Genomic DNA, 58,297 nt, shown 5'->3' on the forward strand with positions numbered 1-58,297 from the left:
TAGAATGCATGCCAGAAATAAAAGCCAACACCACTTAAAGGAATAAAACAAAATCCAGCAACCAACAATGTAAATTCACAATTGTCTGGCACCCAGTAAAAAATTATCAGCCATTCAAAGTAGAAAAATAAGGACAGTCACCAGAAGAAACATCAATCTACTGATACAGACTCAGAAATGACAGACACAATGGAAATTAGCATCTGAAGGCATTAAAACAGCTACTATATCCATGCTTCATATGTTCAAGAAAGTAGAGGCAAACACAAGAATGTTAAGAAGAGAAATGGAAGATATTTTAAAAGATCCAGATCGAATTTCTAGAAATGAAAAATACAGTATTTGAGGGAATTCCCTGGAGGTCCGGTGGTTAGGACTCGGTACTTTCACTGCCAAGGGTGCGGGTTCAATCCCTGGTGGAGGAAGTAAGATCCTGCAAGCTGTGCAGCACAGCCAAAAGAAGAAGAAGAAAAAAAAAAGGTATGTGAAAAACATACTGGTTGGAACTGATAGCAGATTCTAATCTGCAGAAGAAAAGATCAGTTAGCTTGAAGACATCTAAAATGAAGCAGGGGGAAAAATGATAGAAAAATATTGAGTATTAGTGACCTATGGGACAATAGCAAGAGCTCTGTTTATATGCGCAGATTGTGTGTCAGAAGGAGAAGGGGTGGGGACAAAAAATTGACAAAACATAGCCAAAATTTTTCCAAATTTTATTAAGAATATAAAACTTCAGACTGAAGGAGTTCAACAAACCCCAGATAGAATAAACACAAAATTCAAAACCACATAAAACCAATCATTATATGCTTAAGAATAGATACATATATGGTAAAAACAACAAAGAAAAGCAAAGACAAGATTAAAAATTCAAGATAGTGGTTACCTCTGTTGAGGACAAGGAATGTGATGAGAGGCGAACTCAAAGTTCTTCTCGGGTGTCATAAAAGGCAAATAAGTGTTTTTATTATTAAGTTGCACATATACAAAAGATTTTTTGCACACGTTAGATATCACAATAAAAATAAATAAGTTATGAATTTCATCCGGTTCTCCTTATTTATCACACAAGCGAGAAACCTGGGTGTCATCCTGACTACTCCCTCATGGACCTAATCCAATGAATTAACTGGATTAATTCATTGGATTAGGGTTAATTGTCTCTCCTAAATCTACTACCCTCCACCTCTACTTCTACAACCTGGTCCAAGCCACCTTCCACTCCCACCTGGAGAACAAAAACACCTCCCTCTCCCTTAAACAAGTCAAAGAGACCATTTTTGAATGGGACTAATCCTATCTCTCTTGAGCTGGACTCTACTAATCTGACCCCACTGCTATCTGAAGCAGAGATAACTAATTTGCCCAAGGCCACACAGTCACATATGGCAAAGGCAGAATTAAAATCTTCTAGTCTTACTTGAGAGCCCACAATGTCTTACCCACCCATTATCCTGCCTTGTGTTGAAACAAAGATAACACGGGAAATGCTTAGTCATGCCTGTCATAGGGTAATCACTGGATAAAGGATAGATTGACTTTCCTCACCTCCTTTATCTGCCTAACTCCTAGATAATCCTTAACTCTGAGCTCAAATTACTCTTCCTAAGAAGTGCTTTCCTAACTGCTTTGGCCTACTATAGTAAACCCCAGATACATATATTTGTCCTCACAGCATGCTGTACATCTCCTATGTCCCTCCTCCACTAGTTTGTGACCTCCAAGGGGTGGGAGCCTGTTTTGCCTGCCACTGAAGCATACATGGCGCACCCTTGCCCACTCTGGTTCCTACCCACTTCCATTCTTCAGTGAAAGTGATGCGTCACCAACAGACCCCTCCTGCATCCCAACAAGCAACCTGGCCTGCTGATCAGGGCTGCGTGTGAGCAAGAAGGGTGGCGGACGGAGACCAGCCCTGGCCCATTGAGCCTAATATGCCCTGCTCCATAGAAGGGACCTAGTGCTCAGATGGGAACGAAAGAGACTTTGGATACTTCAGACTGCTGTCCCTGGGGCCAGTAATTGGGACACAAAAGAGAGCCCCCTGCCCCCATTTTTAAATCATATCCACTCCCCTGGCTCACAATTTGGGTGGAAGCCACGGGATGCCAGGCCCAGGTATGCTGGGACCACTAAGGAAATGGACCCAGGTGGCCCTGCAGGACAGGGTCAGGGTGGAGGTGGGAGGGGCAGGCACAACCAAGGCCATGGGACTCCCCAAGACACCCAGAAAAAGTTTGAGTCCACAGAGGTTTGGCTCTTCTCCTTGGCAGCATTGAGCGCTTTCAGAATTTTTGTTGTGATCTTCCTGCCCTGCAGCAAGGCACTGTCATGCTCTCCGAGTGCTTAGTGTCCAGCACAAGGCATGACTAAAGGTAGATGTCCAGGAAATAGGAGGTCCAGCTAACCCCCATAAACCCATTAGGTCCGACTCAGGCACCTCCTTGAGAAGTCTTTCTTCCCTGACACACACTTTTGTTGTCTCCGTGCCCCTCACCATGAGTTGTCCCGACAGCCATGGTGCTCTCTGTATTGTGGGTTAAAGAACATTTGTCGAATGAATGGAAGTTTGCAGGCTGACTCTCCTGGGAGCAATCGCCAGACCCAGCTTCTCTCTGCCTGGAATTCTCTTTTCTCTTCATTCATCTGCTCAGTTTATTTCAACATCAAGGGATTACTAGATGTTACATACCCTCACTTACTGAGCTCAAGGGTCACCTCCCCCAGAAATTCTGACCTTCCCCTTCATGTGGTCCTCCTCTCCATGGCCACTGCACCAAGGTGGAGCTCTCAGCCCCTAGACCAAGATGGTCCCTGGGCCACAGGAACCAGATGTGATTCATTTCACTGTGGCCATCACCTGATAGTACTGGGCACCAGATTGGGCCCAGGAGACACCTGTAGGAGACGTCATCTCTAAGATAAGAGATCTACCTCTGAAGTGGGCAGATCCTGGTTAAGATCCCAGCTCTGCCACTTGAGAACTTACGCAAGTTCCTTTCTGTTAGTTTGCTGGTCAGTAAAACAGCTGGCTGAGAAATCCAAGAATGAGCTTCTGAACTACCTGGGGCTGAGTTTCCAGAGGAGTCATTATGCCCTCAATCCTAGGAGAGGGGCAGGGCAGAGCAGGCCTTTTAATAGCTGATACTTACTAGTCCAGGTACCTGGGCTTGGTGGGGGGAAGAGGGAAGGTTACAGTGCGGATCATCCTTCTCTGCCCCAGTCTAATGTCTTCCAACCCCAAGTTACCTAGAAAACAGAGCCTAGAACAAGAACTAAGCACCGATGTTTTATTTGGGTGATGCAAATACAGGGCATTGAGAGTGAGAAAAGGGACTCGAGGCAAGAGCATGGGAGGCAGTGCCAGGTGATAGCAGGTTGAGTCTGCTTCATGACAAGACTGGAAGAGGCACAGAAGGTGTGTCCATTGGCTACTTGGGAGGTCTTCCCATTGGGAGAAATGGTGTCTTGCACCAGACCAGTTCAGGGAAGGGAGGGAAGAAGAGGGAATTTATCATCCTGGATTTCTCCCATCTCCCATTAGTCAAATGTTACCCCAGGAGCACTAACTCTTCCACATTCCTGGGTTGCTAGTGGCTACTTGAGGTGCCAGATCCCATGTCTTGTTCCATCCAAGTCTGGAAATGATGGGAGGAGACAAACTCTGGGCATGAGGCTGGTGAGTGCCGGACACAATCTGATTTTGTACATAAGATGTGTTCACAACAGTCCAATACTGTTTTTCTTTTACCAGAAGAGGGAATCTGGCATAATGATCAAAGACCTTTCCCAAAGTCACATGGCTAGTAAGTGGTAAATTCAGGATTTGAACATAGTCTGTCTCTGGAAACTGTCAAAGACCAAGATAAGGAAATTAGATTTTATGTAGCAGGCAAAGGAGAGTCGCTAAAGGGTTTCAAGCTGGGAGTGACATAAGATAAGAGCTTTTTATAAAGCTCCCAACTGCTACTTTGCTCCATCTTGCCATGTGGCTGAACTTGGCACAAAAGTAGGTGGCCCCAGAGATGTGAGGACACCCAAGACAGTTTTTGAGGAGCCCCAACTAGGTCCAGAGCTCATATGGGCTTCCACACTGCCTCATAATCTTTCTGTCTTCATCAAAACCTACACCTACCAAAGAGACTAGCTGGTCAGAGGCAGGCAAGATCTGGGCAGAGAAGCCAAAATGACGGGAAGAGCAGATTGACCTAAAGACCAGGAGCAGAAGGACCAGCCATACGTCCACTGTCAGCCGGTGGGTCTGGGGATGTTGGCATCCGCATATGAGTCCTTTGGTGTTGCCTGAGATGGTCAGATCTCATGAACTGTCGGCCGCACTGGTCACATTTATGTGGTCGGTATTTGGTGTGTATCCGAGTATGTCTTCTAAGTTCATCAGAACGGAAGAAGGACCAAGTACAGGCTTCCCACATGCATTTATAGGGCCTTTCACCTGGGGGAATGACAAGGGAGAGAAGGAATTTTGAGGAATAGGCCAGCAGGTAGGAAGGGAGGGGTCTGACTTTATGAAGCAAAGCAGTCAACGTTGAGGAATCAAAAGGAAAAACTCAGGACAGCAGTGAGAAGACAGCACCATCAGCAGTCTCCACCTTGGCACAGTCATCCTGGACTGTGGGAAAGCAAGCTGGTGGGCCCAGAAGAGCTTGATCCCAAACTTGAAGGATGCTGGGCTAATCCCAAACCACTACAAACCAGGGGTCCCCCACAAATCTAAAGTCCAGAGATCTCTCCACCCACCCCACCCATCCGACACCTCATTTACCTGTGTGTTTGCGTTGGTGACTCACGAGGTGGGAGCGCTTAGTGTAAGCTTTTTCACAGTTCTCATAGTCGCAGCGGTAAGGCCTTGAAACTGGGGATCTCCTCCTGGGAGGCCTTTCCTGGGCCCTGGAGTACTGCTCTGCTCTCCGTGGAGCAGGTAAGGGCTGCTTAGGTAGGAAGGGGTCTTCCTGGGAGACTGGCTGGCTCACAAGAGAGCCCTGGGATTCCAAAGCCAGCAATAATGGCGATTCAGCTGGGGGCATCCCATAGTTGTGGGGGTTTCTAGGGGGCAACATCTGATCCAAAGAGCGGAGCATTGCCAGGGCCTCAGTGGAAGGCATGGTTGGATCCAGTAATGTTTTAGGTGTTAAAGGGCCTCCATTAGAAGGTACTGTTGGGAGGCCAGAATAAGGCATTGTTCGCATTCTGACGCGGGACATCATTGGGATTCCACTGGCAGGTGAGACTGGCGGCCCATTGGGGGACATCCTTAGATTCCCACCAAAGGTCGTGGCCACCCCTGGAATACTGGGCTCTCCTAAGGGCATCGCCTGGGACCCCTTGAAAATCATTTCTGTCTGGGAAGGAGACATTCCCTCAGTGTAAATCATCTGGGAAGGAGTGAAAGTCACTTGGGGGCAGTAGGTCACACTGTGGTCAGGCAGCAACATACTGAAGTGTGACCCCATTTCACTGGCGTTCTGCCTGGGTGCCTCAGCAGAGACCAAGGAGGTCGTCTCCAGCTCTATGCACTGAGGGACGTGTTGAATGCCTGTTGGGCCATGGTTCCAAGAGGTGTGCACTCCACTGTTTCTGGGAGATGAAGACACATCCAAGATGGACATTGACTTCTCAGTATCCTTAGAAAAAGAAAGTCAGGTGAAATTCACCATAGCTCAAATTCCAGTTCCACATGTCCCTTCTCCCCATTTCCAGGCCCCACCCTAATCCAGGCCTCTATCATCTCTTGCCTAAATTATTCCACCTCCAGGCCATTCTCCAGTTTGGGCTTTCTAAAATGCAAGCCTGGGGGATTTTCCTGGCTGTCCAGTGGTTAAGACTGTGCTTCCACTGCAGGGGGTGCAGGTTCCATCCCTGGTTAGGAAACTAAGATCCCATGTGCCATGCAGTGTAGCCACTAAATAAATAAATAAACAAACAAACAAACAAAATGCAAGTCTGGCTAATAGAAGCGTGGTGGAAATCTAGATGCGACTCATGCCACTTTTCTTGCTGGGCATGTTTTCGGTTTTATTTCAAAAAAAGCACAAAGAGCAAATAAAATATTCTACAACCTGTACTTTCAGCAAAACTGAGAAAATCCTCAAATTCCAGATTATGTTTAAGTGTGAGGGATCATCCCAAACCAGCAGAACAGGTTCAGAAAGCCATAAAGGTAAGAATGGAGGGTTCAGTTAGTCTTGGCTTTGGCAAAACTTAGAAACCATTCACAAATATTTACCTACAAAGAGGTTCTCACCTGAGTGGGAATGCTGTGGGCAGGTGTGAGATCAAGCATTGGAAGAGGTAAAGAAAAGAGGCAGACTTTTAAAAACACTTTTAAAAAGGGTGGGGGATTGTCTTGGAAGTCAAGGGAAAAAAGAAGAGATTGGTGGTAGAACTTGAAACAGGACAGGATCCAAGAATCATATTTTTTAAAGTTGTCAATTACTGTAGCAGTAGAGAGAGAGGTCTTGAGCTGAGAAATTGGGAACACTACCCTATAATTTCCCATCTGAGAGGATCCAGAAAAGACCAATCCACTTAAATATGAAAAACAAAACATGAGTAAAATACAGTAGCTATAGAAGATACTAAAACATCAAAGATCCCACATGCCGCGGAGCAACTAAGCCCGTGCACCACAACTACTGAGCCTGCACTCTAGAGCCCACAAGCCACAACTACTGAGTCTGCGTGCCAGAACTACTGAAGCCCGTGAGCCTAGAGCCTGTGCTCCGCAGCAAGAGAAGCCACAGCAATGAGAAGCCCGTGCACTGCAATGAAGAGTAGCCCCTGCTCAACGCAACTAGAGACAGCACAGCAACAAACACCCTACGCAGCCAAAAATAAATAAATAGGTAAATAAATAAATAAATTTATTTTTAAAAAGATCAAGGAAAAATTTAACAACATTCAAACACAAATTTAAAAAAAAGAAAAGAAAGCAAAACTTAAGAAAGCAATGGCGGCTTTTACCAATTACAGGAACACCAAAGGGCAGAAATAGAGGAATTCAAAGAAGTTATGTCCAGACAATAGGCTATGAGTAATATTAGAGGGGAGGGAAGGGGGCAATAAGGGAAACTGTAGGGGCTTCTGCAGTGCTAACAATGCTTCAAAGGTCTTTACTTTGTAATAATCCATTGAGCTGTGTACTTATATTCACTTTTCTGTTTGAGGGCTATTTTTCATAATAAAGTGGTTTTAAAACAATACTGTGAGAAATCAGGATTTTCAGCATAAGTGAAATTATAAAAATCAGAAATAAAAATAATGCTATATTAAAAAAAATAATGCTATATTTAAATAGGAAATATTTTATACAAACACAAACCCCTCATGCTCAGATTTTGGCCTTTAATTCCATTCCTTACCTAAGAGGAAGAATCATCCTTGGAGTATTTCCTGACTCCAAGTCTGGAAGAAGGAATGAATAAGTGAGCTTGTGGTGCATCTTACTGTGCCAGAAAATAAGGGAACTTCCAAGATTATTAGGACTGTGTCAAAAGGACACAGGAAGTGACACCAGGGAATATGATAGAGTAGAAAGCACCAGGAATCCATGTCCCCACCAAGATAACAATTACACCTGCAGAATTTGCCTTTTGTAATTACTTTGGAACAATGGAGTCAATTAAATGCTTGTGACTTCCAAGGGAAGGCTTGGAAGGTAAACTGCAGTTAATTTCAGTCAGTTTCAGCTCTTAGGTAGGTAGTGGCTATCCCAAAACACCCCGGGTCCCATACCAGGAAGCTGTGCACACATTTCTGGACCTGTGGGAGCCAGAGTGGGCAATGAAAACCTTGTGCTCCAAATATTGAGTAATCTGTATTATCACTAATTGCTGCTTCTGATCATGATGAGCAGACAGAGGTGGGAAGCCATTGTCACAAACCTCTCCTCCAAATGACAGGACTTCCAGGGTATTTAAAAGGACTAGCACCTGTTTCTCTCTCTCTCTTTTTGGCTGTGCTGCATGGCATGTGGGATCTTAGTCCCCTGACTAGGGATGGAACCCATGCCCCCTGAAGTGGAAGCACGGAGTCTTAACCACTGGACTGCCATGGAGGTCTCTGGCGCCTGTTTCTTTCCCCCTTCATTTTTCCTTTTTCACCTTTTGGGAACCAGACATTTAAGAACTAGTATATTCAAAAGTAATCACATATACAAGAAAATTTGGAAAGTCACCACACATATCCAAGAAAAGATGCAGGCTCATAAAAGGTCTAAGAAAACCTTAAGTTTACCTCTCAAGCTGATGCTGGCACAGAGACAATATACATCAATTTAAATAAGCTATAAACAAACAAAAACAGCAAACCCTGAGGAAGAGGAAGAATTGGATTTCCAGAGTTTCTATATTATAAGATTCAAGTGTCCAGTTTTCAACAACAACAAAAAAAATCACAAGTCATAAAAAGACAGGAATGTATGGCCCATTCAAGGGGGGAAAAAAATAAACAGAAATGTCTAAGACAGACCAAATGATGAACTTACTTCACAAAGAATTTAAAACAACTGTCTGTCTTAAAGATGCTCAAACAGCTACAAGAAGATGTGGACAAAGTCACAAAAATGATGTATGAACAAAATGGAAATTTTGGTAAAGAGATAGAAAACCTAAAAAGAAACTAAAAAGAAATTCTGGGCACCCTGGTGGCACAGTGGTTCAGAATCTGCCTGCCAATGCAGGGGACACGGGTTCGAGTCCTGGTCTGGGAAGATCCCACATGCTGCGGAGCAGCTAAACCTGTGCGCCACAACTGCTGAGCCTGCACTCTAGAGCCCATGAGCCACAACGACTGAGCCCACGTGCCACAACTACTGAAGCCTGAGCACCTAGAGCCTGTGCTCCACAACAAGAGAAGCCACTGCGATGAGAAGCCAGCACACTGCAAGGAAGAGTAGCCCCCACTCGCCACAACTAGAGAAAGCCCGCGTGCAGCAATGAAGACCCAATGCAGCCAAAAATAAATAAATAAATAAATTTATTTTTTAAAAAAAGAAATTCTGGAGCTGAAAAATATAATAACTAAAATGAAAAACTGACTAGAGGGATTCAAAAGCAGATTTGAGTAGACAGAAGAATCAGCTAATTTGAAGATAGGACAATTGAAGTTGTCAAGCTAAGGAACAAGAAGAAAAAAGATTGAAGAAAACTGAATAGAGTGCCTAAATGACCTGTGGGACAACTTCAAGCAGACCAACATATGCATTGTGGGAGTCCTAGAAGAGAGCGAGAAAGGGTCAGATTGCTTGAAAAAATAGTGGGTGAAAACATCTCAAATGTGATGAAAGACATGAATATAGACCTCCAAGGAGCTCAATGAACTTCAAACAGAATAAAATCAAAGAAATCCACACTGAGACACATTATAATCAAAACTGTCCAAAGACAGAAAGAATCTTGAGAGCAGCAAGAAAGAAGTAACTCATCACATATATGGAATCCCAAATAAGATTACCAGCAGATTTCTCATCAGAAACCTTAGATGCCAAAAGGCGGTGGGCTGACATATTCAAAATGCTGAAAGAAACTGTCTAACCAAGAATCTTATATCTGGCAAAGCTGTCCTTCAAATATGAAGGAGAAATTAAGTCACTCCCAGATAAACAAATGCTGGAGGAGTTTAATGTCATTAGACCTGAACTGCCCTGCAAGAAATGGTAATGGGGTCCTTCAGGTCAAAATGAAAGAACACTAGACATTAACTCAAAACTATCTGAAGAAATAAAGATTTCTAGTAAGGGCAAATATATGGACAACTATAAAAACTGGCCTTATTGTATTTGATTTGTAACTCCACTTTTTGTTTTGTACATGATTTGAGAGACTAATGGTGGAATAAGAAATCAGTATATTGGTCTTTGCCTCAGTTCCTGACACAGAGCTCCTAAATCCCTTGGAATTTCCTGGATGATAAGAGCATCTTTTGTTCTAATGCAGTGACTCTTGGTGAGCTCCTGGATAGGGGCTGGTCACCAGAAAGACCAAGCCATGATTAGAAGCTTGGAATTTTTGGCCCTCTCCCTCATTCTCCAGAGAGGGGAGAGGGGCTAGAAAATGAGTTAATAATTGATCATGTCTACATGATAAAGCCCCCATAAAAATCCCCAAAGTACAGAGTTCAGAGAGCTTCTTGGTTGTTGAACACATGGAGGTGCTAGGAGGGTGCTGTGCCCAGAGAAGGAATGGAAGCTCTGTGCCCCTTTCCCACACTTCACCCCCTATGTATCTCTTTATCTGGCTGTTCAATTGTATTCTTTAAAATATCATTTGTAATAAATCAGCAATAGTAAGTAAACTTTTCCTGGGTTCTGTGAGCTGCTCTAGAAAATTATCAAATCTGAGGAGGAGGTCATAGAAACTGGCCCTGATTTACAGCCAGTTGGCCAGAAGCCCAGGTGACAACCTGGACTTAGGACTGGCGTCTGAAGCAGGGGGTAAGGGGCAGTCTGTGGGATTAAGCCCTTAACCGTGGGATTGGGCACTAATTCCAAGCAGTTAGTGTCAGAGTTTCTTGGTGCAGAAAACCCACATATATGACGTCCTAAGTGTGTGAGTGTGAGAATGAAGGGAAACAGTTTTCTTAGACACTAATGCATTAAAAAAAATTATTAGTCTATATTTTTGGACACTCAATGCATAAAGATGTAACTTTGTGACATTAATAACTGAAATGGAGTGGGGACAGAACTGGATGGGGAATTTTTTTATCTTATTAAAGTGGTATAAATTCAAATTAGAATATTATAATTTGGCAATGTTAAATGTAATCCCCATAGTAAACACAAAGAAAATAGTTATAGAGTATATACAAAAGGAAATGAGAAGGGAAATAAAGTTTCACTACAAAAAAAAAAATCAACTAAACACAAAAGATATAATACAGGAAACAAGGGACAAGAAAAGCTAAAAGCTATATTGAAAATAAAGAGCAAAATGACAGAAGTCTCTCCTTATCATTAATTACTTTAAATATAAATGGTTTAAACTCTCCAATCAAGACAGAGATTGGAAGAATGGAGTAAAAGAAACATTATCTAATTATATGTTGTTTACAAGAGATTACTTTAGATCCAGAGACAAAAATAAGCTGAAAGTGGAAATAGTAAACAAGAGTGGGCATGGCTATAGTAGTGGCTATCAAACATAACAGACTTTAAATCAAAAAAGTTGCAAGAGACAAAGGATATTATATATTAATAAAAGGTTCAATACAGCAAAAAGATAAACAATTATAAACATTTACATATAATAATAGACCATCAAAATATCTGAAGCCAAAACTGACAGAATTGAAGGGACAAATAAACAGTTCTAAGTAAGAGTTGGAGATGTCAATACCCCACTTTAAATAAAGACTAGAACAACCACACAGAAGATAAGTAGGGAAACAGAGAACTTGAACAACACATAAACCAACTAGATATAACAAAATATACAGAACACTCTACTCAACAACAGCAGGATACACATTCTTCTCAAGTGCACATGGTACATTCTTCTCCAAAATAGATCATACGTTAGGTCACAAATTAAGGCTTAAGAGATTTTGAAAGATAGTTAAAAATCAATAACGGCAGGAAAGCTGGAAAGTCTCCAAATCTGTGGAATTAAACAACATACTCTTAAACAACCAATAGGTAAAATCATAATAATAAAACAACCAATAGATCAAAAAAGAAATCACAAGGGAAATTAGAAAATACTTGAGACAAATAAAAATGAAAACAACAGTAAAAAACTTATGAGGTACAGCAAAAGCAGGACTAAGAGGGAAGTTATAACTGTAAATGCTTATAATTTAAAAAGATCTCAAACCAACAACCTAGGTTTACACCTTAAGGAACTAGGAAAAAAAAAAAAACTAACCCAAAGTTAGCAGAAGGAAATATTAATGAAACCAAAAGTTGGTTCTTTGGAAAGATTAACTAAATTGCCAAACCTTTAGCTAGACTGAACAAGAAAAAGAGGACTCAAATTACTGATAGCAGAAATGAAAGTGAAGACATTACTACCAATTCTATAGAAATGAAAAGAATTATAAGAGAGTACTATGAACAGTTGCATGCCAACAAATTGGATAACCTAAATGACATGGATAAAATCATTGAAAAACAATATCTACCAACACTGAATCATGAAAAAATAGAAAATCTGAATAGACCCACAACTAGTAAGGAGACTTAATCAGTAATCAAAAGCTTCCAGGACAGAGAAAGTTTCTTTACTTGATGGCTTCATGTTGAATCCTACTAAACTCTTAAAAGAAGAATGTCAATGCTTCTTGAATTCTAACAAAAAATCGAAGAGAAGGGAACACTCCCTAATCCATTCCATGAGCTGGGCATTGCCCTGATACCAAAGCCAGACAAAGACATCACAAGTAAAGAAAACTATAGACCAACATCTTTTATGAATACAGATACAAAAATCCTTAAAAAAAAAAAGTAGCAAACTAGATCCACCAGCATATTAAGCAGATTATACAACATGACCAAGTAGGATTTATCCCAGGAATGCAAGGCTGATTCAACATACAAAAATCAATCAATATAACATGCTACATAAGAAAAATAAAGGTGAAAAAACACATCATCTCAATTGATGCAGAAAAAAGCATTTGAAAAATCCAATATCTTTTCATGATTAAAAAAAACCATAGGAATGGAAAGAAATTTCCAACATGATAAAAGACATTTATGAAAAACCCACTGCTAACATCACACTCAATGGTGAAAATCTGAATGCTTTTCCTCTAAGATCAGAAAAAAGACAAGGATGCCTGCCTCCACAACTTCTATTCACATTGCATTGGCAGTTCTAGCCAGAACAACCAGGCAAGAAAAACAAGTACAAGGCATCCAAATTGGAAAAGAAGTAAAACTGTCTCTGTTCCCAGATGATACACTCATACGTAGAAAATCCTAAAGATTACATACACAGACCCACAGACCTGTTAGAACTAATAAACAAATTAAGCAAAGTAGCAGGATACAAATTCAAGACACAAAAATCCATTGTGTTTCTATACGCTGCAATGAACAATCTAAAAAGGAAATTAGGAAAACAATTCAATTTACAATAGCATCAAAAAGAATCACTCAGAAATAACCAGAGTTTAACTGAAACTATATCACTGAAAACTATAAAACACTGCTGAAGGAAATTAAAGACATTTTAAAAAATGGGAAGAAATAACCTGCCCAATATCCAGTTGCAATGCAATCCCTATCAAAATTCATTTTTTGCAAAACTAGAAAAATCCACCCTGAAATTCATATGGAATCCCAAATAGCCAAGAGCAGTCCTGAAAAGGGAGAACAAAATTGGAAAATTCACACTTCCTGATTCAAAACTTACTATAAGGCACAGGTAGCAAAAGAAAAAATAGACAAAATTGAGTTCATCGACATTTAAAACTTTTGTGCATCAAAAGACACTTCCGGGCTTCCCTGGTGGCGCAGTGGTTGGGAGTCCGCCTGCCGATGCAGGAGACGCGGGTTCGTGCCCCGGTCCGGGAGGGTCCCACATGCCGCGGAGCGGCTGGGCCCGTGAGCCATGGCCGCTGAGCTTGCGCGTCCGGAGCCTGTGCTCCGCAGCGGGAGGGGCCACGGCGGTGAGAGGCCCGCGTACCGCCAAAAAAAAAAAAAGACACTACCAACAGAGTGTAAAGGCAACCCACAGAATGGGAGAAAACATTTGCAAATCGCATATCTGGTAAGGGATTAATATCTAAACTATATAGAGAACTCCTAAAATTTACCATAAAAACCCAATTCAAAAATGGGCAAAGGACTTAAATAGACTTTTCTCCAAAGACATAGCTGCTCAACATCATTAACCATTAGGGAAAGGCAAATCAAAACCACAATGAAATATCACTCCACACCCACTAAAATGATTATTATTTTTTAAAAAAGTGTTGGCAAGATGTGGAGAAATTGGAACCCTTGCACTGCTGGTGGGAATGTTAAAATGGTGTGCTGCTATAGAAACAGAGTGGTGCTGCCTCAACAGATTAAAATAGAATTACTATATGCCCAGCAATCCCACTTCTGGGTATATATCTACAAGGACTGAAAGCAGGGACTGGAAGAGACATTTGTACACCCATGTTCAGAGCAGCATTATTCACAATAGCCAAAATGTGGAAGCAACCCAAGTGTCCATCAACAGATAAACAAAATCTGTTATATACCTACAGTAGAATATCATTCAGCCTTAAAATGGAAGGAAATTCTGACACATGCTTCAACATTAAGACATTAAGCCAAGTGAAGTAAGCCAGTCAAAATAAACAAATAACGTATGATTCTATTTATGAGGTACTTAAGGAAGTCAAATTCAAGGAGACAGAACGTAGGACGGTGATAGCCAGGGACTGGGTGGAGGGTGGGCAGAGGGAAAACTGAGAAGTTACTATTTTAATGATTACGGAAATTTCAGTTTGATAAGATGAGAAAAGTTCTGGAGATGGGTGGTGGCAATGGTTGCACAATAATGTGAATGTGTTTAATGCTACTGAACTATACACTTAAACATAGCTATACTGATATTTTTATGTTATACAGATTTTACCACAATTTTTTAAATGTTTAAAAAGGGGCACAGAGGGACTTCCTTGGTGGTCCACTGGTAAAGAATCCGCCTTACAGTGCAGGGGATGTGGGTTCGATCCCTGGTCAGGGAACTAAGATCCCACATGCTGCGGGGCAACTAAGCCAGTGCGCCACAACTACTGAGCTTGCACGCCTCAAGTAGAGAGCCTGTGTGCTGCAAACTACAGAGCCCATACACTCTGGAACCCGCACGCCACAACTAGAGAGAAGCCTGCACACCACAACAAAGAGCCCGTGCAACTAAGATCTGATGCAGCCAAAACTAAACAGAATAAGTAAAAAAAAGAAAGAAATACTTAAACTAATTGTATAAAAAAGGGGAGGTACAGAAGGGGTTCCCACTGGCCAAATTTGTGACAGTTTGAGAATCAAAAAGAATGATTGTTGATTTTAGTAGATTGAATCTATGAAAATTCATGAGCCAAAAGTGACAAAGGGTCAGCTATCATTCCAGCTTTGAACATTGTGAATTGAAGTGAAAGAAGCATTTATTCTGTCCAATAGGAAACTGTTATTTCAAATTCAACCAATGATTCCAGTTGTTTAAGAAAAATTCTATTTTACAGAAGAATACAAATACATGTAGAAGGAACGATGGAATTGAAAATCATTTTACAACCTCTAAGGAAACTTCTGATTAAGGAAAAATTAATATTTGGTTCAAACCCGTAAGTGAATGATTAGTGGGGAACTGGACATTTGCATGTATCCAAGGTAACATTACACAGATTACTTTCTGACCACAAGGCTAAAATATAAGTTTGAATAGAGAGATCAATGAGGCTTTTCGCTAGCCTAATTCAAGCGCCACGCCTAATGTCACCAAATGTGGGGAGTCAAATGTGTCTCCTGATGTAAGGCAAGATGAAGTCTATCATACTTATGAGACATCCTTACCCCAAATCAGGAATCCAATTAGCTTTAAGATCTATCTTTGATTTAGAGGGAATACAAGAGATAGATCAAGCTAAGTCATACCACGAGAAAGCAATCTGATAAATCCACGAGGAGGAATATTTTACAAGACAAAACTTAGGATGATGAAAAATGGAAAGTCAGTCAGGAAAAAAGAAAACTTTTCTAATTTCAAAGAGACTCAAGAGACATAATAACCAGATACAGCATGTGGTCTTAAACTGGATCCTGGTTTGGACATACCAGCTGGAAAGGACATTTGAGGGACAACTAGGGGTACTGAATAGATGATGTTAAGAAATTATTTGGACTTTCTGGTGGCGCAGTGGTTAAGAATCTGCCTGCCAATTCAGGGGACATGGGTTCAAGCCCTGGTCCGGGAAGATCCCACATGCCGTGGAGCAACTAAGCCCGTGAGCCACAACTACTGAGCCTGCGCTCTAGAGCCCATGCTCCCCAACAAGAGAAGCCACCGCAATGAGAAGCCTGCACACCGCAACGAAGAGTAGCCCCCCCTTGCCGCAACTAGAGAAAGCCGGCGCACAGCAACGAAGACCCAACGCAGCCAAAAATAAAAATAAATTAATTTTTTAAAAAACCCAAAAAACCATAGTCCATTTTATTCACCACTATATGCTCACTAACTAGCATAAACTAGGCACACAATAGGTACCAGATAACTGTCTGTTGGATGGGTATTTCTGGGGGAACTCAGCCACTTTTCCCTCCCTTTTACTTTCCTGATTCTTCACAGGCAAACTTCTTTGGAGATGTCTAAACACATCTTTGCCACTATCTCGCCTCCAAGTTCAGTCTGGCCCCCATCTCTCCACAGAAACAGCTTTCATAAAAGTCACCGATGATCTCCGTGTTATTAAGTCCAAACACATGTCAGATTCCTCCCTGCTGGATCTCTCATGAGTTTCTGAGACTACTGGCCATTGTTCTTTTTTTTTTTTTAATTTTTATTGGAGTATAGTTGATTTACAATGTTGTGTCAGTTTCTGCTGTACAGCAAAGTGAATCTGTTATACATATACATATATCCACTCTTTTTTAGATTCTTTTCCCATATAGTGGCCATTGTTCTTTAAATGTTTCCTTCCCTTGGCCTCCGGAACACATTGACACACTAGCCTGGTTTTTCTCCTTCCCTTCTCTCTGGGCTTCCTCCTTCTCAGTCCCCTTTGCATTAAGCTACTCTCGGGGCAATCTTTCTCATGTTAATGAATCCATTTCTGTTTATAGTCAATTATTCTTAAATCAATAGCTCCAGGGCAGACCTTTTCCGAATCTTCAAGCTGCCTAGTGCTCAGTCCATTTGGATAGCCCAAAGGCACTTCATCCGACTACGTCCAAAACTCTTGATCATCTTTACTCACACACCCACCCCTCAACCTACCCCCAGGGGAAAAAACTGTTAATCCTCTTCCTTCTCATCCTTTGCTCTCAGAAAATGTCACCACTATTCTTATCCAGTTTTATAAGCCAGAAATCTGGTCAATTGTTCTGGATGCCTCCTTCACAACCTAGATCCAAGTCATTACCAACTCTTGTGGTGTCTGCCTCCAACACATCTCCAAGATCCATTCCGTTTTCTCCATCTCTCTAGTTAGGCCACTATTTTGATTGGATTATCATGATACCTTTCTAATTATTGCCTTGACTTCTGCCCATTCCCCCCCACCCACCCCCGGGGCACTCTTTTTAAAATACAAATCTAATTGTGATCGATCATGTTTAAACTCATCAATGGCTTCCCCCTGCTCTTGGAATAACCAACTCAAGCCCCGCATGACTTTGGTGGTGCTGGGGTCCCTGCCTCCCCTCCCCTTGACCACTCTCCCATCAGTCTCTTGGTCTTGGTCTCACAGTCCATCTTTCATTACCTCCAAAGTGGAGGCATTCTGTCTCTGGTCTCAGGATCTGCTAACCCTTCACCTAACCAGTTGTCTCTGGTCCCAGACAGAATCCTCAGCTGTCTTCTCCACCTCCTAAATCAGATCAAACACCTCTACTATTCATTTCTGTGGACCCTGTATTTCTTCTTTACAGTAATTTATATACTCCCGATCATTTAGCTACTTATTAATAAAATGGTAAACTATCTTATGGTAAACGCACAATTGTATTCCCAGGGTCTGTCAAAGGCCTGCCAATTAGTAATTTTTTCCTCCCTGTCTGCTTCCCTCTGACTTTCTAACTTTGTCTTCTTTCCTGAGTACTCAAAAGTCTCTATCAGAAGTTATCTGGAATTTCTTTACCCCCAGCACCCAATGCTAAGAATATTAACTGAATAAACGACACGTGATTTAGGTTCTTGATCTTCCATCCCTTCCCTTCCCAACCTGTCCCTCGGACCCCTAATCCTCCAGATTGCTACTTCCCTCCACTCCCCCAGCTTCCATGCCCTCAGCCCCCACGCGGGGCCCTGGGGCTGACGCTCTGACTCACCTCTGTGAACTGGTGCGGAGCCCCATGCCACTGGCTTAGGTCCTCGGCTCCCTGCTCCATCTTAAGCTGGGGTCTGTTGCACATCGAGCCTGCGCGAGGGTCCAGACCCACACCTGAACAGAGCTCTGACTCGCCGAGCGTCGCAGTCTGGTGTCGCGGCACCACCACGCCACAATCACCGCTCTCAGCTTCTACTTCTCACTGAGCAGCGGGGGGCGGAGCCAAGGGCCGCACCCACCGACCCACCCAGCAGCCGCTGCCCCACCCTGCGGGGCTCCAGCCTCGCGCTGATCCTGCCCAAACGCAGCAGGGTCATTAATAGGGGACCTCAAGACTTTCATCACTTATTGTGTCTCACGTCTTCGCCACCCTACCTACCCCATCCACCCTTCAGTCTGAGCATCTTTATTTGGCCCAAGTGAGGGTGGGGAACACCGAGGTTTCAGACTTTGGCCAGCCGTTGTTGACCTCCGAGTGGAGGAACAAGGGAAAGAGGATGGAGAGAGCAGAAGATTGGGGTGCAGGGCCTCTGCAGACAGGAGAGCTTCCAACACCACCCCACCAGGTCGGGGCTCTTGCCATAAGCTGGATCTCCTCCACTATAGGCCACGTACCATGTCCTTGTGTGTACAAACCGGAGACTGGGAGCTCCGGGGAACAAAGTCTTTTTTCAAGGATACTTCGGGAGTTCCTACTGTGCGTTAGGCACTATTTTTTGGAATTTGGGATACACTGGCAAATAAGACAGAACAAGGTTCTTTCGCTCAGGGAATTTTCATCCTAAATGGGCAGACAAGAAATGAATATAATAATAGTTAACATAAATTTAGATGGTGGTGAGTACTGAGGAGAAAACAAAACAGGACACAGCTCACCTGAGAACCAAGTGCCTGAAATGAACCAGCCATAGGAAGATTGGAGGGATCTGGGGCAAGAAAGAGCTTGGCAGGCCAGAGGGGAAATGGGAGAGCCAGGTGACCTCAGTGATGTGAGTATAGGGAGAGAGTGGAATGACGTGAGAGCAGAGATGGGCAGGGTCTTGGAGACCATGGAAAGTAGTTTGGATTTTATTCTAAGTGTGATGGGAAGCCACTGAAGGATTTTAAGCAGGAAATAGATATGATCTAAGTTTTTAAGATAATCATCTGACAGGGACCTACTGTATAGCACATGGAACTATACTCAATATCTTGTAAAAACCTGGAATGGAAAAGAATCTGAAAAAGAATCGTAATCTCTTTGCTGTACACTTGAAACTAATACAACATTGTAAATTAACTATACCTCAATAAAAAGAAAATAATCATTCTGGTCCTTTGAGGCTTATGGACAAGATGGCAGCAGGGACACCAGTTTGAAAGCTAAAGGAGGTCTCCAAGAAAGAGAAGTCAGTGTTTGGTGCGGGGTGGGGGGTGGTCATTAGAGAATATTCTAGAATTTTAAAAGTCAGGACTTGGTAATGGATTGGAATGGTAAAGGGCTGGGAGGAAAAGAGGAATCAAAGATGACAGCTAGATTATTGGGAGAGCAACCAAGAGATGACTGCACAATTTAGTAACATGGAAAGGTGGAAATCTGAGAAAATTTAGAGGCAGCTGAAACAAGAATTCCATTTTAGACATGTTGATTTTGAGATGGCTATTAAATATGCTCAGGGAGAGGTCAAGGATGTAAATGTAAATTTAGGTGTTGTCAGCATAGAGATGGTGGTTTTAAGCCCATAAGAGTGAATGATATCAACTAGGGAGATAGAGAAAAACTGAGGACAGAACCCAAGTTCCCTCTACATTTAAGATCAGGTAGAACAGTGAGGTCATCCAAAGACACTGAGGAGTAGCAGCCAGAAAAGTAGAGGAAAAGTCAGGAAATTATATTTCAAGAAGCCAAGAGAGGGAATTCCCTGGCGGTCCAGTGATCAGGACTCCACGCTTCCATTGCAGGGGGCCCAGGTTCGATCCCTGATCAGGGAACTGGGATCCTGCAAGCCACACGGCATGGCCAAAACAAAACAAAAAAGCCAAGAGAAGCACATATTTAAAAGAGGGAATGTTCGACTGCACCAAATGTTGCTGAGTTAAGAAACAGGTAAGTGCCTACTGGATTTGACAAGGTGGAGGTCCTTAGTGACTTTGACGAAAGCAGTTATAGAGGAGCTAGAAGCCCGATTGGAGTGGGTGAGAAGGGAACAGGCACTGATGAGGTAGAGACACTGAGACACTGCCTGGTAAACAACTTTTCTGAAGGAGTTTGAAACTGACATTGAAGCAGAGAGAGGGTTAAATTATAGAAGCAACTATGATAAGTGAAGAAAAGACAGAACACAGGGTACAAATAGACAAGAGAGCTTTTGGCGAGAGCAGGGACTTTTGCTCTATGGTAACAGGAGAGATAACACTAGCATGGGATGGGGCTGAGAACAGGCCCTTGAGAAATAGTGGCAATGCTTCTATGACTAACACCAGCTCAGGTATCAGCTCCAGTATCACCTCTTCCTGGGCCATCTCTGACCCCCGTTTGTTATTTTTTTTTTTTTTTAGGCCGAACCTCACAGCACATGGGATCTTAGTTCCCCGACCAGGTATCGAATCCATGCCCCCTGCATTGGAAACATGGAGTCTTAACCACTGGACCACCAGGAAAGTCCCTCTGACTCCCATTTGATGCCTCTTCCAGTTACCATACACCTAGCGTTTCTTCCAACATGAAACTTAGAAAATATTTGTGAAATGAATCGTATTTGACATATTAGATCAGTTTTTAACACCTTATTCCTCTATAGGATAAAATTATTTCACAAATCACATTTCATATTAATTAATTTCATAACACTCTGGTTTTGAGATTTGGGGATCACTGATTTAATCTTCCTGATTCTCACTTTCTTTATTAGCAACCAGAACCTAAGAGGATTAGCTTTGTGATTTATGAACAACCCGTTAACATCTTTATTTCATCAAATTCCCCAGGGCAAGGCACAAAAAGACAGAGCCAGCCCCACCCTTCAGCCTTTTAATTTAGAGCCTTATTTTTGTTGTGGACATCTGGAACACCAGAGACTGGAGGGGAAGAGAAGCTTACTCTGGGGTCCTGCCTCCTGCCCCAGCATAAAACTACACCCCATTGTCTGCTGACTGTCCTAGAGAAACATGCCTCAGGCCTGGGAATGACTCAGGGACAGGCGTGTCCCCCTGTTTTCCCTGTCACACACACCCCCACAGAGCCCGAGTCATTCTGGACACCAGTCTTGGCTCCACCCACTCTACCCCGCCATCCAAGATAGCTCTGATTCCTGTGACTATTCCTCACACACAAAAAAGCAGTGGTACCAGCACCAGGCATTGTTACATTTTCATCCTTCTCTTCTTTCATCATTCAAAGAGAGGATTATCACATCCATTTATGCATGCTGAAGCTCAGAGAAAAGCAGTCAGTCCATCAAATCATAGGAAAGGTAATTCTGCAAGGCGTACGCTACTTAATGTCTCCAGAACTTTTCTCTGCCAGGAGTATCCTTCCCGCTCGTCATTAGAGCATCCGCAAGCTGACTAGCTCCTACCTGTCTTGCACCTCCTATAAGGTAGACTTCCCTGATACTCAGGCTGGGTTAGGTGCCTCCTCTGTGCTCCCACTGCCTTGGGTTACCCACATCCTGGCACAAATAGCTAATTGCTTTTGTTGTTGATCATGTGGTTAGGTTTTACTTGCTTAAGAGTCTTCCTTTTCTTCCTTCCTCCCTCCCACTCTGAGGCCCACATATACATACCCCGTTCTGTGTTTACCTCTCTCTCTCTCCTCTATGCTACTCCGGGTGTGGTCCATGGATGACACCAGTTTGCAGACTTAACCAGTCTGCAATGAGATAGGTACAGAAATCGAGAGAAACATTTATAAACTTTTATAGTAACTTGGCAAGTAATTTTTGTTTATTGAATCTAATAATGAAAAACTGGGACTTGTATTTTGTCTGTCCTTTTTCTCATTTTATTTTTCTACTAATTGATTTTCATTGTATTTTACAAAAGAATCCATTCTTGACTGATTGGAAAAAGAAAAGAAATGGTCCTTCACTAAGATAGTTTGAGAAACACTGGTTTATTTTTGTTTCCCAGAACCCAGGACAGGTTCTGGCATAAAAAGACATTGAATAAATGCAAAAATGAATAAAAAGTGAATGCAGTTGACAAATGTGTCTATCCTAAGGTAATAGAATAGACAGAACTTAGTGCTGCATTGGATTGGTGCTGGGGAAGAGAAGTGAGTCAAAGGAAACTCCCAGGTGTTTACCTTGACTTCTAGGAGGTTGCTGATGCCATTCCCTAAGGGAACGTTGGAAGAAGAGCAGATTCAGGGCATGTTTACAGGTGATGAATTCATTTTTTAAACAGGTTGACTTTGACGTTACCTATGAGATAGCCAAATGGGGATATTCAGGAAGCAGTTAGATACATGTGTTAGAAGCTTGGGAAGCAAAGTCTAGGCTGGAGGTGTAGATTTCAGAGTTGAAGCCATTAGTATGTATGAGATCACCCGGGATAGATTAGACTTCATACTTTTCTGCTGCCTCAACAGCCCCACAGTCTGTGAGCCCCCTGCCCAGGAGACCAAGTGCACCAGTGTGAGAAGGCTGGTCCCTGCCACAAGTTTCCCTTCTTGTCCAACCCTGACTGTGACCCAGCAACATTCAAACACACCAATGAAATCCCATCACCCCTTTTGCTGTGTACTTCACTTTATGACCCTCATAAAGGCACTTGCCCACCGTCTTCAGTCTCTCTCAGCTCCCCACCCGCTTGGTTGAGCCAGCTCCCTTCGCGATCCTCCCACATAGCCCCTTGTGTGGCATGCCTGCCTCCCTCTTCTACAGCCTGTGAGTATGATAAATCTCTTTCACTTTCATATGCCTCTATGTGGTGTTATTCCATATCCATGCTGATCATTAAAAAAAAAAAAAACATTTTAAGAACATAATTATTTCTTACAACCTACTTACTAATCAATCCCATTCTGCTCTTAATCCACACAGCATTCTAACAGATACCGCTGAGGCTGATGGTGGGGTGAGCAAGATGACCAGAAACGACAAGTCTGGGAAACAGGAAAGCACTGGGCAGAATTAGAAAACGTTAGAGAGCTGGAGAAGTCAGTAGTGAACTTGAAAGGTTGTCTGGGAGTTAAGATGAGGCTAGAACAGAAAGTCAGAGCCAGATTTTGAAGGTTATAGGCTGGGACTTCATTGTAAGTTACAGATAGATGCAACAGATAGATGCTTTCTGTTTCCTGACAGGGTAAAGAAAATAAGGACAAGGGTACCAGGATTGCACCAGTTTATAATAGTAAAAGAAATTTGGAAACAACCTAAATATCTACCGACAGGAGAATACATACCTTGGTTACAGTCAAACAATGGAATTCTATCTTCGGTTAGAATGAATAAATAAGAATGCCATGTATCATTATAAATCTCAAAAATGCAATCTGATAAATGTAATGTAGTATCCTGGGTTGGATCCTAGAGCAGGAAAAGGACATTAATGGAAAAACTGGTGAAATCTGAATAAACTCTGTAGCTTAGTTAGCTGTATTGTACCTGTATTTGTTTCTTGGTTTTGACAAATGTCCCACAGTTATGTCTGACATTAACATTATGGGAAGCTGAGTGAAGGGTAATTCTCTGTACTACCTTTGCAGCTCTTCTGTAAATCTAAAACGATTCCCAAATAGCATTTATTTATAAAAATGTAAGCTCATAGAAAAAAAGGAATCATGCAATATGATAACTTTTATAAATAGTTTTAAAACATACAAAATAATACCAAATATTATTTATGGATATATACACACATAATAAAGATTTTAAAAATTCATGAGAATGATCAAAACCAAATTTAAGACAGTGGTTTCAAGGGGCGGGAGGGAGGAAAGGAAAGAAGCACATCCTAGAGGAGTCGTTAAGGAGTTTTAAACATATCTGTACTGTTTCTTTCTCTTTAAAGGAATCTGGGGCAAATGTTGTAAATGCTAAGATCTGACAAACCTGGGGTATGTTTAAATTTTTTTCCAGGAAAGAAAAAAACTATAAGCGTTTTCTGAATTGTCAAATTATATAACTATAGAGAAGATCTTAATTCCTCAGTAATGTCATCTCAACCCTCAGAACCAGGCTCACACTAACTCTGTCGAAGGAGAATTTTTTAAAGCTTAACTCAGAAAGTTGGGAAAGCTGATTCAAAGGGCATTTAAAGAACAGAGATTTACATAATTACATGGGAAAGGAATGCTTAAATAAGTTTGCCGAATTAGAGGCTTATGGACTGAATGTTTGTGTTCCCCAAAATTCATATGTTGAAACGTGATGGTAATAGGAAATAATTAGATAACAAGACTGGAACCCTCATGAAGGGGACTAGTGCCATTATGAAAGGGACCCCAAAGAGCTCTCTCGCTCTCTTTCTGCCACGTAAGGATATAATGAGAAGGTGGCAGTCTGCAACACAGAAGAGGGCTCTCAACAGAACCTGACCATGCTGGCATCCGCATCTTGGACTTCCAACCTTCAAAACTGTGAAAAATAAATTTTTATTGTTCATAAGTCACCCCGTCTATGGTACTTTGTTATAGCAGCCTGAACTGACTAAGACAAAATGAAACTAGTTAATGTACTACAGGGCAGTAAAACTATAAGCTTTGGAGTTATCTTCTCTACTGGATAGATATCATTTAGATCTTTACTAGGCAAAAATCTCCAAGTCAACATGTAGCTTCAGAGAATCTAGGCCCTAATTAGTAGCAATAGCAAATCAAACAAAGGTACCCACCCTAGAGAATCAAATAATAAATGAGCCTATTGGACCATACTCCACTACAGCATTGAAAGGATTCAAGAGAGTGATGTCATCACCGTGGCAGAATAAGAGCTTTCTACCATCTTCCTCCCAAAGAGCACCAATTTAGGCAATTTTGAGATCAGACAAATTAAAGAACGCAAGAGGAACAATTTCACTTTACCTGAATCACCCCTCCCCCAAGAAGGCACAGCTCAGTGCCAGGAGAGACTGATTTGGCCCATGATTTCTCCCATGGGGGAAAATGAGCTTGTGAATGAGTGCCCAGCATCCCCAGTTGTGCATTCCACTGCCAAAGACTCCCGCTTCTTTGTTGCCCCATCCGGAATACTGAGGTGTGCTGCACAACAGGAAGATGGGGAGCAGCAGATAGAGCACAAAGAGGGCATCAAAGGAACATAGAGGAGAGAGAGGTAAACACAGAACGGGGTATGTATATGTGGGCCTCAGAGTGGGAGGGAGGAAGGAAGAAAAGGAAGACTCTTAAGCAAGTAAAACCTAACCACATGATCAATAACAAAAGCAATTAGCTATTTGTGCCAAGATGTGGGTAACCCAAGGCAGTGGGAGCACAGAGGAGGCACCTAACCCAGCCTGAGTATCAGGGAAGTCTACCTTATAGGAGGTGCAAGACAGGTAGGAGCTAGTCAGCTTGCAGATGCTCTAATGACGAGCGGGAAGGATACTCCTGGCAGAGAAAAGTTCTGGAGACATTAAGTAGCGTACACCTTGCAGAATTACCTTTCCTATGATTTGATGGACTGACTGCTTTTCTTGCCAAATTAGATACTACTAACTGTGTCACACACTCCATCAGGAAGGCTGCCCATGAGCCACTGGAGATGCCTCACCTGCAAATCCCCCCAACTGGCTCACAGCTCCCCTAGCACCCCACATGCCTCACCCACACACACCCCCACCTCATGACTGGCTTTCTGTGCTCACAGTGGTGGCAAGAGTGAGTTTTTGCAGATGGTTAGTGAGCACACGGGAAAAAACAGCCCAACTCTGCAGGCCTGGGAGAAATCATAGACTTGAGCATTCAGTACCATTACAGGGAAAGAAAAAGGGAGGCTGTCAGCACTTGGTCTGGCTTTGCAGGATCAAGAGAAAGCATGCAATCTTAATTCTGCCACAGCAGGGAACAAGTGTGGAGCAGCATACCCTTAGGAAAGGTCCAAGAGAGCCTCAGAAGCCCTAGCAAGGGTGACAGAAAGTATTTCTCTCCTAAAGCCAGTCAATAAAGAATGAAAAAAGTGATTGCTACTTCAAATGAGAAGATAGCAATGCAAGGCTTCAAGGTACATGAAAAATCAAGGAAACATGACACCACCAAAGGAACAAAATAATTTTTCAGTAACCAACCCCAAAGAAATGGAAATCTGAAATTTTCCCAATAAGGAATTCAAAATAGCTGTTTTAAGGAAGTTCAGTGAACTAAAAGAAAACACACAAAAAAAGGCAATTCAATATAATCAGAAAAACAATACATGAACAAAATCAGTTCAATAGAGAGACAGGAATTAAAAAAGAAAAACCAAACAGAAATTCTGGAGCTAAGGAATACAAGGAGTGAAGTGAAAAATGCAATAGAGAGCATAAACAGCAGACTGGATAAAGCAAAAGAAAGAACCCGTAAAGTAGAGGACAGGACCTTTGAAATTAACCAATCAGAGGAGAGCAAAGAACATTCTTGACCATTCTTACTAAATGAAAAACAGTGAAGAAAGCCTACATGAATTTTAAGACACTAGCAAGCAAACAATATTTGCATTATGAGCGTCCCAGAAAGAGAAGAGGGAGAGAAAAGGGCTGAAAGCTTATTTAAAGAAATAAGAGCTGAAAACTTTCCAAATCTGGGAGGAGATATAGACATCCAAATACATGAAGCTCATAGGTCTCCATACAGATTCAACCCAAGGAAGACTTCACTGAGACACATTATAATGAAACTGTCAAACAACAAAAACAAAGATACAGTTCTGAAAGCAGAAAATAATTTTTTTTAAAACTCATCCCATTGAATGGATAAAGAAGATGTAGCACATATATACAGCAGAATATTACTAAGACATAAAAAGAAATGAAATTGAGTTATTTGTAGTGAAGTAGGTGGACCTAGAGTCTGTCGCACAGAGTGAAGTAAGTCAGAAAGAGAAAAACAAATACCGTATGCTAACACATATATACGGAATCCAAAAAAAAAAGGTTCTGATCAACCTCGGGGCAGGACAGGAATAAAGACATAGGTAGAGAAAGGACTTGAGGACACGGGGAGGGGAAGGGTAAGCTGGGACAAAGTGAGAGAGTAGCATTGACATATATACACTACCAAATGTAAAATAGATAGCTAGTGGGAAGCAGCTGTATAACACAGGGAGATCAGCTCAGTGCTTTGTGACCACCTAGAGGGGTGGGATAGGGAGGGTGGAAGGATGCAAGCAGGGAGGATATGGGGATGTATGTATACATATAGCTGATTCACTTTGTTATACAGCAGAAACTAACACAACATTGTAAAGCAATTATACCCCAATAAAAATGTTTTAAAAATGTCTCATTTCATGCAAGAGAACCCCCATAAGGCTATCTGAATTTCTCAGCAGAAATTTTGCAAGCAAGGAGAGAGTGGAATGATATATACAAAGTGCTAAAAGAAAAAAACTGCCCACCAAGAATATTTTAGCTGGCAAATGTGTCCTTTAGAAATGAAGGGGAGATAATGACTTTCTCAGACAAACAAAAGCTGAGGGAGTTCATCACCATTAGACCTACTTGTTCTAAGAACTAGGAGTTCTTCAAGCTGGAATGAAAGGACACAAATTAATAACATGAAAACATCTAAAAGTATAAAACTCACAGATAAAGGTAAATAGATAGTCAAATTCAGAATACTACTCTGTAATGTGGTGGTGTGTTAACCACTTAACTCTAGTATAAAGGTTAAAGGACAGAAGTATTAAATATAACTATACCTACAATAATTTTTAACAAATATACAATATAAAAAGATGTAAATTGTGACATCAAAACCATAACATGGAGGGGGAGCAGTAAAAGAGTAGAGGTTTTTGCAATCACAGTTATCAGCTTAAATAAAACTGATATAACTATATGAAGTTTTATGTAAGCCTCACGATAACCACAAAGCAAAAAGCTAAATAGATACACAAAAGATAAAAGAAAGGAATCAAGGCATATCACTATGGAAAATCATCAAACCACAAAGGAAGACAACAGGAGAGAAAGAAAGGAAAAATGGAACTATAAAACAGCCAGAAACAATTAACAACATGGCAATAGTAAGTCCTTACCTATCAATAATTACTTTAAATGTAAGTGTATTAAATTCTCCAAACAAAAGACAGAGAGTGGCTGAATGGATTAAAAAAAACAAACAAACAATACCCAAGTATATGCTGCCTGAAGGAGACTCACTTCATCTTTAAGGACACACATAGGCTGAAAGTAAAAATATAAAAAAATACATTCCATGCAAATGGAAACCAAAAGAGAAACAAGGTAGCTATACTATATCATAAAATTAGACTGTCAAAAACTTTTACAAGAGGGAATTCCCTGGCGGTCCAGTGGTTAGGATGTCACACTTTCATTGATGAGGGTGTGGGTTCAATCCTGGTTGGGGAACTAAGATCCTATAAGCTGTGCAGTGTGGTCAACAACAACAACAACAAAAACTGTTACAAGAGACAAAGTCATTATATAATGATAAAATGATCAGTTAATCAGGAGGATAAAACAATTGTAAATAAATGCACCCAATAAGAGTACCTAAATATATTAGGCAAATATTAACAGATATGAAGGGAGAAATATGCTACAATACAATAATAGTAGGAGGCAGTTCCCCATTTTCATCAATGGATAGATCACCAGACAGAAAATCAATAAGGAAACATTGGACTTGAACTACACTTTAGAACACAAAAAACTAATAGACAGATATAGAACACTGCATGCAACAGAACAGAATATACATTCTTCTCAAGACTTCTTCCACACATGGAACCTTCTCCAGAATAGATCATATATTAAGTCACAAACAAGTCTTAGCAAAGTTAAATAGATTGAGATCATACCAAGTATCTTTTCCAACCACAATGGTATGAAACTAGAAATCAATAACAGGAGGAAAACTGGAAATTTCACAAATATATGGAAATTAATGCACTCTGAACAATCAATGGGTCAAGGAAGAAATCAAAAAGGACACCACCAAAACAGTTAGAATAAAAGAATTCAGTAAAGTTGCAGAATACAAACTCGACATACAAAAATCAGATGATTTTCTATACACTAGCGACATACTATCAGAAAGAGAAATTAAGAAAACAATCCCAGGAATTCCCTGGTGGTCCAGTGGTTAGGACTCCATGCTTTCACTGCCAAGGGCACAGGTTCAATCCCTGGTCGGGGAACTAAGATCCCACAAGCAACATGGCAAGGCCAAAAAAAAAAAGGAAGAAGAAAAAACAATCCCATTTACAATAGTACCAAAAACAATAAGATATTTAAGAATAAATTTAATCACAGAGGTGAAAGATTTGTACATGAAAACTATAAGACACTGATGAAAGAAATTGAAGACACGAATAAAGAGAAAGACACCTCATGTTCATAGATTGGAAGAATTAATATTGTTAAAATGTTCATACTACCTAAAGCCATCTATAGATTCAATGCAATCCCTATTAAAATTCCAGTGGCATTTTTCATATAAATAGAAAAAATGATCCTAAAATTCATATGGAACCACAAAAGACCCCCCAAATAGCCAAAGTAATCCTGAGAAAGAAGAACAAAGTTTGAGGCGACACACTTTCTGATTTCAAACTATATTACAAAGCTATATTCATCAGAACAGTATAGTACTGGCATAAAAATAGACACATAGACTAATGGAATTGAATCAAGAGCCCAGAAATAAACCCACACATATAAGTCAATTAATCTTTGACAAGAGCACCAAGAACACACAATGGGGAAACGGGCAGAGGACCTGAATAGACATTTTTCTAAAGAAGACATACAAATGGCCAACAGGTATATGGAAAGATGCTCCACATCACTAACCGTCAGAGAAATGAAAATCAAACCCAGTGAGAGGGCTTTCACCACCAACCCAGTGGTGGCACAGTTGTTGAGAGTCTGCCTGCCGATGCAGGGGACATGGGTGCACATCCTGGTCCAGGAAGATGCCACATGCTGCGGGGTGGCTAGGCCCGTGAGCCACAGCTGCTGAGCCTCTGCGTCCGGAGCCTGTGCTCCTCAACGGGAGAGGCCACAACAATGAGAGGCCCATGTACTGCAAAAAAAAAAAAAAAAAAAGCTTAAGGATTAACTGGGCTTTTTACCATTATAGCTTTAATGAATAAAATAATAACTTTGAAATACTAAAAAAAAAAAAAGTACATGGTTACATAAGATGTGAGATGCTGGGTGACAGGTATATGGAAACACTCTGTACTGTCATTGTAATTCTTCTGAAAATTGTTTCAAAATAAGAAATTTTTTAAAAAACTTTAAAAGAAAGGACATGTAGTCATCCTTTTGCCTTATTACCAGTTTTATACAATTTTTCTTAATGGTCCCCCACTGTGATCATAAACATTCTCCAAAGATTATTCCTGATCACAAAGTAAGGCTGGCCTCACAGTGTTTGGCCTGATTCATTTATATCAAGCAGCAGAGCTAGAGTGACATGCTGATGAACAACTACTAAGGCCAGAGAAGTAACTTTTGTCCAGAGATTTCATAAGGAATCTAGGATTAGATTTTTAAAGACTTTTATTATCTGCCCTTCAATCCTATGGCTCGGAAACCCCCCCCAAAATTATTTCCACCATGTTTCACCTACAGCAGCTATAAAGAATCCTTTCTCAAGATTCCCCAAATCTGTTGAGGTTTGGCATGCCAGGAAGGACCTTTCTTACTACCTGAAAGTCTGCAATGCCATACCACAGAACAGGTAAGATGCCACTTCAGGTTCCTGGAAGGGCTTTGCGGGATTTGATTCCATATATGAATTGAAACCCTCTCTCCTCAATCAGGTTTGCCAGACTGAATGAGATGTATTCTCAGATATGATATTCCAGGAATGGGTATGACTGCAGAATAGATTTTTCCAATTTCATACTGGTAAAAAGGAGGATGGATACTTATTGAACCCCTGCTAACGTCACTTCCATATAATGTTTAAGATTAAGAAAAGCAGCACTTGCACACCAATGTTCACAGCAGCATTATTCACAGTAGCCAAAAGATGGAAACAACCCAAGTGTCCATCAACAGACGAATGGATAAGCAATGTGATCTATCAAACAATGAAATATTATTCAGCCATAAAAAAGAATGAAGTTCTGACACATGCTACAACATGAATAAACCTTGAAAACATCATGATAAGTCAAAGAAGCCATGCACAAAAGGACAAATATTGTATGATCCCACTTATATGAAATATCTAGAATAGGCAAATTCAGGGTCTTCCCTGGTGGTCCAGTGGTGAAGACTCTGTGCTTCCACTGCAGGAGGCCTGCATTCGATCCCTGGTCAGGGAACTAAGATCCTGCATGCCGCGTGGCATGGCCAAAAAATAAAATAAATAAATAAATAGGCAAATTCATATAGACAGAAAGTAGACTAGCGGTTACCCGGGCTGGGGCTTGGGTTGGATGCGAAGTTATTGCTTCGTGATTACAGAGTTTTTGTTTGGGACAATGAAAAATTTTGGAAAGAATTAGTGCTGATGATTGAACAACATTGTGAATGAAATTAATGCCACTGAATTGTACACTTTAAAATGGTTAAAATGGAAATTTTTACTGTACATATATTTTACCACATTTTTGTTCATATCAGGGAAATTTTTTAAATTTATTTTTTATTGAGGTAATACTGGTTTGTAACATTATATAAGCTTCATGTGTACAACATTATACTTCTACTTCTATATATACTACAGTGTGCTCACAACCAAAAATTTAGTTTTCATCCATCACTACACAGTTTATCCACTTTACCCATTCCTCCTTCCTGCCTGTCCCTACCCCTATCCCCTGGTCAAACTACTACTCTGTTCTCTGTATCAACATGTTTATTTTTGCTTGGTTTGTTTTGTTCATTTATTTGGGTTTTTTTGTTTGTTTTTTATATTCCACATATGAGTGAAATCACAGTATCTGTCTTTGTCTGGCTTCCTTCATTTAGCATAATACACTCAAGATCCATCCATGTTGTCACAAATGGCAAGATTTCAACCTTTTTGTGGCTGAGTAGTATTCCATTGTGTATGTATGTGTGTGTGTGTATATATATATATATATATATATACACATACCACACATTTTTTATCCATTCATCTGTTGATGGACACTTAGATTGTTTCCATGTCTTGGCTATTGTAAATAATGCTTTAGTGAACACAGGGGTGCATATATCTTTTTCAATTAGTGTTTTTGTATTCTTTCACTACAATTTTTAAAAATTAATAATGAAATATACCAAAAGCATTGAATCATACACCTTAAATGTGTGAGTCGTATGGTATCAACAAAGCTGTTTTGAAACAAAAGATTAGAAAAACATAAAATTATGTGTTTAATTAAACTGAAGTATAATTCTGACAACCTTTTTTTTTTTTTTTTTTTTGCGGTACGCGGGCCTCTCACCGTTGCGGCCTCTCCCGTTGCGGAGCACAGGCTCCGGACGCTCAGGCTCAGCGGCCATGGCTCACGGGCCCAGCCGCCCCGCGGCATGTGGGATCTTCCCGGACCGGGGCACGAACCCGTGTCCCCTGCATCGGCAGGCGGACTCTCAACCACTGCGCCACCAGGGAAGCCCCTGACAAACTTTTTGATAGCAACATTAATTAGGTTTTATAATATGTCGGCTTATATATATAATTCCCAAGATCCTTGGTTAACTTTAAAATCTAGTATAAATGGTAAGTATAATTTTGAATATCTGGGTAATTTCTAAGTAAGATAGGATGCTCAAACATTGGTCATGAGGTACAGCCTATACCTAGCTTTGCTTCTTATTTTTATATGTTATGAAGTAGTTAATCTTTGTGTCAGTCAAATTGCCACTTAAGAAGGTATAAAAGGGACGTGTATAGCAGTGGGGGTTATTCCATGTGTTCTTATAAACTTTTGGTTTGTGATTTATAACAAGAAATATTATAAATTGTGATTTATAATAAGAAATATATATTTTGTCTTCCCCTTGTTTCTGACTCCTAAAACCCTTGGAATTTCCTAAGTGATGAGAGTAATAGAGGTGTCTTTTGTTATGTTAATGAAGTGACTTTTAGAATGCCTGTGGTCACCTAAGGATGGGAGCTGGTCACCAGAGGAACCAACCACGTGATTAGAGGGTTGGAACTTTTAGTCCCACCGCGCTGATTTCTGGGAGGGGGTGAGGAGCAATGGCCAATGATTTAACCAATCATGCCTATGTAATAGTGTCCATAAAAACCCAAAAGGATGGGGTTCAGAGAGCTTCTGGGTTACATGGAGATTCTGGTAGGTTCTGGGAGTGCCTGGAAAGGAAATGGCAGCTCTGCGCCCTTACCCTTGCGTTGCCCTATACATCTCTTCCATCTGGCTGTTCTGAGTTATATCCTTTTGTAATACACCAGTAATCTAGTAAATAAAATATTTCTCTGAATTCTGTGAGCCTCTCCAGGAAATTACTCAAACCCAGAGAAGGCGTGGGTCGCGAGAACTTGCAATCTGTAGCCAGTCTGTCAGAAGCACAGGTAACAACCCCTAGAGAAGGGCGGGGGGGGTGGGGGGATCTGAACCCTTAACGTGTGGGATCTGATGCTGCCTCCGGGTAGATAGTGTCAGAATTGAGTTGAATTGTAGGACACCCACCTGGTGTCTGAGAATTATTTGTTGTTGCGGGGAAGTCTATACACACACACACACACACACACACACACACACACACACACACACGGAATTGGGTCCAGGAACCTAAACGTTTTGATAAAGTATTTGTTCATGATAGGCAGTTCTCAGTGTTCTCTCTCTGAAGCAGAACCTAGTCACTTTGGTAAAAGTTATAACAAATGTGATCGAGCAACAGAGTTAGAGGAGTATATTGTACATCAGAATGTTCATATCAACTTTTCTCTTCATGAGAAAACAAAAGCAAACTTAAAAAATCAAATAAACTAAACTGTATATTTGTATTATGCTCTATACTGGTAAAATCTGGAAAATGACATGTTTGTTTTCAAAGACAAAATTTTCAGATGATTCTGACTAAGGATTAAAGCTTGCTTGATGACATGAACTTGGATTCTGTATAAAATTGCTTCTAAGCTAGTAGTTTCTATGAGAAAGTGGTTTTTGTTTTGTTTTGTTTAACCCATTTAAAGTATTAGAAGTTCAGCTTCTTTGTGGTCGGGGAGTTTGGGCAATATTGGATTTATGTAAGCTCTTGTGAGTCTCTATAAACCAATCAGAACGTATCTCCCTTAATTTGAGAGTCTTTATAATCTAATTTGTTAACACCCTTAGGAGATAGGAAAATATTCCAAGCTGGAATAATGAGATTTAAGGCTTTTCTCATTTATCAGCCTACAGACTGTCTGGAGTTTGCAGCTTCAGTTCTACAACTTGAGCCACTAGTCAGAGTAGACACAGAATCACAAAAACTCACCAGTCCAGATCTCAAAGGGCTCTTCTCCTTTCCGCTGGGCACAAAATATTTTAAGTGACTTGATCTCACAAATAAACAATCAGACAAATAAAAAGAACCAATGAACCAAAAAAAATCTCTGTCATCTCTCCTCACCCAACAGAGAGATCTCATTATCCACCTGGCAGAGATCACCAAATGTCAAATCATAAAACTAAATTCCTGACCATTGCTGCTACCCGTGGGAAAAACTCATCATCCCTGCACAATTAATTTCTTTTTTTTCTTTTTTTTTGGCTGCACCGAAGCTAGTTCCCCCAACATGAATTTGAACCTGGGCTCCAGGCAGTGAGAGCGTGGAATCCTAACCATTGGACCACCCCAGTTAAATTCTTGTGTACCTAGACTGCCCTCTCAGCCAATGCAGTCCAGCCTGGCCTAGTGGTCTGGTGCTCTCCCTTCATGGACCGGCTGTGGAAAGGGACATAGCCCAAAAGACAAGTTAGACAAGTCACAAACAGACTTGACCAATAACCAGAAACCAAAACAAAGAATCAAAAGGAAGAAGCGGAGTTAGCAGAAGTAATGGTCCAGTGCTTCTTAAGATTCATTCCAGGAGTCAAGAAAAGACATTGCTTAAACAACCCTTGAGATTCTACCACTAATCTTATCAGAAGGTAACTGGACAGAGCTTCCACTTCTGAATTCCTAGCTCTAACATAAGGGAAGAAACCTTTCAGAATCCCTAAGCCAGGCTTTCTTAGTATGGGTTTATCTGTCTTTTGAAACCTCCCAGCTCACTATCAGGTAAGGTCAGGAGAACTCATAGCAAAGTCTTAGGAAAAGGAAGAGACTCTACACAGCAGGTAACTGGCTTGTTGAATGGTCTAAAACTCGGTTGGGGTAGAAACATAAAACCGTTATTATCCTCTAATCACTTCCTTCAACTAGGTTTTGTCACCTTTCCCTTTCCAGTGCCTTAATTTCTTGGGCAGGCTCATTAGCTTTCTAATCATTCAGTATCATTTAAAACTCTGGTCGCATGTTCGTCAACTCATCATCATCATTACAGTGCCACTTCTATTCTCATCTCCACCCCACCCCCAACTTCTCCGTTTCCATCCCAAACAGGATCATCTCTGCAGCCAGATAATTGTCCATTTCCAGCTCCTTTCATATTCATTTGGGGAAAAAACAAAACAAAACAACAACAAAAATGCTGAACAAAGGATTGAATGAAAAGGCAGACCACAATTTTCCCTTCTCTAAATCCCTTGTATCAAATCCTGACCTGTGGAAAAGAGGGGGAAGGAATGGAAAGAGGTTCAGATTAAATCAGACTTGAAATCTCTTACTCCATATGTTTCTTTCTCTTTTGCCTCTTCTGGTCTCTGACTTATCCTAGCTTCTCTCTTTGTGTCTTTGTCTTTGTATCTCTCTCAGGCTGCCTTACCTACCTTCTACTCCCTCCAGCTTCCTATCCCAATCCCTGCCCTGCTCTACACGCACCATGAACAGTGCAGAAGTTCTATCTGAAATCTAACGTGAGTGACTTCTTTTGAAGTTTCTCACTTGAAATCTGGGGAGGAAATTTTGTATGGAGGGATCATCAACGTTCATAGTCCCCAACATTCCTCCAAACTTTTAGACTTCTTCATGAATCTTTCTCAATTTTCACCTTGGATGAAGTGAGGATGGAAAGGAAATATGTAAGAATAGGGATGGGGTGCATTGGAGATAGGATGGAGATAGCAATGAAGATTGAGATTCACCAAGGATGAGTATTGGAACGGGATAGGAACGAACCTTGGAAGAAGCAGGAGCTGGTGATAAAGATGGATGAAACTGAAGATAAAAATGAAGATGGAGATGTGGGTGGAATGGAGACCAGATAGGGATGGGGATGGGGTAGAATCTGAGGATAGAGAGGGGGATAGAGGAGGAGAAGGATGGGAATGAAAATGAAGATGGGAAGATGGATCTGTAGGGATGGGGGAATGGAGATGAGGAGAGGGGTATAGAGATGGGGATACGAGTGGAGGTAGAATGGGAGTGGAAATTGGAATAGGATGGAATCATAAAATGTGTGGCATCAGGTTGGAGATGATGATTCTTACGAAGTCAGGATGGGAGTAGTACACTCCATAGCCTCCAGTTGGTGGGGTCTCCTCATCCAGTACTCTTGAGTAGGGAACTGGCAGTGTAGTGTAAACTCAGCTGCTAGCCACTGGCCTATAGGAAACTCCAAATCATAGGAGTACAGGCTGCTCCATGGTAGTACTCTCTGGCTACCCTGCCATCTCTATCCAGTTTCCTTTCTTCCTGCTCAACCAGACACAGAAGTTAGACCAAGTCCATTTCATGTCCAGCATGGGCATGAGATGCCAGTCTCCTTGTGTGATTACCTCCAATATCCCTACAAGTGATTCTCTTGGACCACCCTTTCTTGGGGAGGGGCATGAAATCTCCTCCTCCCCAGCATGAAGGGAAAAGAAAAGCCATATCTCTTCTCCCTAGGCCAAAGACTCATATGTCTGATAACCCCCCTCATTCCCTCTATCCTTCCTCCTTTCTTTTCTGCTTTCTTTGAGAGGGGGTTTTGGAATGGTGGTTAGGGATAGCAGAGCCAGTGGGTTACCTCTTAAGTCCTCAAACGGGTGGCCAGCCCTCAATTATCAGAACACCTGATGCTGCCTTGTTCTCAGCTTTGGTCCTAATGGACCTTCTAGAATAACAGGAAAAAGTCCATTTCAACATCTTTTTATAACCATTGTCATTGAATTGATCGAGCTAAGAGACGGTCAGACCAGATTTAACTGAGAAATTGTTCTCTCCTCCAGGTACAGATGTGCGTGGTTTTTCCCAGTATGAACTGAGAATTATCAGAAAAAGGTATGTTCTTATGAGGTACAGTCATGGATGGTGGAGGCTCTATATTGACTCTATTTGAATGTGCTCCTTGTATAAACTAAGTTACAAAATCTCCTAGGAGAATGTCCCCAAATGCTTGTAGCCTGAGGCAGTCTTCCTGCTCTCATTATGGGCATTTATTCCAGCCCTTGTTATACTTCTTGAAGGAGACTTTGGCTCCAGACTTTAGAGAATAACATTTCCACGGAAGGTAGTGGTCTAAATGGGGAGGTACCCAGGGCTGGATAGTCCTCTTGGATAACAGGTAGGTATGGGCTTCCTTTGTCCAAACCCATACTTTTCCATTGGCCAGTTTCTACACTAATACCACACTATCTTTTTAAAAATTACTTTTTATACAATTTTGAAAGGTTACACCCCATTTACAGTTATTACAAAATTTTGGCTATAGTCCCTGTGTTGTACAATACATTCTTGTAGCCTATCTTATACCCAATAATTTGTACCTCCCACTCTGCCACCACTATATTGCCCCTCCCCGTCTCCCCATTGGTAATCACCAGTTTGTCCTCTACATCTGTGAGTCTGCCTCTTTTCTGTTATATTTACTAGTTTGCTGTATTTTTAGATTCTGCATATTAGTGATATCATACAGTATTTGTCTTTCTCTGTCTGACTTGTTTCACTTAGCATAATGCCCTCCAAGTCCATCCATGTTGCTGCAAATGGCAAAAATTTATTTCTTTTTTATGGCTGAGTAGTATTCCATTGTATATATACCACATCTTCTTTATCCATTCATCTGCTGATGGAGACTTAGATTGCTTCCATATCTTGGCAATTGTAAATAATGCTGCTATGAACATTGGTAATACCACACTATTTTAATTATGATAGTTTGTAGTAAATACTACTCCCTAGTAGTGTGGGTCCTACTCTCTTGGTTTTTCTCAGGAGGTAATTGGTAATTCTTTTTTTTTTTTTTTGCATTTTTATAAAACTTGATTTAAAAAAATAGTATTTCAAAGTGTACACTCACCAGAAGTACACAGTTATCAAAAATGCACTCACTTTACTTGGTATCTCCAGCACCTTCAGCTTTCTGTGCCTGGTCTGTTTTGGGATCTCCATTTTCTTTTTTTTTTTATTCTTTTGCGGTACGCAGGCCTCTCACTGTTGTGGCCTCTCCCGCTGCGGAGCACAGGCTCCGGACGCGCAGGCTCAGCAGCCACGGCTCACGGGCCCAGCCGCTCCGCAGCACGTGGGATCTTCCCGGACCGGGGCACGAACCAGTGTCCCCTGCATCGGCAGGCAGACTCTCAACCACTGCGACACCAGGGAAGCCAGGGAAGCCCCGGGATCTCCATTTTCTGCAGGGTTATTCCCATCCTTACCAATATCAGCTTTCCCTTTTTTCCCTTTGGGTACCTACTCTCTCTTCTTTGCAGGGGCCTTTTTAGGCTTGGACTCTGGCTTTGGAGGAACAGGTTTAGCAGATAACCTTGCAGATCTTCTCTGTGGTTTGTCCTTCACCTTGGCTTTACCTCTAGCATCTGCTTCAGACTTTCTCTTGGGCCTGGTTGAGACGGGACACAGGGATGCAGTGGTGCACCAGCTTTGGTCAGTCCAGGGGTCACTTTCGCCTCTCTTCTTCACTGCTCCGGTATTCTTATCCATTTACATTCCCACAAATATTTTATGACATTATTGTCATGCTGGCATTTTCTTTGGTATTGCATTGAATCTATAAATCTATTTGAAGAAACTAAATATGTTACTCTTCCAATACATAAACATATCTTTCCATCTATTTAGATCTTCTATAATGTCTCTCATTAAAGTTTTATCATTTTCCCTGAAGAGGTCTCGCACATATTTTGGTAGACTTGTTCCTAGGACTTCATTTTTTTTTTTTATGCCATTGTGAATTTTTTTTTTTAATTTCAATTTTTGCTTTCTTACAGGAATGTATTTAGAAATACAATTGATTTTTTTTGTGTGTGTGTGTGTGGTACGCGGGCCTCTCACTGTTGTGGCCTCTCCCGTTGTGGAGCACAGGCTCTGGATGCGCAGGCTCAGCGGCCATGGCTCACGGGCCTAGCCGCTCCGCGGCATGTGAGATCTTCCCGGACCAGGGCACGAACCCGTGTCCCCTGCATCGGCAGGCGGACTCTCAACCACTGCGCCGCCAGGGAAGCCCTACAACTGATTTTTTTATGTTGGTTTTATATCTAGCAACTGTGCTAAGTTTTAATTATTTATCTTTACATTACTTAAGGTTTTTAAATACATATAATCATAGGATCTGCAAATAATGCCAGTTTTGTTTCTTCCTTTCCAGTCCTTTATCTTTTAATTTTTTTTCCTTTTCATACATCACAGGCTATGACCTCAAGGACAACATTGAATAGAAGCGATGATTGCAGGCATTCATGTCTTGTTCCAATCTCAAAAGGAAAGCTTTGTTGCTTGCTCCAGGGTTTTTGTAAATAGCTTTTATCAGACTAAGGAAATGTCATTCTATTCTTAGTTTGTTAGGAGTTTTGGGGAATAGATATTAAATGTTATCAAATGCTTTTTCTATGTCTATTGAAACAGTCATATGATTTTTCTCTTATGATTTGTGAATGTGGTGAATCAAGTTGATTGATATTTTGAATGTTCAAACTAAAGGTATTTTATTAGTTGGATTTACACATCTGAAATTCTAAATCTTGGTTACTACTGGAACAGCTTCCACAAATTTCAGATTAATTTTTTTTAATGTACATGTTAGAGGAGGAACTCTCTTACATTCAACACCAAAATCTCTTTTCTGAGACCTCCAGCCAGTCTTCTCCTACAGTTACCTGAACAAAAGGGTACAGGTCAATGTTCCACTGTTTTAACAATTAAATCCACTTTAGTTGTTTCCTTTAAAAGTATGTAGTAAAATTGCAAATCAAAAGAGAAAACTGGAACCATTTACAGTTTGGTTGGAAACAGAGCTTATTTCACCTTGATGCAATGTCTTTTAATACATATTTGGCAGAGTTTCCATAAATCTCAACAACTTAATTCCACTTACTAAAATTTCATAGGAAAATCCAATTTTTAAGCAGAAAGGGCAATCTAACCTCTTCTTTATCTGTTACCACTTTTTAATTTTCTAAAAGAATAGTTATTAATAATTTCTAGCAATTATCATAGCTTTTTTCCTCTCTAATTAAAAAAAAATCTCAAGTGCACATTGTTTCTTTAGCTTAAGTAAACAGAATTTTTGAAAGCAGAGATTAAACCTTCTGGGCGTTTAGGTGAATTGGCAGAAATCCTGACCTCTCATTCTTATATCCAGCAACCGCACCCACCAGCTGTTACACAGACACTGAAACAGCCTGTATCTCTCTAGCTTTTGAAAGACTTTGTATATCTCAAAAGTTTTGAGTCTGTGAAGGGATAAATAAAATGTGGTATATACATAGCGTGGACTATTGTTCAGCCTTAGAAAGGAAGGAGAAGGGTGGGGGAATTGAATGAAGGTGGTCAAAAGGTACAAATTCTAGTTATAAGATAAATGAGTACTGGGCATGTAACGTACAACATGGTGACTATAGTTAATGCTGTTGTATGGCATATTTGAAAGTTGCTAAGAAACTAGATCCTAAAAGTTCTCATCACAAGGAAAAAAATGTTTTTGGTAACTATATGAGGTAGTGGATGTTAACTTATTGTGGTAATCATTTCACAGTATATGTATGTCAAGTCATTATGCTGTACATCTTAAACTTATTCAGTGCTATATGTCCATTATATCTCAATAAAGGGGAAAATATTAAACTAAATTTTAAAAGGAAGGAAAGTCTGACATGTGCTGTAACATGGGCGAAACTTGAAGACATTATTCTAGTGAAATAAACTAGTCACAGAAAGACAAAGAGTGCATGATTTCCCTTCTATGAGGCACTATAGTAGTCAAATCCATAGAGACAGAAAGTAGAATGCTGGTTGCCAGGGGCTGGGTGGGAAGAAGAAATGGGGAGTTGTTTTATGAGTATAGAGTTTCAGTTTTGCAAGATGAAAACGTTCTGGTTGCACAACAATGTGAATATACTTAACACTACTGAACTGTACACTTAAAAATAATGAAGATGGGGCTTCCCTGGTGGCGCAGTGGTTGAGAGTCCGCCTGCCGATGCAGGGGACGCGGGTTCGTGCCCCGGTCCAGGAGGATCCCACATGTCACGGAGCGGCTGGGCCCATGGGCCATGGCCGCTGAGCCTGCACATCCGGAGCCTGTGCTCCTCAATGGGAGAGGCCACAACAGTGAGAAGCCCGCGTACCACAAAAAAAAAAAAAAAAAAAAATGAAGATGGTAAATTTTATGTTATGTTTTACCCTAATTAAAAATAAAAACAAAACAAAAAACATAGAGTCTGTATCTGTAGCATCTGGCTATTAGTTAACAAATCAGTTTTCTTTTTCCTTTGTGGCATCATCAGTATTTTTTTTTAAAGACACTACTCAATCTTTAAATAATGACAGCTGCACTTACAGCTTAACAGTATAACAGCACAGGAAATCCATTAGGGGTAGGAGTTTCATTACTAAAGATGAGTTGAGCCCTTTGCTGAGTGCAAGCTTGAACAGATTCTTTGGGGTAGATGGATCTGTGTTTCTTTAAGGGATGAATTGGGAGGTCATGATCCATTTTCAAACTCCTTTCCTGCCAGTATCCACATCTCAGCTACCTCAGCCTGGACAGCTCCTCTAATTATATCTGGGGTGAAATCCTTATGGCCTGGAGTGTCCATTAATGTCATAATTTGGTTTCCTACTTTGTCACGTCAATATCGATCCCTACTTCCTTTTCCCTGTCTTTGCTTGTGTCATCTGAGACTGCGCATATGTGAACAAAGATTTGCCAGGCTTTTTAGACTGCTATTTATATCTGTGCATAGTTCTTTTGTTTATATTACCCAGAAGCAGCAAATGGCCCATCAATGACATCATCAACCAGACCAGTGACCGCCAGGCTAAGCAGCTGATCCTCTTACACTTTCGCCATTTCTGCAGTAACAATGCGCAGATCTTAGTGGTTTGGAGCAACAGGGTTTGTTTCACGCTCAGGTTAAAGTTTGGCTGCGGTATTCACATTTTCTTCATTCTGGAACCCAAAAGGGTAGAGCGGTCCTTATCTTGGACACCCTACTCGTATCACAGAAGGATCAATGGTAGAACCACACAATGGCTCCTAAAGCTTCTGCTTGAAAAGGGCGTGGGTCACTTTTGCTCACATTTTATTGGCTTAAGCAAGTCCTTTGACCACGCCTGATGCCCATAGAGAATTAGAAGTATAATTCTCCCATAGGATGGGGCAACCAATAATTGAGATCAATGACATAGTGTGCTAATGCTATGTTTAAGATTTTTGTATTTATATTTAGGGGTGAGCTTGGCCAGCCTATCATCTTCCTTCCTCAAAGTGTCCTTGTCGTGCTCGCTTCAGCAGCACGTATACTAAAATTGGAAAGTGTCCTTGTCAGGTTTTGGCATCGAGGTTACGATGGCCTCATAAAATCACATGGAAAGTGTTCCCTCTTCATTAGTTCTCTGGAAACATTTGTGTAAGATTAGAATCGCGTCTTCGCTGGATGTGGGATGGAACTCACCAGTGGCAGTCAATCTGCCATCTGACTTCTGTTTGGTTAGCACCGATGGAGCATTCCTCCTACAGCAGCTCTTTCACATCCTGTGAAAACAAAGAGTGATATTCACTAGCACCCAGCAAAGCGGATATGAAATGTCACTTCTTCTGGTCATATGATTATTGCCATTGTTAAATCCAGCCTACTTCCAATGCCAACAAAGAGAGAAGCTCATGATGGCTTTGCAGTTATTAAAGCTAACACCACTCTATGTTAACCCCTCCTAAAATACCAACAGGTTCGTGAGATTCTCAAGGAAAGTTCCCCTCAGGAAGTTCCGGTTTCAGCAGGAGGATGTAAAGAGGGTCCCTCTGCTTTTCACATACTGCACACAAGAGGATGAACTTATTGCTCTTGTTCCAGCTTATTCCTTTGCTGCTCATGAATCTTATATTTATTCCTTATTCTACTTGGTGTGATGCATAATTGTAGACCATTGTGGAAAAACAGGAATTTTTCACCTCTGGAGGAGTAAAATTTTCTATGGTCCTTTATGCTCTGTATATGCCTTACCTTTTGCTGTAGCCACCTGCTCTGCCCCCACCCCAAAAATGTACTGTTCTTTAAAAATCTTATACTGACTTTCCATGTAGAAATGCTACTCAGAAAGTGGTTTGTGAACCCAGCAGCATGGGTGTTACCCGGGAGCTTCTTAGAAATGCAGAATCCCACGGACTTCCCTGGTGGCACGGTGGTTAAGAATCCGCCTGCCAATGCAGCAGACAAGGGTTCGAGCCCGGGTAAGATCCCACATGCCGCGGAGCAACTAAGCCTGTGCACCACAACTACTGAGCCCATGTGCCACAACTACAGAAGCCTGTGCGCCTACAGCCCGTGCTCCACAACAAGAGAAGCCATTGCAGTGAGAAGCCCGCGCACCGTAACGAAGAGTAGCCACTGCTCACCGTAACTAGAGAAAGCCCATGCACAGCACCAAGATCCAACGCAGCCAAAAATAAATAAATATATAACTAAGAAATGCAGAATCCCCGGACCTACGGATTCAGAGTCTGCATTTTAGCAAGATGCCCAGGGGTCTGTGAGCACACTAAAGTTTAAGTGCTCTAGCTCAGGGGTCCGCAACTGCTCCCCCCCTCCACCAGCCGCACTGCAGGAGGTGAGAGGCGGATGAGTGAGTGAAGATTCATCTGCCGCTCCCCATCGCTCGCATTACTGCGTGAACCACCCCCAGTCCCACCCCCGTCCATGGAAAAATTGTCTTCCACGAAACCAGTCCCTGGTGCCAAAATGTTGTGGACCGCTGCTCTAGCTGATGCCATGGCCCTTTACCTTTGCCAGGTCACACTACTGCTTTTGTCCCCCCACCCCCTATCAATGCCTTTCCTCTGGCAATCCTGTCTGCCAAATTCAGAAAAGGACACCAGGAAACTGCTGTCATGAAAATTTGACATTGTGCTTTGTGGGTTTTTTTTAAATCCCTTATAAAAGCACTATTTATTTTAAGAACTCTTTCATTGTGAAATATAACACATGTTAAAGCGCATAAAATATAAATGTGAAGTACAACTAATTCTTTTTTGTAATCAAAATGTATTTTTGTAGTCTTTCAGCATGTTTTAAAATAGAGATATTGTTGACATACAATATTATATTTGTTTCAGATGTACTACATAGTGATTTGACATTTTTGTACATTATTAAATGGTCACCAGGATAAGTCTAGTTACCATCTGTCCCCATACAAAGTTATTACAATATTATTGACCATATTCCTTATGCTGTTTATTACATCCCTGTGGCTTATTTATTTTCTAACTGAAGGTTTGTATTTCTTAATCCCCTCCATCTATTTCTCCCCCACTCCACCCCTCCCCTCTGGCAAGCAGCCACTTGTTCTTTGTATCTGAGTCTGCTTTCGTTTTGTTTTGTTTGCTTGTTTTTTAGATTCCACATATAAGTGAGATCATGTGTTATTTCTCCTTCTCTGTCTGACTTATTTCACTTAGCATAATACCCTCTAGATACATCCATGTTGTCACAAATGGCAAGATTTCATTTTTTATGGCTAATATTCCATTGTATATATATCCCACATCTTCTTTAGCCATTCATCTATTGATGGGCACTTAGGTTGCTTCCACATCTTGGCTATTGTAAATAATGGTGCAATGAACATTGGTTTGTATGTATCTTTTTTTGTTTGTTTTTTGCGGTACGCGGGCCTCTCACTGTTGTGGCCTCTCCCGTTGTGGAGCACAGGCTCTGGACGCGCAGGCTCGGTGGCCATGGTTCACGGGCCCAGCCGCTCCATGGCATGTGGGATCTTCCCGGACCGGGGCACGAACCCGTGTCCCCTGCATCGGCAGGCGGACTCTCAACCACTGCGCCACCAGGGAAGCCCTGTATGTATCTTTTTGAATTAGTGTTTTTGTTTTCTTTGGGTAAATACTCAGAAGTGGAATTGCTGGATCATATGGTAATTCTATTCTTAATTTTTTGAGGAACCTCCATACTGTTTTCCTAGGGCAACCACCAATTTACTTTCCCACAAACAGCGCATGAGGGTTCCCTTTTCTCTTATTTGTTGTCTTTTTGATGTACAATGACTAATTCTAATGTGAACATTCATTTAACCACCACCCAGATCAAAAAATAGAACTTAGCTAGCACCCCAAAGGCAGCCTCTCACCCATACAAGACTTCCCTCCAGATCACGTGCCCCTTTCTATCCCTAGAGGTAACTATGATCCTGAACTTTATGTTAATTACTTGTTTATTTTTCTTTGTAGTTTTATCACATATATATGTCTCTAAACAATATAGTTATTTTGGCTTGTTTTTTTGAACTTTATACAAATGATATCATTTGTATCTTGCTTCATGCGCTCGGGACAAGATTCATTTGTGGTGTTGTAGTTCATTCATTTTATAACTGCAATATAAGTATCATAATCAGGAAATTAATACTGATACAATACTAAATGGCTTTATTCTTTGCCAATTATACTAATAACATTCATTATAAGCATTATTCTTTGCCAATTATACTAATAACATTCATTATAAGCACAGAAAATCTAGGACCATGAGTTACATTCAGTTGTCATGTCTCAATTCTTCTTTATTCTGGAACAATTCCTCAGTCATTCCTTGTCCTTTATGATCTTGACATTTTTGAAGAGTACATTTTGAAATGTCTTTTAATTTGGGTTTGTTATGATGTTTCCTCATGACTAATTAAGGTTATGCATTTTTTGGCAGGAAAACAGGGTAAGTGATGTGCCCTTCTCAGTGCATTGTATCAGAAGATGTATGATATCTGGTGTCCTTTTACTGATGATATTAACTTTCACCATAAATTTCTTCACTATAAAGATAAAAAATATAATTTTATTGATATGCTAAAAATATTTTTATTGATATGCTAAGAAAGAGAAAATGAAATCATATTAAATGCTCAATAAAACCACAAAAGGCAGAAAAAGAGGAGAAGGCAAAAACAGGAACAAAGAACAAGGGCAACAAATAGAAAATAGTAATAAATATGGTAGATATTAATCCAACTATATCAATAATCATTTTAAATTTCAATGGTCTAAATACACCAATTAAGAGATAGAGATTGTCAGCATAGATAAAAGAACATAATTATATGTTTCTACAAGAAACCCACTTTAATTTTTCTTGGTATAAAATACTTTCATTTTAGCAAGAGAGAAGGAGTATGAAGACACTTGAAGGAGATCAGAAGTTATGTTCCATACTCCAACTTGATTTTCCCAACTGGATGGGATTAAGAAACCCACTCTAAATATAAAGACACATATAGATTAAAAGTAAAGGTGTAGAGGAAGATATACCATGCTAACACTAATCAAAAGGAAGCTGGAGTAGTTGTATTAATTTAAGACATAGCAAACTTCCAAGCAAGGAAAATTATCAGGCATAAAGAGGGGCATTACATAACGATAAAAGGGTCAGTTCTCCATGAAGACGTAACAGTCCTTCTTGCGTATGCACCTAACAACAGAGCATCAAAATATGTGAGTCAGGGGCTTCCCTGGTGGCGCAGTGGTTGAGAGTCCGCCTGCCGATGCAGGGGACACGGGTTCGTGCCCCGGTCCGGGAAGATCCCACGTGCCGCGGAGCGGCTGGGCCCGTGAGCCATGGCCGCTGAGCCTGCGCGTCCGGAGCCTGTGCTCCGCAGCGGGAGAGGCCACAACAGTGAGAGGCCCGCGTACTGCAAAAAAAAAGAAAAATGTGAGTCAAAGCTGATAGAACTACAATGTTTGAAATAAATGAATCCACTTTTATAGTTGGAGACTTCAATACTCCTCCATTAGAAATGGACAGATCCATCAGGCAAATCAGTAAGGACATAGGTGAACTCTATAGCACCATCAATCAACTGCATGTAATTGACATCTATAGACTATTTCATCCAACAATAACACAAAACACATTTTTCATAAGCTCACATGGAACAAGACAGACTACATTCTGGGCCATAAAACACACCCTAACAAATGTAAGAGACCATACAATATCTGCTCTCAGACAACAATGGATTTAAACTAGAAATCAATAACAGAAAGATAGCTGGAGAATTCCAAAATACTTGGAGGTTAAAGTTACAGTTTTTCCTTTCACGATCAATCAGTACTTTGTGGGGAGAATCTTTGAGACTCTGTTAAGTTTACCCATTAGTTTTAGTATCTTTTGAGGATTCTTGCCTGAATCAATTATTACTATTATGGTTGCCAGATAGTAATTCCTAATTAAACCATCCTTCTACATTTATTAGTTGGCATTCTACTGAAAGGAATAGTTTCTCCTTCTCCTTTGTTTAGTTATTTATGTATAACAGTATCAACTCATGGATTCCTGTTTTACTCAATGCATTCTAATCCATATTCTCACTTATTTTGATGCTTGAAATGTCCCATATTTGGCCAGAGGGAGCCACTTTAATCTAGCTCCTGTGTCCTTTTGACATGTCACCGTTCTTCCTTAAGTACTTTCTTAATTTCTGCCACAAAAAGATTGCCCAAGTTCATGTGTGTTTTCCCAACCCCAGCCTTCAAGTGTTGGTTTCTCTTAGTGTGGATCTAAAGCAAGATCTAAACACTAGAGGAGCTCCTTGCTACTAAGGTGTTACTGTTTTTAGACACTCTTAGTGGACCAAGCTAAGAAATATGTATATACATATACACATACGCACACATGTCCAAACCGTGAATTCATATGAACACTTCCAACTTTAATCCAATAACACAGGGTTCACTCTAGCCTATCTTCTTTTCACATTTGTAACTTCCTTCTCCAACAGTGAGAAACCTGGCTTATATATTCAATCCTGGAATACACAGAAAGAGAAGTTTCAGAAACTCTAGCCCATACCATTGCAAAAAACCAAACCAGATCTCGATATTAAACAGAACTCCATATTTCTGTTTTTCTTTGACTGGAGAGTTTGTACATATAATTCTGTGTTCAAAAGCCATCTGAATTAGCTCTATTTTTCTTCTTCAGTGTGGTTATGTTTTTCATTTAAAATGCATTTAATTTCATTTGTTTCTTTGTATTCCATTGTAGGTTTCCCGTATTTTTGGGTTTTTGTTTGTTTATTTCTGTTTTTAGTGTATAAAACATTAGGATGATTCCAAAACTCAGAACTGTACTAACAGGCCCACTCAGCAAAGTATCTCTCCCCTTTCCCATTCTCTGTACCCTACTTCCATCCCCACATTCTTTCCCCCACATCCCCACCCCATCCTACCCACCCAGTGTCGGTCACCAGTCTCATTTATTTCTGTTCCTTCCATGCTATGCTTCTTCCACACAAATAAACAGATGCATGCATATTTTCTTGTTTTCACTCTTTCTTACACAAAAGGTAGTATACTGTAGATACTCTTTTGCACTTTGCTTTTTCCACTTAACAGTATATTCTGGAAATTATTCTGTATCTGTTCATATACATTCTTTCTTACAGTAGCATAGTACTCGTGTTTGTGGATGTACCATCATTTATTCAATCACTTTCCTGTATGGCATTTATGGTGCTTTCAATATTTTGCAATTACAAACAATCCTGCAATGAATAAACTAGTCCATAAGTATCTTTGTATTGTTTGAGGCATATCTTCTGTAAGTGAGATAAATGGGTCAAGAGATAAATGCATATGCAGTATTGATAGATATGGCCAAATTCCCCTCTGTAGGGCTGTACCAATTTGCATTTCCGTCAGCAGTGTATAAGGATGTCTGTTCCCCTACAGCCTCACCAACAGAAACGTGTCATGAGTTTTAATTTTTACCAGTCTGATGGGTGAGAAATGGTATCTCAGAGTAGGTTTACTTTGCATTTTCTGTTATTATGAGTAAGGTTGAATATCTTTTCGTATGTTTAAGGGCATGTTAATATTTTTTGTGAATTGTCTTTTTGTGTGTTTTGCTCGTATTTCTAACAGGTTTTGGTCTTATTTTCTTCAATTCTTTTTCAGAAAAAAATGTATCTACTTCTTTAAAAGATGTTAACAATCACTATCACTTAAACCAATATTTCTTCTCTGATTCATTTTCATTTCACTTTAGATGAAAGTGTATATAAAATTTCATATTTAGTAAATTGCTTATACAAAATTAAAATAGCAATTTCCAACTTAAATCTATCAAACATTTCATTTAAAAAAAAATTTTTGGTCGCAACCTGTGGCTTGCGGGATCTTAGTTCCCCAACCAGGGATCGTACCCACACCCTTGGCAGTGAAAGCTCGGAGTCCTAACCACTGGAATGCCAGGAAATTCCCTCAAACATTTCATTATTAAAAAACCATTTTAAGGAAATTCCCTGGTGGTCCAGTGATTAGGATTCTGTGTTTCCACTGCAGGGGACCCAGGTTCAATCCATGGTAGCCGCGTGACCAAAAAAAAAGAAAACATTTAAAAATCATTGGAGGAAAACGGTTGGAAAGTAGTGACCACTGAAAGACTCATTCAATGCAGTGACAGAGTTCTTTAGTGCAAACTAGTCATTCTTTCAAATAACAGCAAATCTAACATATATATATATATATATACATATTAGAAAGAGAGAAATGTTAGAAAATAAAATAAAAAAAGAATACACATACATACACACACACTGCCTTAATAACAATTTTTTATTCTTCATTTTGATTACAAAATGTTTCAAAAGAAAACTTGTAGACTTAACCAGTCCTGTTTGCCAATGTCTTTTATGTCTTCTTTACAACTTGACTTGCTAAATTCTCCCAATATTTTGAGTGCCCTACTGTCACTCATGGGCGGGCTATGGTTTTTAAGTGTTTTGATACTTTCAAAGAATAGTACAAATGGCTTAATACAGGGACTTGCACATGGCTATCAAGGCAGCTGGAAATTTTGATAACATGATTTTTGCCTGTTCTTTTAAAGAATTATGCTTGGCACACACAGGTAAAACTGTGACTACCTCAATAATCTACTGGAGTTGCTCTGCATTAATTTCATCTATATGTGGTACTTCAACATCTCCAGATGCTACGACATTTCACATAAAACTCTGGTTTATCTATCACAACTAAAATTCAGAAATGATTTGCTCAAGCAAATAAACTATATAAGCTAAAGCTATCTTGTCAGGTTCTCAAACCCATAGTTTGAAATCACAGGAATGTCACTAGGAAAGACACATACAAAATAAGTCAAAGAATTACATATCTTATTGATTTTAAAAATTACTCATTGCTGATTTCTTGGATAAGTCACAAACAGCACAGGCAATAAAAACTAAAATAAACAGGTGAGACTACATTAAAGAGTTTCTGCACAGCAAAGGAAACAATCAGTAAATTGAAAAAACCTACAGAATGGGAGAAAATATTTGCAAATCATATATCTCATAAGGGACTAATATCCAAAATATTAGAACTATACTATATATATATATTATATATATATATATACAGAACTATATGTAAAGAACTCATACAGCTCAATAGCAAAAAAAGAAAACAATCCATTTTTTAAATGGGCCAAGGATCTGAATAGACATTTTTTCAAAGAGGACATACAAATGGCCAATAGGTATATGAAAAGGTGCTCAGCATCACTAATCATCAGGGATTAATCATCAGCATCACTAATAATCATCAAATCAAATCAATGAGGTATCTCCTCACACCTGTTAGGAAGCCTTTTATCAAAAAGACCAGAGATAACAAAAGTTGGTGAGGACATGGAGAAAAGGGAACATTTATACACTGTTGGTGGGCATGTAAATTGGTACAACCATTATGGATAACAGTATGGAGGTTCCTCAAGAAGTTAAAAATTGAACTACCAAATGGTCCAGCAATCCCACTCCTGGGTATATATCTGAAGGAATTGAAATCAGTATCTTGAAGGGATATCTATACACCCATGTTTTCTACAGCATTATTCACAGTAGTCAAAACATGGAAATAGTCTAAAGGTCTGTCAACAAATGAATAGATAACGATGTGGTATAGATATACAATGGAACATTATTCAGCCATGAGAAAGAAGGAAATCCTACCGTTTGGAACAAAATGGATGGACCTTGATGGCATTATGCTGAGTGAAATAAGTCAAACAGTGAAAGACAAATACTGTAAGATCTCAGTTATATGTGGAATCTTAAAAAACAGAACTTGTAAAAACAGGGAATAGAATAGTGGCTAGCAGGGGCTGGGGGAATTAGGGAGATGTTGTTTAAGGGTACAAATTTATGGTGAACAGATAAATAAGTTCTGGAGATCTAATACAGAACATAGTGATTACAGTCAACAATACTGTATTATGAACTTCAAAGTTGCTAAGATACTAAATCTTAACTATCCTCAACACACAAAAGAAATAACAAATATGAGACATGATAAAGGTGTTAGCTAATGCTACTGTAGTAATCATATTGCAATATATAAATACAGCAAACCAACATGTACACCTTTAAATTATACAATGCTGTATGTCAATTATGTCAATCAAAAAATACTAAAGTACCAAGCTGTTAAAAAATCACTTATTTTCTGCAAAAGTAATCCAGCACTATGTTAATTAGAGAGGTTTTAGACTATGTTTTAATTACTGACAGAGCTAGTGCCTCCTCATACCTTTCCTGTTTACCTTTCCTGTTTTAGTGTTTTTCCGTCTGTTTTTGCATGTTTATTTTCCCATATGAAGTTAGTACCAACCTGTTGACATTTGGAGGGATCACTATTAAATTTATAAACTAACTTAAGGAGAACTGACATTTTACTGTGCTTGTTTGTTTTGTTTAGGCCATGTCACGTGGCTTGTGGGATCTTAGTTCCCCAACCAGGAATTGAACCCAGGCCATCAGCAGTGAAAGTGCAGAGTCCTAACCACTGGACCGCCAGGGAATTCCTGACATTTTATTGTGTTGAATCAGCCTATCTGAAAGTAAGGGACATCTTTCCATTTGCTTATGTCTACTTTTATATGCTTCAGGAGAATTCTCAAGTTTTCCTCATATAGACTTTGTATATTTCTTACTAAGTTTATTCCTAAGTGTCATTTTCTTTGTTACTATTATAAATGGGTTTTTTCCTCTACCATCATATCTGCTAACTGATTATTGTTTATATACCTGATGGCTATTCATCTATGCCTGTTAATTTTTTTCTTTTTTGGGGGGGGGTTGGGGGGGACAAGCCATGCAGCATATGGGATCTTACTTTCCTGACCAGGGATCAAACCCATTTCCCCTGTGGTGGATGCACAGAGTTCTAACCACCAGACTGCCAGGGAATTCCCCTTAATTTTTTTTAAGATAGAAAATAAGTTTATTCTCCAATGCTAACTTCCTTCACTTCATGATTGTTACAGGGAAAACTATTTTGAAAAGATTTCTGAGGACAACTTCAGATTTATTAAGGAGTGGTGCCAAACATGCCAAGTATGTGCCATCTTGCTGGAGACTAAAAAGTCTAGTGTTTCAGTTTCATTCTTACCATCTCTTCTTGGATTTCTCATATCTTCCTGTTAATTTTTTATGCTGCTATCTTACTTAATTCTTTTACTAAATGAGTTGGTTTTATTGTTTATTATCTAGAGTTTTTCAGGAATAATATCATATTATCTGCAAATAAAGATAGTTTTACTGTTTTCCCAATTTTCATACCTCCAATTGATTTCTCTTGTCTAATTGCATAGGCTGATGCCTTTGGTGTTAGCCAATGTTAACAGTAATGAAAATAACGATCTTCCTTGCCTTATTCCTGAACTTAGTGGAAATGTCTTTGGTGTTTCTCCCTTAAGTAAGATGCTGATTTTCGAATTAAGGTACATACAATTTATCATGTTAAGAAAGCATCAGAATGAGATCAAGATGGTGGAGTAGGAGGATGTAGAGCTCACCTCCCCCCACAAATACATCAAAAATACATCTTCACATTAAACAAGTCTCATGGAGAACTAACTGGAAACTGGCAGAAGAACTCTTATACAATCAAAGCTGCAAGAAATATTTCCATGTAACCAGGTAGGACAGGAAAAAGGCATAAGGTTGGGACCTCCACCGCTGAAAGGAAGAGAGGGTCCACACAGGTGGACCCTCACCCTGGGAGCAGGACGTCCCAGTCCTGGGGTCCTAGACAAAGGAGGCAAACCCCTTTGGCTGCTGGGAGAATAACTGGGACAGATAGAAGGGTTGGAGAAGCCTAGACTCTAACCACAAAGAGGGCACAGGTGCTGGCTTGCTAACAATCAGGGCAGAGCAAGTTTTACATTGGCGGCTGCTGCCTTGCCACACTCCCCAGTCCAAGTGGGGCAAACACCCTGGCCCCACTCACTCCACACCACAGCTAGGTATAAAATCTGAGCCAACTGGGCCCTGGGAAAAGACTTGGACTAGCTACACAGAGACAGCCCTGAGGGGCCTGGAGTGTGGTCTGGGTGGGGAGGCAATAGCCATTGTCAGCACTTACTCAAGCAGTGCTAGGAACCAGCATACTGGGTCCCTGCCCCCGCCCCTTTTCCCAGCTAAGCAAACAGCCCACCCACGTCATACCACACTTTGGCACTGGATCTGGGGCAGACAAATCCTGGAAGAAGACTGTCACAGAGGCAGGCCAGATCTCTAGCAGCAGGACAGCAATGTCAATTCCTGCAGCCACAATGCCCCAACTCCAGCCCTAGCCTAGCGAATATTCTGGCTCCACCCACTCTATGCCACAGCCTTGCACTAGATCTGGGACAACACAACAGGTGAAGAGACTCGAACTTGGGCTGTGTCTGAGTAGAGCCTCGAACACCTACACAAGCAACACATCAGTCCTCTGTGAGCACACAGGCCTCGTGTCTTCAGCGCTCCCCTCTTTGGAGGCAGAGAGTGCACTTGAGGGGAATGGAGCCTGATTGAGCCCAGCCCTCAGGGCTTCTACTCCAACAGCTGGGGAGTAAACTACACCCCTGTTTGCACGGCAAAAGCCATAGAGCAGAGAGAAAGTCCTGCCTCACACCCTACACAGGGTTTAGACCCTCCAACGGCAACCACAGTCCCTATCAAGGTGATAGCGGCCAGCACACCCTGAGAAAATATGTGGCTGGTGTCCATATCAAAACCAGCCCTTGCACCAAAGACATTGGATGAACACAGTCTACACAGGGATGCTCCCACATAAAAACAGCCTTTGAAGACCACAATAGATAACCCAGCAAGATTATCATTTAGAATAAAGGGAGAGAGAAAAAATTTCTCAGACAAGCAAAAAAGAATTCAGCTATACTAAACTTACCCTAAAAGAAACCCTGAAGGATCTTTTCTAAGTAGAAAAGAAGCAAGAATCTGTATGAAAGAGAAAATCACAATAGGAAAGGCAGATGTATAAAAGGATTGAAGATCACTTAAATCAGTCAGTACATAGTTCAAAAAACAATCAAAAATTGTAAAAGCAATTATAACTACAATAAACATTAAAAAGATCAGCATGAAGGTGTAAAATAGGACATCAAAATTACAAAATGTGGGGAGTGGAGTATAAAAAAGTAGATCTTTTAGAATGTGTTTGAACTTGAATGACTATCAGTTTAAAGCAAGTAGATATAGTTATGGGTCAACATACTTGAACTCCATGGTAACTGCAAATCAAAAACATACAAAAAATTCACAAAAACCAAAAAGAAAGGAACTCAAGCATATTACGAAAGAAAATCATTGAAACACAAAAGGAAAAACAAAGAGAAGAACAAAAAACTACAAAAACAATGGGAAAACAAGAATTAAAATGGCAAGAAGTACATACCTATCAATAATTACTTTAAGTGTCGATGGTCTAAATGCTCCAATCAAAAGACACAGAGTGGCTGATTGGATCAAAAAACCCCAAGAACCTACAATATATCACCTACAGGAGACTCAGTTCAGGGCAAAATACACACACAGACTGAAAGTTGGAGGATGGAAAAAGATATTTCATGCAAATGGGAACAATAAGAAAGCAAGGAAAGCAATACCCACATGAGACAAAATTGACTTTAAAACAAAGGCCATATAGAAAGACAAAGAAGGGATCATGTGCATAATGATAAAGGGATGAGCTTCCCTGGTTGCGCAGTGGTTGAGAGTCCGCCTGCCGATGCAGGGGACATGGGTTCGTGCTCTGGTCCGGGAAGATCCCACATGCTGCGGAGCGGCTAGGCCTGTGAACCATGGTCGCTGAGCCTGCGTGTCCGGAGCCTGTGCTCCACAACGGGAGAAGGCCACAACAGTGAGAGGCCCGCGTACCACAAACAAAAAAAAAAAAAAAAAAAAGAAGAAGAAGAAACAGATAATTTGAACAGACCAATTACTAGAAGTGAAATACTTAAAATCTGTAATTAAAAAAAAAAAAACAAAAAAACAGCAAACAAAAGTCCAGGACCAGACAGCTTCACTGGGGAAATTCTACCGAACATATAAAGAACTTATACCTATCCTTCACAAATTATTCCCCCAAATTTAAGTGGGAACACTCCCAAATTCATTCTATGGAGGCCACCATTACCCTGATACCAAAACAAGACAAAGACACTACCAAAAAAGGAAATTTTGGGCCAATACCTTTGATGAATATAGATGCAAAAATCTTCAAAAAAATCTTAGCAAACTGAATCCAACAGTACATAAAAAGGATCATTCACCATGATCAAGCTGAATTCATTTCAGGGTCACAAGGATGGTTCAACATACACAAATCAATCAATGTGATACACCACATTAACAAAAGCAGAGACAAAAAACACATAATCATTCAATAGATACAGAAAAAGCATTTGACAAAATTCCACATCCATCCACGATAAAAACTCTCATCAAAGTGGGTTTAGGGGGAACATATCTCAACATAACAAAGGCCATTTAAGACAAATCCACAGCCAACATAATGGTGAAAAGCTGAAAGCCTTCCTTCTAAAGTCAAGAACAAGACAATGATTCCTCTCTCACCACTCCTATGTTATTGGCACAAAAGCAGACACATAGATCAATGGAACAGAATAGAGAGCCCAGAAATAAACCCACATACCTACAGTCAATTAATCTACAACAAAGGAGGCAAGAATATGGAGAAAAGACAGTCTCTTCAAGTGGTGTTGGGAAAGCTGGGCAACTACATGTAAAACAATGAAATTAGAACATTTCCTCACACCATGTACAAAAATAAACACAAAATGGTCTAAAGACCTAAATGTTAAGACCTGACACCATAAAACTCCTAGAAGAGAACATTGGCAAAACATTCTCTGACATAAATTGTAGCAATATTTTCTTAGATCAGTCTCCCAAGGCAGAAGAAATAAAAGCAAAAATAAACAAATGGGACTAATCAAACTTAAAAGCTTTTGCACAGCAAAAGAAACCATCAACAAAACAAAAAGACAACCTACAGAATGGGAGAAAATATTTGCAAACAATGCAACCGAAAAAGGGTTAACATCCAAAATATACAAACAGCTCATACAACTCAATATTGAGAAAACAACCCAATCAAAAAATGGGTAGAAGACCTAAATAGACATTTTTCCAGAGAAGACATAGAGATGGCCAATAGGCACATGAAAAGATGCTCAACATTGCTAATTATTAGAGAAATGCAAGTCAAAACTACAATGAGGTAACACCTCACACTGGTCAAAATGGTCATCGTTAAAAAGTCTACAAACAACAAATGCTGGAGAGGGTATGGAGAAAAGGGAACCCTCTTACACTGTTGGTGCAAATGTAACTAGGTGCAGCCACTGTGGAGAACAGTATGGAGGTTCCTCAAAAAACTAAAAATAGAGCTGCCATATGATCCAGCAATCCCACTCCTAGACATATATCTAGACAAGAGTATAATTCAAAAAGCTACATGCACACCTATGTTCATAGCAGCACTATTTACAATAGCCAAGACATGGAAACAACATAAATGTCCATCAACAGATGAATGGATAAAGAAGATTGGTACGTATATACAATGGAATATTACTCAGCGCTGGTACATATATACAATGCAATATTACTCAGCGCTAAAAAAAGAATGAAATGATGCCATTTGCAGCAACATGGATGGACCTAGAGATTATCATACTAAGTGAAGTAAGTCAGAAAGAGAAAGGCAAGTACCATATGATATCACTTATATGTGGAATCTAGAATGACACAGATGAACTTATCTATGAAACAGAAACAGACTCACAGACATAGAGAACAGACTTGTGGTTGCCAAGGGGGATGGGGGGAGGGTTGGATTGGGAGTTTGAGACTAGCAGATGCAAACTATTATGTATAGAATGGATAAACAACAAGGTCCTACTGTATAGCACGGGGAACTATATTCAATAGTTATATTGAATATATAGTTATATTAAATAAACCATAATGGAAAAGAATATATATCTATATATCTATATCTATATATCCAAATCACTTTGCTGTACATCGGAAACAAACACAACATTGTAAATCAGCTATACTTCAATTGTTTAAAAATGAGGTCATGAGGTTCGTGTCTTTATCAGAAAAGGAAGAGACACCAGAGGTCTCTCTCTCTCTCTCCACAAGCATAAGAAAAGCCATGTGAGAACACAGCAAGAAGGCAACTGCCTACCAGCCAAGAAGAGAGGCTTCACCATAAACCAGATCTGCCCACGCCTTGATCTTGACCTTTCAGCCTCCAGAACTGTGAGAAAATAAATGTCTGTTGTTTAAGCCCCTTGGTCTATGGTATCTTGGTATGGCAGCCTGAGCTAAG

At 40.4% G+C, this 58,297-nt stretch overlaps 1 protein-coding gene across 1 annotated transcript; it reads right to left on the minus strand.

The window, feature by feature from the left end:
- Positions 1 to 4,211: 4,211 nt before the first annotated feature.
- KLF17 (KLF transcription factor 17) lies at positions 4,212 to 18,064 on the minus strand. Its single transcript, XM_030865307.1, has 3 exons — positions 18,005 to 18,064; positions 4,787 to 5,645; positions 4,212 to 4,456 (listed from the first exon to the last, which is right to left on the minus strand). Exons 1-3 carry the CDS (start codon positions 18,062 to 18,064, stop codon positions 4,212 to 4,214), a joined length of 1,164 nt encoding a protein of 387 aa, XP_030721167.1.
- Positions 18,065 to 58,297: the final 40,233 nt, after the last annotated feature.

This window comes from Globicephala melas, chromosome 1, assembly GCF_963455315.2.
Source record: "Globicephala melas chromosome 1, mGloMel1.2, whole genome shotgun sequence".
Lineage (NCBI taxonomy): Eukaryota > Metazoa > Chordata > Mammalia > Artiodactyla > Delphinidae > Globicephala > Globicephala melas.

What these genes read in the sequence shown, in the direction of transcription:
- KLF17 (XM_030865307.1), bottom strand. Translation starts at nt 18,064, where the DNA reads ATGGAGCAGGGAGCCGAGGACCTAAGCCAGTGGCATGGGGCTCCGCAC. An exon ending in CTCCGCACCAGTTCACAGAG is followed by an intron (nt 5,646 to 18,004) that starts GTGAGTCAGAGC and finishes TCTTTTTCTAAG; the next exon opens with GATACTGAGAAGTCAATGTC. An exon ending in TCACCAACGCAAACACACAG is followed by an intron (nt 4,457 to 4,786) that starts GTAAATGAGGTG and finishes TCATTCCCCCAG; the next exon opens with GTGAAAGGCCCTATAAATGC.